Source organism: Phyllostomus hastatus, unplaced genomic scaffold (genome assembly GCF_019186645.2).
Source record: "Phyllostomus hastatus isolate PE091 unplaced genomic scaffold, TTU_PhHast_1.1 phas_contig_152, whole genome shotgun sequence".
Taxonomy (NCBI): Eukaryota; Metazoa; Chordata; class Mammalia; order Chiroptera; family Phyllostomidae; genus Phyllostomus; species Phyllostomus hastatus.
The window spans coordinates 2,245,487-2,317,575 of NW_025333622.1; the positions used below are offsets into that span (position 1 = coordinate 2,245,487).

At 35.2% G+C, this 72,089-nt stretch overlaps 1 protein-coding gene and 2 pseudogenes across 1 annotated transcript; 1 reads left to right on the plus strand and 2 right to left on the minus strand.

The window, feature by feature from the left end:
• Positions 1-10,277: 10,277 nt before the first annotated feature.
• SLC6A15 (solute carrier family 6 member 15) lies at positions 10,278-58,803 on the minus strand. The gene is made up of 12 exons (XM_045830525.1): positions 58,590-58,803; positions 37,326-37,790; positions 32,687-32,844; positions 32,194-32,320; positions 29,752-29,933; positions 22,340-22,450; positions 18,987-19,228; positions 18,511-18,703; positions 17,483-17,675; positions 14,300-14,459; positions 12,681-12,843; positions 10,278-11,625 (listed from the first exon to the last, which is right to left on the minus strand). Exons 2-12 carry the CDS (start codon positions 37,612-37,614, stop codon positions 11,254-11,256), a joined length of 2,190 nt encoding a protein of 729 aa, XP_045686481.1. The 5' UTR covers positions 37,615-37,790; positions 58,590-58,803; the 3' UTR covers positions 10,278-11,253.
• Positions 58,804-69,755: 10,952 nt separating this feature from the next.
• Positions 69,756-70,234, minus strand: LOC123813432 (annotated as a pseudogene).
• Positions 70,235-71,102: 868 nt separating this feature from the next.
• LOC123813433 overlaps positions 71,103-72,089 on the plus strand; it is a 7,410-nt pseudogene continuing 6,423 nt past the window's right edge.

The window sequence follows — 72,089 nt, forward strand, 5'->3', positions numbered from 1 at the left end:
GTTGTTTTTTAAAATGTTTTATACAGGTTTTACTTCTACACAGAAATATTTTTAAAGTTACATTATAATAAAAGTGTAAAAAATAAAGTTTTAAGCTATAAAAATAAATTTTTTACATAAATATACAACATCCAAAGCAACTATTATTGTTACTTTACTTGGTCATCATGTAAATGAAAAAAACTTGAAAAGCTTTTATTGATATCAAAATGTGCTACTGCCCTCTTATGGAAGGTACTTGAATGACAGTGGTTTTTACAGATCTCTTGGAAAGAATTTTAAATATAATTCATTAAATTGTAATCTGTCCACTATTGGTTTTACTTTTTGTTAATTAACTTCCTTAATACAAGATAAAATTTAAGAATTTTTTATTTGTATAATTTTTTTCTCCTTAAGTTAACCAACATAGTATTTCTACAAGTTCATTTCTCACAGTGTTCTTTCAACTTGAATCAGAATTAGAGTAATATATATAATGGAAAACTGATATAACAGTCAAGCATTTAATGTTGATGCTTGGTAAAAATATTAATTTTAATGTTTAAGGCATGGATGGTTACCATGCTGGTTAATACATACAAAAAAGCTGAATAAAATAAGAAAATGTGGAACCAATAGTTAGCACTATATAATATGTACTATTTGATATACACTGTTCTAGGAACAAAGCATTCTACATATATTTAACCCAATGTACTCTCACATCAACCATATAAGGTACATATCGTTATCATCCCTGATATGGAGGTAAGGAAAAGAAGGCATGGAGAGGCATACAAATTACTCACTGTCACTTGGATACTATGTTGCAGAGCTGGTTTGAACCCAGGTTACCTGGTTCTCTGTTTCTCAGTCCAAAGGGCTACTGGTGCTCTTTGTTTAAGATAATTTATAATAGCATCTGTTATATCAATCCATGATTCCTTAAAGGAACCCAAATATTGTCAGCTCATCTCTTGTTAGACCATTTTAATGAGTTTTAACAAATTGGATTGCTAAACTAGTTTGGTTCTATTTAAAGAGCATGGACATCAGACATGGCATTGTTTATTTTCTTCTAATGCCTCTTCCCTCTTCAATTATACCTTCTCTCCTATTTCTCCTTCTTACCCACCCCCCACCTCCAGAAAAGTTACATGTTCATTCTATGCCAAGCACTACCTAAGTCCTGGAGATACAGCTCTAAATAAACAAAACACCTGACCTTTGGGAGTTTATAGGCAAATGTGGGGAACAGAGAATTTGAATATAGTGAATGAGTGCTGGCCCAGGTATGAACAGGGCACATGCACAGGGCAATCAGGCCCACAAAGGAAATTCTATGTAAACCGAGAACTGGACAATGTGTTGATTCTAGACAAAGATAAAGAAAGGGATGGGGAGGAATGGAGGTCAACCTGAACAGTATGTGAGAAGAAGTGGATTAGAATGAATTTATGATTTAAACAGGTATAAAGGCCGTACTTGCACATTGCTGGAGAGAATATTCCAGGAAAGAGATGAGCCAATAAGGCAGCAACTTACTGTGAAGAACCAGGCCTACCATTGTAAACAGTTTGAACTTTATCCTAAGGGAAATGCAGAGCCTAAGAAGGAGTTTTAAGAAAATGGTTAAGACCATAATTACACTTTTAAATATTCCAGTTATTTGCATTTTTCTCTAGAAATTAAAGAAAGTTGTGAAATCGATAATGTATTATTTCACCAAGGAAGCTGAACATAAATGAATACAGCTGCTATGTTCTCTATACTGGGTTGAATTGTGTCCTCCTAAAAAACATGTCGAAGTCCTAACCCCTGAAACTTATGCATGTGTGACGTTTTTTGGAAATAGGGTTTTTGTAGATCAAATAAAGATAAGGTCATACTGGATCAGGGTAGGCCCTAATCAAAAAACTCTGCTGCCCTTATAAGAAAAGAAGAGACATACCATGTGACTATGAATGCAGAAATTGGTGTGATGCATCTGTAAGTCAAGGAACACCAAAGATTGCCCACTGCCACGAGAACTTAGAAAAAAGCATGGAACACTCTCTCCTCTAGAACCTTCAGAGGGATCATGGCATGATTTCAGACTTCCAGCCTCCAGAACAGTGGGAGAATAGATTCCTGGTTTAATAAGCCACACAGTCTGGGGTACTTTGTTATGGCAACCATAGAAAACAGAAAACACCTCCCTCCTTCTGTCTGTAGGGTTTCATACCAAGAGCACTGCAGGGCACTACAGAATTTACCAAGTGATAGGCAGTTGACTTACAAGAAAAGACCATCATTATATTTTTCAAGACATTTTTTACATATTTTCTCCTTTCTGAATTGTCTATATGATTATGTGTATAGGTAAATACAGTTGTCAAAACACCCCCAAAATTTCATAAATTAAGTCTCATATCTTCTTATTTTCCTGCTGAGATAACAGTGCATCAAAAAAATACCCCCTGGACAGGTAACTGACTCCAAAGAATTTATATGAGTGCCATGATGGTAGTAAGAACAAATGAGATATATATGTGATGTGATTGTAAAATGGCAAATTTTGTAATCTGCCTGTTAGCAGATTCTAACAGGTGTGTGTTCTTTCATCAGCATTCATTTCTTGTTTTTTTTAACAAGAATTTTAAGTAAATTTAGACATACAGCCATATTTAGACATAATTCCTCATGCTCTCTAGATTCTCAAGGTTATTTAACATACAGGATCTGGGTTTGTCACCATATATTGGGTTGGCCAAAAAGTTTGTTTTTTGTTTTGGTTTTGTTACTTTTTTTCTGTATAACAGCTCTAGCAGTGCTTAGTTGTCTTTAACTTCGTTTGAAACAATTTCATTACATTGTATTGTGCCAGTTGTCATATCAACATTCGTTTTTAAAAAACTTATCAAGTGTCGCAGGTTCGATTCCCAGTCAGGGTACATGCCTAGGTTGCAGGCCATAACCCCCAGCAACCTCACATTGATGTTTCTCTCTCTCTCTCTCTGTCTCCCTCCTTTCCCTCTCTAGAAATAAATAAAATCTTTAAAAAAACTTATCAAAATTTGTGAATTTTTGTATGGCAATTTTAATATTGAAGATTGAAGAAAATACTAAACATTTTCAGTATATTATGCTTTATTATTTTGAGAAAGGTAAAAATGCAACTGAAACACACACACACACACAAAAGGTTTGTGCAGTGTAAGGAGAAGGTGCTGTTGAATTGATCAAACGTGTCAAAAGTAGCTTGTGAAGTTTCGTGCTGGAGATATCTTGCTGGATGATGCTCGACCAGTAGACCAGTTGAGGTTGATAGCAATCAAATTGAGATATTAATTAAGAACAATCAATGTTATACCACAACAAAGATAACCAACATATTCAAAATATCCAAATCAATAAGGTTATTGGCAAAAATGAAAAATGTATCTTTCATTTTATGGAAAAAAAACTAAAGACTTTTTGGCCACCCCAATACTATACACCTTGCTTTGCATACATGTACTGCCATCTTGGCTATATTATTATGCTCATAGTGGTTAAAGAAGGTCTGTGTTGTTCTGGTTCTTTTAACAATACAAGAAACCATTGCTACCTCCATATGAGGGAGATTTTGATATTTCTGTTCACAAAGTTCTGGTCCCTAAGATCTCATTCTTTCCTTTGCTTCTTAGTTCCCATTTCTTCCCTGGCTCTCTGAGTCTTGACTTTTGGGCTGCATCTTCTATCTTCAGCCTGGCATTCATTGGTTAAACCCTATACCGTATTTAGCTTCTCTGATTTGGCTGTATTTCACATGTGGCATGGACTTAGGAAATGTATTTGGAATGGAACAAAAGTATATAATGTCTTGGCCATTTATAAATCAAGAGGCTTAATTTGTCTTGGCATCTCACAGCTAGTCTTACATATAGGAAAAACAGGGAAATTCTTATATGTGGTTTGATTTTTACGAATTTTGGAAAGCTTCAAGCTTGTAAAGGATCACCTTCAGCTTTTGAGGATGCCTGAATATAATTACCGCTTAATATGGAGCAACAACTGTGCTGAATATTTTATCTCATTATCTTCTTCAATTCTCATAATAGCTGTAGATGATAGATAGCATTAGTAATTTTACTTTACAGATAAGGACACTGAGGTTCAGATTGGCTTGATAAATTGTCCAGACTTACACAGTAATAAATGGGAGAGCTCATATTAAGAAAAATATAAATTGAAATTCAGAATCAAAGTGTTCTTATTTTATACACATTTTATATAAATGAAATAAGAATATTTGCATACAGCTTTTTGTAAATTTGGAATTCACTTTTAATGAAATGTTACCCAACCTAAAAACTGAAGAAACTGAAGCTGCTTTCAGTTGAATAGATGGAGGCAGAGTAGAGTGGAAGCCCTTTCCACTGCTTTCTCCCACACTAGGGCGCTGTGCACTGCAGGTGGAACTGATCTGAGATGCCTGTCTATCAAACAGTGTTTGCCCTTAAGAGTAGAATTAAAGCCTAAAACTTTACCTAGTCATTTACACCTTAACTCATGGATATGGATTAAGGAGAAGAGGACAGAAAAGACGAGCAGAACAATGCAGCCTGAAAGTGGGCAAAAAGAGAGGAGAGAGTTGATGGAAAACAGTTGACTTGAAGTTTGGGGCTACCCATGTAAAACTTATGAACATCCAGCTAAAATGGTGTTAATAAGAATTAGGGATGCAATACCTAACTTCTCTATATTTAGCTGTCCAGGCCTTAATATTAGAGCTCTTAAAAGAAATAATCATATTTCATTGCTTCAAAAATTTGGACTATGATTTTCAGTAGCTGAGTCTCTAGATTTTAAATCCATATTACCTAAAACATACTGTGCTTCTTAAAACATGAATAACAAGTGAGAGCTATTTTTCTCGACTTCCCATAGCTTATGCTCAGCAATAACACTCCCTCAATTTGTTTCTTGTACTTTTTAAGATGAAGCTAACTACATTCTAGGGGACATGTCCTGGTATTTCCTTTGTGAGAAACCATCTGGACAAATCTGAACCCTCTACAACACAAGCCCCAAGTCAGCCTTGAGGGCTAATCAATAGGAGCAGACAGGGTTGCCAGCAGGGGAAGGAAAAGCAAGCGCCCGCGGTCTGCCCCTCTGTCAGTGCACACAAGTAAGCTCTTTTGGGGCAAATATTTCCCCATTTTCTCTAAACAGAGTAGAACTGACTGCTTTCTCTTTCATTAATTGATATACAAGCAATACTTCATTCCATTAAAAGACAAAGACTCATAAGCATATAAATTCCTCTCCAATTACCTGAATAAGACAAAGATTTAGAATTCTATTCAGACTGTTGTCAAATAATCATCATTATTTTCACTCAGAAATAGCATAATTTAATGCAAAAATATTTCTCCCTATTTCAAAAACATCCTTTATTGCTTTAACATTTATTACCTGGAATGATTCTATCATGAAAAAGAAATACTCATGCTTTAATCATATATGATTGAATTCCTCTGAAACTACTTATGAACTGTCAAGTATTTTTCCTTTAATTTATGCATGGCAAAATCAAGGAAAAATCTCTATATTCACTATAAAGTATACTTGTGACATGAAACTATCCAAAAGAGTGTTATTTCTATCCATCAACCCCATCCTAGAGATGTTTTGATCACTCTACCTGAAAATAGAGAAGCAGTTATAACAGTGCTACTTAAATAAGTTGGAAATCTGAAAAATTAAAATCTTTGAAAAATTCAAGTTTAGGATGTGGTCTACTGTGTTCTCTAAAAGAAAACAAAAAGGTCCTACAAGGTGATGACAAAAATTTATATTGTTTTGGTTACTATAATTCATCTGTAAAGTTCAACAGGAAGGTAACTTAATTTACTTGTTTGAATTGTAATTTGCTTAAATAGAAATATTTTATGAAGACATAGGAAAAATCAAAGTGAAAAAGTTTTCGATGAGGAAATGCTCTCTATGCTGTATGGATATGATGACTGCAAGCTGAAAAGTCAAAATAAAATAGATAACTTCCATATGATGATAAAGTGCATATTATGTAAATAATTAGATTTATTCTACTGAATCAAAGTCCTAGAATCAGTTTATTACTGCCTTCACTTGGCTAAAACAAAAAATAAGGGGAGTAGATGTTCTTATGTCAAATGGCTTGTTGGTTGGTATTCTATGTTGACATTGCGTTCCTTTATACAGCAACTCAAAAAAAATGAGATGATGAAATCTCTTATACGATTATTTACAATTATTAAAAAAGCTAAATTAAGATAGTTCTACCCAAAAGTGTACTAAGAAAGCATACAATGAATAAACTTCTACTTGCTTCCTTTTGCAGAGATCGGACCACCCACGTCCCCTCCTGCTAGAAAGGCTGTCTTCATTGTTCAGTTCTTCTAGTCATTGATCTATCTGACCTCAAATCTCCTATTCTGATTGTTTTAACATTTGCCCTAAATAAAGCAAACCTTAAGATGAAGGGAGAAAAAGGCATATTATTGACAAAAAGGCATATTATTGACAAAAGAAAGGGTATTCGAATGAACACAGGCCAGGAAGGAATCTGCAACTATGAGTGTGCTGGACCTTTCTCTTCATGTGGGTAACTGCTAGTGAGGAGCAGATGAAACACATGCCTCCACTGCTCCCATGCCTGCAAATTTTAAAGTTTACTCAGTTTTTTCAGACTGGACTACCTTGGGGTGTCATGTTCTGCTCTTATTTTTTATTTTTATTTTATTTTTATTTTTATAAGCATTCCTTTAAAGAACCATGATATGTTTTTCCAATCCTGTTAGTGACTTCTGCTGAGAAAATTGTATTCTTAGAAATATGCCAGTCTCTTCTAAAGAACCTTTATCTTCCTTAGTATGCAACTGAATATCCCTGAAAAGACTATCAGTGGAAAAAGAGTAGCAGCTAGGATATCACCACTACTCTACAGGGCATGGTTCCTTTTATTTACATGGCACCACATATGGTATTATGTAGGCACCACATGGCAAGTTTCTTGCTGTTCATGTAAATCAGACGGTTATTTTTTTTTTCAGTGGTGATGATGTGGTAGTATGTGCCTCTCTGTGTTTTGATGGTGGTGCCAGGAATCCCTGTGGTGTGTTAAAGCATTAGTACAATCTAAAAGATACTGCATTTAGGAAAAGATAATGTCCCAGTTCCTGTTCTCTTTTTACCTCTACATAACAGGCATTCTTAAAGCAAGATTTTAGGTGGGAAGGCATGTTGGGATAACTAGAAAATCAGCCAATTTTGGAGTCAAATAACATATGGAACATTTTACTTCAGTCCAAAGTTATGAAGGGAATAATATGCTATGCTTGGTAATGGATGGCTTATGGAAAGTGTTATCTTTAATATTTCCAATAGTTTTCTAGAGTTTTATGGTTTTTCCCTTTTTGTCAAAACTCTATGACTCAAAAATTTACACCTAAAGTTTATGGGAAAAAATCCATGTAATTGCTATTGATTTTATTCATATTCAATCAAGATAAATATGAATCTCTTTGGGATTGTTCAGGAAACACAATAACCAGAACAATATCAAAAGGAGAAAGATATTTTACTTTCAAAGGATTTATTATAAATTCTAGCTTCTATACACCAAATTATTTTCATCCATTATCACAGTTATTGCATGTTCATTTTCATTCTCTTTGAAGACAATTAGAGTTCATATTTTACTTGTACTTCTTTTCATCTTCTTCATACTGTGGTACCTACCTAAAAATGCACATCACAATATGTTTTAAACAAAATATTCATTGTCTACATCTATCCCAAAAAGACTCAGGTTCAGTACGTTGAATATATGTATTTAAAAGGGCACTGATAACTCAAAGGCATAACTATAATACGTACTGCATCTTAAACTTTCTGCAATCACATACCCATTTGAAGATTTGATGAAAAAAGTAACTTCTGCCTAAAAAATGCACACAAACACAGACACATGAAAATGCAAATATACTTTCACAAAATTACATCCTAAGCCTTCATCGCACCAATATGTTAGATCCATCATTATGACTCTAACACCTAACAGAGTTTATTTTCTCCACTGTCCTTTTATTGCATTCTGAACACTCAACGAGCCCTCCCATTTCACTCCCCAACCTGCCTTCAGTTGGAAAATACACAATACTTGGCCATGTTCTGTCTAGGTGCAAGTTTAGACCAGAGTTTACAGATGCAGTGGAAATTAATACAAAAAACAAGTAGTCTTAATTTTTAGACTACAAAGAATACTTCATGGTACCATTTGTACGAGACCATTCTGCATGGCATGGGCCCAGCTCCCACTGGGAGATGCACAGGACCCACGCCCATGAATAGGTTCTCCCGTAGGGAATCAGGCCTGCAATGTACCTAGGCTGCTTTGAGTTTTGCTTTATGCTAAAAACTCCCTCACCCTGAATTGAGGACATTTACTGCAAAGCAACTTCCTAAAATCCATGCTATACCTTCCAAGACTGAGTGTGTAACCAGTTCAACCACTTTTGCCTTTTCATTTGCAAATATCCCTCTTCTGTGGTGTGATTAGCAGCATTGATTCCTCTGTTTTCCATAAAAGGTAACCACCTAAATCGAACCTGTGCATAGTAAATGAGGACCATCATGTAATGGGCGGAGAAACCCAATAATGGCCTGTCATGGCGTAGGCTGCGGCTTTTGCTCCCCTTGAGAGAAAAGCTATGCTTTCCCTTTTTCTTCACCAGACTTGGTAGTCCGTGTGAATGTCTCATTTCATCCATAATGACACGGACACTGCAGGCTGGTGTCTCCATCAACCATTCACCGATTAAATACTACAGTGCCTGGAATGGGCAGGTAAGGAGTGTCCCTGAGGAAAGGGAGAAACCGAGGAATAGATGAAGTATTCATATTCTATTTACAATGGTGTGATGACTTATGACTAAGGTAGATTCTTAGTAAAGAGATGCTGAAAGGATGAGCAAATGAATAAATGGATGAATAGCTGAAGAACTAACAAAAAATCAAAAAGCAGAGAACCTTATTTATTTAGTTTTACCTTCTATGGCCTAGTTTCCTCATTTGCCAGCCAAGTGAGGGCATAAGAAAGAGTTTAGATGCTCTTCCTTCTCAAAACATAGGATTCCTACATTCTTCATATCACTCTGTGACTAGAAAGATGGAGACCTAGTCCCTAGTGGAAGGCAGGTGTCCAAACTATAAGAGCCCTCATGGCAAGAGAGAGAACAAAGAAAAGGGTTGCTATCTGGCAATGTATCATGATAAGCTAAAGGCTGGCAGGCAACGTATTTGCTACAAACTTGTTAATATTGGGGTAGCTCATAAAAATATTGCTCCAACACGAAAATAAATAAAATTTATATTACTTCAACTTCTGAAATAATAAAGCAGGTCTGTGTGCCTTCTTATGAAACACTGTCCAAAATAAATTATTCATTGAAATAAATAAGATTCAGAAGAAAGACTGCTGAGTGCTGCCAATATGTAAAATGTATATATGGAGCATCTGCCAAAAGATACATAATAAACCAGGAATGATGGCTGCCTTCAAAGATGGGAAATAGGAGGCTAGGAGAAATTTTAGGAGGGAAATTTTACACTGAATTATAATCTTAGAGTTTTATACAATGCGCATATATTGCCTATCTATATTTTTAAAATTTAAAAAATTCATAAACTATTTTATTGAGATACAAAATATACTGGATATGTAAAACAAAAAACTAAAAATTTTATTCACCAATGGAATTGTATTTTAAATGGTGCAATGCACTCTATAACATTTGGCCAAAATAAATCAAAGGATATGTTGAGCATGACCTCCCCTATTTTGCTGATTTATCCATCATTATTTTTAAAATGTAATTAATATAGTGATAGGACAGTTATAAATAAAAGCCTTTTAATAAGGGGGCACTCAATGGAGGGCTCCTGTTTCATCCAATTTCATAAATTCAACAGTTTCAAAAAAATCATAACTTTTTACACCTCAGAGACAATACTGACCAGCCAGCTGTCAACTATATATGTGGTTTGCTGGGAAACTACAAGAATTTTTTCAAGAACTGTGGTTCTACATTTTAACACTATTTAACCATAATATTCTATGTGCCATTGTCTCTAAAATGGTGGTAACTCTGTTAATTAGTATATTAATCCCACTTAGAATGTGATGGTTAATTATTGTGAAATGCCTAAGTGCTGACTGAAGTGCAAAGGAATCCAGTTCAGGTAACACAGGAAAAATCAATGTGGAAAACAAATACCATTTTTTAACTTTATTTGTAGCTTAAAATGTAATGTCATACAACTTTAACAATCACTTAAAAAAGGATTTATATTTGCATAAAACAGAAGCAAAACAGAAATAATATATGAAATAAAATGCCATCTTGCTTCAAGTTTTCAAATCAGTACTTAGAGTACCGTTATTCACCTATATACATTGCAAGTATATTATATAAATATACTATGAGTAATCTTGAATTCCCAATAAATATCAAGTAGTTTTTTAGGCACATGGCATAGAAAAATGCGGGATCTGCATAATTCTTGAGAGTGCTGAGTGACTCATACTTAGATCATTTTCACATATATTTTACACAAAATATACAGCCATCGCACACATGATCCTTAGTCACCCTGAATACAATCTTTCATCCCAACATTAGTGCCTTCTTATTCTTTGATACTATTGCTCTATATAACTATTACATAAGAAAATATTTTGCAGTTTTTTTCAACTAATTGCCTACCAAGGTATCAATGCTACCAAAATAAGTACAGCCTATCTACACAATATATTCATGGAAATGTGCTGAGAGGCACCGACTCACAGAACCATTCATTGTAATACCGGGAGTTAACCTGAGGGCAAACTTATACATTTTGAAGTATACCATTTTTCAATTACAAATACTATTACATCCAGAAATTATTAGAAACTGAGGTAACTCCTGTTTTTTTTAGAGATAGAAATACTTGAAAAAAATACCAAAAGTATTTTTAAAAATTCTGACAAGCATGAACCCTTGTCATCATAAGCTTTCTCTGTAACTCTGCCTGTGCAAATGTAAACCAAAGAATCCAAAGGAACATTCTAGCTGAATTTACATACACCGTTAGGGTTGAAGATCACAGCCATGAAACACCTGAGATCACCCTCTGATAAGTGAAGCCTAATGCTTCTCTTCATGGAGCCAATGTTCACTGACAAAAATGAACTAAATAAAACCCACTGATTTCTCCCCCCAGCTACAAGTCAGATTCTGGCATATCTGGCATATCTGCCATCAAATACCCTATTCCATATCGTCCATTGGGAGCAGTATCCAGAGTCGGTGATCCACTCTGTTTCCGATAAATATTTTTACCAAAATTTGGAGATGACATCTCACTTGGTATCTTTCCATGAATGAGGCTTGCATCATCTCCCTCTAAGTTTACCGACTCCTTTAGGACCCTTCCTTTCTTATAGGTCACAGAAGCTAAATTGCCAGAACTATCATCTATCAGGTTGCAGCGACGAACGATGTAGACAACCGGGACAGGGAGTATGGCTAGGACCATCAGAGAGATACAGACAACCATTCCCCATGTAGGATATCTCAGAAATTCTTCAGATGCCTGTTAAAGACAGAAATATGAATTAATAATCTATTTTTTCCCTGCAAGTATGGGGAAAACATTCTATTTGTCTCAGGTTTAGAGACAAAGAACCTGGGCTGGCCTTGTGACTTGCTACGTCCAGTGGAATGATGTGGATGTGACATTAAGCATCTTCAAGGCTAGGCCTTAAAGGCCTTGCTATTTCTGCTTATTTCATAGAATGCTGTCCTGAGTTCATATTGCTTGGAAGAAGCTAAGAATGAAAAATTATAGAGACATCAGCTCTCTGAGTTTAATCAACTATTGGGTTAATGCAGGCAAAACTGAGAAGAATTGCCCAGCTCACCCATAGCACCCAAGAAATACTAATGAGCATTGCTTTCAATCATGACATTTTGGGGTAGTTTGTTATCGAGTGATAGATACCTGTCACATATGCCATGCTAACTCTCTAAAATCTAAATCTTGAAGCATTTCTGGGCCCAAGGGTTTTGGTAAAAGATAACAAACTTATTTATGCCCCAGTCATGAATTTAGTTGTTATTATATAGAATTATTGCCCATAGAATTCGGGTCAGAGGTACCTCTGAAAAATTTTACAACAGCTCATATATACCTTATAGTTCCATTATTATTTGGGTAATACAGCTTGACAAAAGAACTGAAATAGTCATTGCTAATATCAAATAGTTATAACAAAACTTCAATAGTTACTTAAATTATGTCTACATGGTTAATGCACATTGTCATTATTATATAATATCTGGGACATAATTTAATAAATTTACATAGAAAAAATATTTCTGGTGGTTTAAGCAAGATATTTTCTAGTTAAAGGATAAATAATTACTGGTTCATCTATGGTGACATGAATAAAGCTACTTTAATTAGAACCAAGTTAGTACTTCACATGTATTTTAAATATTTACAATGTATAAAAATATCATACATGTTTAGGACCAAAAAATATATAAATCTTAAGATCCCTGCAATAAAAGTAGCACCATTCATTAAATATCAAAATATACTGTGAAGAAAACAAAAAACAGAAACTTCCTTATCTTGTATTTTACCTTATCTTCAATCCATGCGTTATAGCCAGGAGGGCTTAATCCCATATTCACAATACTAGCTATTAGCAGTGATGAGAGCATCAGAGGAGAAATATATTTCCACATATAGTAGTAATATCTGCTGGGAGCAAAGCCCAGCATATCTCTTAGGTCTTCCATAAACCTAAATAAAAAGAAAGTAACTATTGCTACAGTTTATGCAATACCTTATAAATGTGCATCAGATCAATGATTTGACAGGGGATTAGACAGGACATCACATGACATTTTATACAGAATCAAAAGTCATATTGGAAGATGACATAAATTAAGAACATAAATAAAGTAAAAAGGAACCAGTTAATTACATGCTATAATTTTCATTTAGCAAAAGCCCTATTAAGCCAATTACTGAAAAGCCTCCTCCTACTGATGACTTTGTACCCCATGAGAACAGTATTTGCAATACATTGTCAAATCCCAATATATTGCAGGTTAGAACACAGGGGTAGGTTGACGGAGTGTAGAGATGGCTGGTTTTGAAATTAAGGTCTAAATTCAAGTCCTGGCTCTACAACTAGCATATTAAGTCCTCCTGTATAAGTATGCCAACTATCCATGTGTGATGTGGCTGCTTTCAGTTACCACAGAGTGCTTTTAAGAGGATTAAGAATTAATGCATGTCAGACAGCCATTGCTACTATTGCTATCTAATATATGATTATAAAATGGAAATTCCCCTACTCTTCTTTATCTGGAGATTTTGACAGCAATAAAAACATTCTCTAAGCTTTGTCACAAAGCTCATTCAATACCAATTATGTTCTCTCTGTATTGTTTAAGAGGACTCTGGTCTTCATTCAACACACTCATTTCTACTTTACGTAGACCTCTAATAAGATCAATGATCTTATTGCCTTAGCCCATAGATGTTCATTAGAGACAACATCTTTAGAAAATATTGGACAAAGTCTCCAGGGACTTTTTTCTTCTGAGATTACTCTAATGCTTTGTCTCATAGCAAGTATATATACTTTCCACATCAAGCAGGTATATAATTCAGAGGTTTAAGGCATCCAGTAAATTCAAGTAATGACTCAATATAAATACAAAGTACGTGCAGATAAAATGACATATATATCTTAGAGCAAGATATATAGTTTCCCAAAACTGGTCTGTTATATAAGGCATTATGTAGCATAAAAAATAAAATTCCTCTAATAAAACAGGTTAGAAAAATAACTAGGACAATAGCATTTAGAGTTAAGTGGAAATGGCTATGAATTCCAAGTCTGCCTCTGCACAGGAGAGAGAGTCACTTGGTGTCTCACTGAACCTGAGTTCAGAGCAACAAGGTTCATGGAACATAGCCAATACTCAATAAATCTTGAAAGCTACTATTTGATAACCAGAATTAAATCAAAACTCCAGGTTCCTAGATGATATTGCCACCTACACAATTTTATCTAACTTCCTAATAGGAGAATATACTTTACTAAAATTTGTTGAATGAAGAAGAGCTTTCAAAAGGTTTGATTTTATAGCATTTTTCCCTCTAGTCATTTCCTTCCTCTTCTAAATGAAATATCAATAGATAATGACAACTGGTGTTTCCAAAATATAGATGAAAATAAACTTACTTATCTATGCCATAGACAAAGGATACAGCAATATTCTCCAAAATGACTACAATTAGAAGAGGCAGTGTAGCAGAATAATCATCAAACATTGTAACAAAGTAATTTCCAGAGCGTTGCACAAATATCAGGCCAATACAAAATGCCAGAAGACAACAGATAACTGGACAAAAGGAATAAATGAAAAATTAAACCCTATTCAGAATCAAGTATTTTAAACTATATTATGAATTATTATATTCAAACTAATTTTGTTTTCACTTTTGTAACCTGTCGATGATATCAATAGGTATCCTGATACCATAGAGTACAATACTATAGAGTATCATACTACTCAGTACTATAGAGTATCAAACTCTACATGATACTGTAGAGTGTGATACTATAATATTAGGAGTTAGTGAGCTTGGATTTAGCCCAGATGTTAAACAAATTCATTGTAAGACATTAACTCAGCTCATTTCCCATAGTCTATGCAACTTACTTACCAAGCCCAATTAATAAATGAGGCAAAACTGAGAAGATTTAAAAAAGTATAAATCTCCATGTCCTTCTCTTTATTAACAGCAAAGTGACCTTTTCAGGCAGCAAATGTTCACAGATCATTTCTACTTTTAATAATACTTTATGGTTTGGGAAGCTATATTGAATTTTGTATTAATAATGAAAGTAATGCAACAATAACTTATTCAGTCCTGCAGTAATAAGATTGTGATAAAATATATTTTTTATATTTGATTGAACTATGGTTATTTTTAAAGCATAACTGAAAAAAGTTGATTCAACCTTTCCTTAGCACCAACCCAAATCTTTATCTTGATACTGTCTGAAAAGGTTAGTTGGGAATACAATTATAACGGGGTTGGGCAATCTAATTATCCAAGTAACTAAGAAGAACCATCTAAAAGGAGTTTCTGCAGTAGAATCCATATAATATTCTCACAGTTTCATTTGACAATTTATTCTCTCATGCACATTAGCAGAGAAGCCCTCAAATATAAAAGATGACTGTGTTCTAGTTCTCAAACACCTTTTATCAGAGGCGAGTAAAGGCAAAACAAGGGAGAATACAGATATCCCTGGGTTTGAAGACAGTATTTCCCTAACACTCTCAATAAGTATGGGTCAAATTAACCCATTACCTCCATCTTTTAAACACTGTGCTAGTGTTATGAGTTACATTATACATAAATGGATAGACATATATGTAGAAAAGGAGAAGCAATGTGTACTACACTTGGAGTCTATCACAGATTGAAATATCTAAATGCTTCTCACAATATATTGTACTTCAAGATGAAGGTAGCAGAACTTGAATATGAACCATAACCTATGTCACCCTCACTGTCTTCTAATTATACCACAGTATAAGGCAAATATGAAGAAAGTGTGTCCTAGGTGGTACAGACAGTAAGAGTTTTAGTAGAGATGTGAGAGGAAAAGATAATGAGTAATCACTTAGCCAGTCCTACTGTACTTTCAGAAAAGGCAAAAACAGGTCTGACAAAGTTGATGGAGGTGCATTTCATCAGGGTAAAATGTAGCTTGAAATATAGGTTTGATCCCAAAGACAGGTAATGGGGGAAGAGAGTACCATATTTTTCAGGCCATGAGACACACCTAGGTTTTAGAAGAAGAAAATAGGAAAAAAATTTTGAAGCAAAAAATGTGATAAAATATTTAATAACATAAATAACATAATATCTCACCAGTGTTAATATAAACAGAACTCAACAGCATTAACAACCATTATTCCTCCCAAATCTGGTGGGGGTGGGGGAGGATGTGCATTTTATAGTCCGAAAAATGCGGTAATTCCCCTTTGCTCTGACCAAATAGGTCTCTGAGTGCTCCCAAGTGCACTCAGCAAACACTACATTGTGTATTTTTCTCTCTATACTGTCGCTTTTCCCTTAATTTTGCAAGCCTTCTCACCTCAGGGGGATTTGAATATGGGACAAAGATGAGGAAGGCAGCAAGGATGACTGTTACTTAGCCTGCACATCCGGCAGGATATTGATAGCCTTAAATGAAATAGAAACTGAAGAAGTAGAGACTGCCTTTTGGGAGAAGAGGAAGAAGATTCTCATTTACGTTCACCTGAGCCTAAGACATTTAGCATCAATATTTAACAAATTGCTGAAATTGTTTTATATACACACACGCTTTGCAGAACAGTAAGTGACAAAGGTCTATACATTAGAGTTATTTACATATCAATTATTACTAAATCTTTCAGAACTAAAAACAGCCTCTGGGACCTTGTACACAACTGGCCCACATTCAAGATCAGCTACATATTGTTTATCCCAATTTATTTTTGCATCACTTACCAACACTGCTCCTGCACTCTGGTCTACAGGGCTTCCTTGCTGCTCTCTTTACCTCCATTTATATGCTATCCTCTGGCCTCTGAGAAGACCCTTTCCACTTCAACTTCCCGCTCTTTTATCGTCAGTTAAATCATACATTAGATGATCTTTGTTTCTTCTTAATTCATATAATATGTAAAGCATCTATTATGCTATCTATCAGTATATTACATGATACAAGTCCTTTATCTACCCAACTTGATTTCAATTATCAGTACTATTATTTTTTGAGTTGAGGCTCTCCTTTATCTCTCCTATTAATTTCTCCTTTATTTTTATGTCCCTCAAATGCAGTACAAAACTGGTACTTTAATACATGCTTGCAGATTGAACTTACTAATAAGCATCAATACTGATAAATTATTTTCTTTTCTACCTAGAGATATTAACCACTAGTGGACCACAATTGCTATTTTTATATAAGAAGTAAGTCTACATTTATCAATTTCAGCTCTGCACTTTCTGGAAAAGGAATTTTGGATCTGAACTACCTTGTTATAATTAATTACTTGACTTGCGTACAAATCTATATATGAACACTCTATGACTTTATTTAGTGCCAGTAATTCATGATGACATCACTATTTATAAAGAGCAATATAATAAATAATCACTAATAGTTAATATAATCTACACTAAATTTATCATTTGGACTATATAACTATATAAATAAAATGATAAATAATAGCAACATATATTAACACACATTAGTAAAACCCAAAATAGAACACTTTCTTATTTCTACTTCTGATCCCTCACCAAGAGTAAAATGGCCTGTATCAGTCAATGAAAAGTCAAATACACAAAAACTCACCAGTAAGAATTTCTTTCCTCGCTTTGAAAGTGTCCACAATAGGCGTGATGATCCCTTCGATGGTTCCAAACATGCTGCCGAGCCCAAGATTCACCAGCATGAGGAAAAACATCACCGACCAGAAGGGAGATGCAGGGAAATGTGTCATTGCCTCTGTGAAGGCAATAAAAGCTAACCCAGTTCCCTGAACTGCCTATGAAATACACAAATAGCAACATGAGCACAGAGCAATATTAAGTGTTGGCTATGTACCTCAGTTACAAAGAACTCTGAATAATGCCTGGGAGTCACTGGAAATAAACATGCAGACATCACATGGTCCTCTATGAAACTGTGCCTTTCAACTAATTTCAAGTTGTTTGTATTATCTCATAAAGAAAACAGATAGACCAGAATTAAAAAAAAAAACTTTTAAGGGTAATTGTCTTTTCTTACAGAATTCAAGATTTTTATATTAATGATGGCTTTACCCATAATTTCCTGCACATGGTTCTTCATGTTTAGTTTCAAGTATAGTTAGGTATTTTAAAGCATGCAATTGATGACTAATTTCTATACATTTTATTTTTTGGCAATTTAGGGAGAAGGTGACAAGCTATACAAGAATATTTATTGATGTTCACCTATTTTATGTGTATTAAAATATATTTCACTGGCTAAGAAGAAAAACTTAACCATAACTTGTTTCACACAATACTTAAAATGGCCAAATATCATCTTGTATGAAAATAATCATGCAATGTGTAAGTGATAAACACAATACAATTTTTGAACTCATTTCACTTTACATGATGGAAATCAATTTATATTCATATTTTAAATTACTGTGGATAAATCAATGAAATTGTTTTTTAAAGTAAAGGAAAACTTTATGATTTAAAAGTTGTTCTATGAAATAAAGAATGTGAATTTTAAAAGAACACAACAGGCATTTTAGACATCGTTTTCCTAAAAAAAAAACTCTCTTTTTAGAATGCATATTGTAAGTGAATGACACTTATTTTATTGCTTAAATGCAGCCTACTCACTTTATTTAGTTCATCTTCAATTTGACAGGAATTGAGGTAAAGAGCAGGAAACTCTTCTTCTTTCACTTTTTGAATGATGTCATAAACTAAGTGATAATCTTCTACAGTAACAGCTGATAAGTTGATGTGAGGGGGAATAATATCCTGACTAATGTTGCCCATTTTCAAAAATGTTACAATCATTTTTGAATTTCTAAAAAACAGAATGACATGTTAATGAACAAGATTTTGGGGGAGAGTATATTTTTAATACAATTACGTCATCAAAAAATAAAGGAAATTACCCTGGCTGGTGTGGCTCAGCAGACTGAGCACCAGCCTGCAAAGGAAAGGGTCACTGGTTCTATCCCCAGTCGGGGCACACAAGACACAACCGCAAGTGATGTTTCTCTCCCCCTCTTTCTCCCTCCCTTCCCCTCTGTCTAAAAGTAAATAAATGAAATCTTAAAAAAACTAAAGAAAATTAATATACATACTCTGCGATGCATTTCTCACTTATGACATTCGCTTTGAAGCCCAGAACTGCAAATACCACCAATGTTGCCAACACAGAAGTAAAAAAATTGATGAAGGACACCAGCACAGCATCGAAGTGGCAGTTGTTGTCTCTTTTGTTGTAGCTCGAAAAGGCAATGACGCCACCAAACCCCAGACCTAAGGCAAAGAACACCTGAGTAGCAGCTTCTCTCCAGACTTTGGGATCCAGCATTATTTCAAGCTGTTTAAAATTAAACATAATAGAAGTTAGCTGCAAAATAACAAGTCAGAATAATCTACATGGAATTAGTTGTATTGTTTAAATATATCATAATAATCTTTATGCACTTAAAGGTTATTTAAATCAGGGGGATAATCTGTTCTTAAGTAGAAACAAATTTTTCATTTGAAAAAGGAACAAGGCATATGAATAAGAAATACTACAGACTATAAAACTTTTAGATGGAGATTTTACTTATATGGAAATTGTCTACCTATGAGGATTTTTAAATACCTCTAGGACAAGTCATCAAAGGACTACTTAAAAGAGAAACTATCTTCAATTATTACTATTTATGTCCAAAGCAAAATAAATCAATTAGCAATAAAAGTTTAATAACTACTTAACTAATACTCTATGTTTTGTGTTTTCTGGCAGAAGTCTAACAGCCAAAGCAGGTAATAATTATAGGCATGGTAGAGTTAAACTATTTGTGCTTTGCATAATCACATATGTATTATTTATTTACATATTTTCATTCATTCAAAAAAGCTTTTTTGAAAGCCTTTTCTTTGAAAATTAGAGAAATACAACTACAAGGGTGTATCATCTCTAAGACCCTTTCAGATCCAAATTTCTAAAGTTCTGAATCTGTGCTGAACATAAATTTCAAGGAATTCTGCTTTACTTCTTAGGCAATGATCAAGGTGCCTTTACTGGGAGCAACATGAAACATGGGTAAGAACATGAGTTCCACGGTTTCAGGTCCTGATTCTTCCTGTTACTTAATAATCTAAATAAGAACAGTGCAACCTAGTAAGCGGCCTACCCTCTCTCAGCTTTCATTTCCTCAACTCATTGATGGAAGTAGTAAGACATTTGATTTAACTATATTGCTCAACACTCTAAATGCTCAAAAATTGCTAACATATGTGGACTACAGTGGCACACACATTGATAAGCACTTTATATAGATTATCCAATTTAATCTTCACAATCCATGAAATGGTTGTACTGTTACCTAAATCTTAGAAAGGTTAAGTAACCCACTTAAAGTTACGGAGCATTTCTGGGGTAGAGCTGAACTGTAAACAGATAGATTACAAAATCCCTGGTTCTCTCAAACATTGGAATTTATTGTTCAACTAATTTTAGTTATTATTATTGAAATGTATAAAATTTTTATTAAACAATTATATTTATAATTTATGTACATTTAACTAAGACATGCATATTGTTTATTGACCACTGCTATCTTATTCTACACAATCAACTGTCTACTTCTACTTTAGCCACTAGATGGCAGAAAGCACCCGTTTACTTTCCGAGGATATTCACCCTGCTTTATTTCCAATTCAGGAACTGTTTTCATTCAAGGTTTGGGAATATTTTGTGTGTTTAGGTACTTTCTCCCTTATACAAATAATGTAAATTAAAAGTAATTAGCCCTGGTTGGTGTAGCTTAGTAGACTGAGCTCAGGCCTGCAAGCCAAAGCATCACGGATTTGATTCCCAGTCAGGGCACATGCCTGGGTTGCAGGCCATATCCCCATTATGGGGTGTGTTAGAGGCAACCGTACATTGATGTTTCACTCCCTCTCTTTTTCCCGTCCCCATCTCTCTAAAAGTAAATAAATAAAATCTTTTAAAAAAAGAGTAGTTTTTTTAAAAAAATTAAAAACTTGTTATTGCTATTATATTTACTATCACATGAGCTGAAGAAAGGATTAATTATATTTTAATAGTGATCTTAGTCATGGTTTAAAATGTTAATTATGTTGCAATTTTTAATATAGGGATCATGTAAAATTGTCATAGCAAAAGGTTTAAATTGTAAAATATCTATTTATTCAAATATTTAGAATTATGTCTCAAACAACTGCCAATTTAGAAAAAAATGATATGCCAGAAATTCACACCAAAGCTAGTTGTTTTAAACACAAAACACATGTCTTTTTCAATATTACAAGCAAAAATAAATTTGGTCACTAAGTATGCCTCACTTCCAGATGATTTATATTATATATTATCATGTAGCTAAAATTTATAAATTGTAACTAGTTATTCACTAAAGTGTTCCAACAACGCCGAATGTTAAACAGGACTTTTGAACTAGCCAAGAACACCAGATACTGATGTGAATATTTTTGCTACTGGAGAATGTACACCAAGCTGGAACCAGACACCTGAAGAACGCAGCCTCTTTTACACGGCGTCAAGGAAGCTGCTAGGAGGGACAAAGAATTCTTGGGAGGCTAGTTAGTGTCTTCTGCCCAAATCTCACACCATGATCATTCTTTCTGAAATTGTGTTTTTATAACTCAGTGTCTGCCAGTGATAGTGTTAGCAAAGCAATAGTAAGGTGTAACTTCATTTCAGTGAATAAGTAAGTTAATATATGCCTCAAAACTTGGTTTAGTTTACTGTCAAATTAGTATAGCAGGTCCACAAGGATTAATTGGGTTCAATGTACCCAACATTGAGGTCACCTCTAAATTGAATGACAGTTCTAAGCCTTTTATGAAACCAAATGAGAATTTTCCTGAAAAGTATGTGTAGTTATAAAAGTTACAGAACTTCCCAAAATCACCATGGAAATATCATTCTGGAAGATGCAAAATCACAAAATAAAACAAGAAAAGATAGATTTTCTCTGAGATGGGATTTAACCTGGGCCCACGGACTTTAGTCCACTTCCTGAGACTCTAAGTAAACTGGTGTGTTCGTTATGTTTTTTCTGGAAGAAGATTCTATTTTTTCTTAAGGAGTCCATGACACAAAATGTTAAGAACCATTGAAATAGAGGAGGAAGAAGAGTAAAGACTAAAAGTTCTAAAACTTATAAGTGCAAAAACTGGAAATTAATTTAATATAAAAGAGGAATGTTTTAAGTTTAAATAGTGTAGCCTTACTCTAGAACTAAAATGAGACATTTTAAATTGGAGACAAATATAATAATAGATATGTAAAATCTCTGGTTTATCTAGGCTAGATAACATAATGGCTATAGTTAAAAAATCTAGTGTAATATATGCTGGTACAATTATCCCTTAATTCAAACTATGAGAACATTTTAACAACAAACACAATGCTTTCATGATTAAAAACCTTATATAGAAATATTGTACGCACCTTAGGGGTAAACATGTGTCGGATGCCATCAATTGAACCATTTAAAAAGAGTGCTCTAATTAGGAAGCATATAAGTACCACATATGGGAACAGAGAACTAAAATACATGACCTGCAAAGAAAAAGAGAAAAAAATAGGTGAGACACACTAACAACTCTATTTTTTTACAGTTTAGATTGTTCTACTTTATACTTTCAGTTAGTTTTTATATGATTAATAAAATAATTGATAACCTGTATAGCCATCTTAGAATGACTTATTAGTCTTGATTTAATGATGTAAGGTAGGGAAAAAAAGTCCTTTATTTCCCATTGACCAAAATTTCATTATGATTCTGTATAGCTTCTGGGATTGAGTGGTCCCTGTTAAGTCTCCTACAGAACTTCCACACATAACCGAATAACCATGTCAAGGTTTGACTTTTCTGCTTCAGCAGTTTTCACCATTAAAATAAAGCAAATGCTTTTCATAAAGAAAGAATTGTCCTAACCAGACCTTTACTGCCTCCTAGATGTCTCCATGTGGAGTCTGTTAGGTCTCCGAAATTTTCCATGTCCAGAAGGAAACTTCTGAATTTACCCCAGAACTATCTCCATTTATCTCACCTCAGTAAATGGCCCACCATCCACCCAGTGGCTGAAGTCAAAGGGTCAGTAGTCCTGCACTATTTGTAATAGTTTCCTAAATAGTTTGCAGGCTAACCAGAGATCACTTGAATTAGCTCACTCCCGGCTTCACTTATCCGGGGATTTCGAGTTGGGATAAAATCCGTTTCCCCTTCCCACCTGCAAAGCCTTACAGCAGGGCCCAACTACCTGTCCCACCACTCTCCCTCACCCCAGCTGAGCTCTAGCCCCTCAGGTCCTAGTTACCTCCATAAACCAAGCCCTTCAGCTTCAGGGCGAGAGCAGGTTTGCACTCATCTCCCTCATCCTCTCAGGACTTTTCTCCTTATTTATGTCTTATCTTCATCTTTTCCAGGAAGTCTCTCCACACCAATCAAAATAAGGTTATGCTTTTTTCCATCCAGTATCCCTAATTGCCCTCCTTTATACTCCATGAACCCTCCATGACATTATTTTTTTGACAGCACTAGGCATTGTTGAAATTATGGTTTTTTATGTATTTGATTGTTCATTTCCAGTCCCCCCTACTGGAATATAAGCCCTCTCAGGGCAGGAGCCTTTTCTTTCCTGCTCACAACCATATCCCAAACACCTAACACAGCTGTTGGCACACGGGAGTACATTGCAGTAGTATGTATCTGTAGAAGGAAGGGACGGAGAGGGCAGGAAGAATAGAGAAACTGTCACAGCAGAGGATGGCTTAGGGCAGGTAAGAGACAATAAATCTAATAATTACTATAGACAAACAAGCTATAAGTCAACATTATAATTTGCACTTCTATAGTTCTATCCACTTTTATTTAATTGCATTTGTTTTTATTTAATTATTTTAAATTATTTTTATTCTAATTAATTGCATTTAATTGTACTTCTATTTAAATGCATGTGGAACACCCTAAGAGAAAGTCATTATGAATAAAATACCAACACCTGAAAATTAATATTTAATTAAAATATTTTAATTTGGTTATAATAAAGTATAATTTTTCAATCATTTCAAACTTGTTTAATTCCTTGATTACTTCAAGTCACCCACATTGCTTTCATCAGAAAGCCTTTAGATGGAGTACTTTTTATTATTCTTCTTATCTACTTTCAACATCCTTTAAATTTGTCAGTCTACTATGTATCTACTTAAGTAGGCTCAATCTCACTTTAATTAAAATTATTCTTTTTATGGTTCTTCACAAACCTTGAGGCTAGCCAGGAGCAAGAATTCATTTTCTGCAAAGCAGCCTAATCTTTTTTTAAAAAACACAACTGAAATTTGCTACCTTATAAATGACTCATTTCAACTAATTCCACTCACTTAATGACACTTCCTTTAATTTTGTTTGTCCAGGCAAATCATACCTTTAGAATGTCCTCTCACACATGTCCCATAACCAACTCATCAACCGATCCTATTGTTCTTCCACAGAAATCTCACATATGTCCCTTCATTTCCATCCTCAATGATGTGCCACTATTACAATAACTTTCTGATCACCTCATCTCCAGATTCTCCATGCCAGCTCCCCCTTCATCCCTGAAATCCATCATCCACACTACTACCAGAATGATCTATTTAAACTAAAGATCTGATGGTGTCAATGAACTGCTAAAGATCCTCAAATGTTCTACACTTTTGGTTAAGTAACAGATTATTGGTGCCCAGTAGACACTCCAATATCTGAAGTCACCCTACAAGTTTCATCTCCCAATGACAGCACAAGTTATATGTAAAAGTCGTAACAGGGGACTCAGCCATCTCTGGGCTTTCTACATGCTGTTTCCCACACACCCAGTGTCTTCTCTGAACTTTCTGGTAAGCTCCTCTTCAAACGCATACTCCAGCCCAGAGATTTTCAACCAGTGTGTCAAAAAAAATTTTAAATATGCAGTGTCTGACTATTTAGTGAGGGACACTGACCTCTTTTCCCTTGGATTGTCAAATTAAAAAAAAAAAGACAACAGCCAACACAATAGCTGTCCAACATGAATGAATCAAAATTGTATCTATTTTTTGTCAGATTGGCAAAAAATATATTTTTGGTATATCACAGAATTTTAGTAATTAGTTTATGCATGCCATGAGATGAAAAAGGTTAAAAATTGATGCTCTAGCCCAAAGGTTACCTCCTCTATGAAAACTCCTCCCACGTCCATGTTAATTGCAGTGACTACCTCTGCTACCATGCATCATTCACGTGCCTCTATGACTGCACTTCCTCTGCTGTGATTACCACCTCAGCCACTACATCATTGGTTCCATGAGGACAACACTGTGACCTATTCCTCTCTGCACATCTACTACTTACTGACAGATAGTAGACACTCAAAAATATTGTATAGAATTTATAGAAAGTTAAGTTTTCCTTTCTTCATACATTCACTTAACAATAAACTCATCCTTTTTGTGCAGTATTTTTAAAATTATGTACCAATTATATTATCAGAGTCATTTATTAGTTCAACAAGTATTTGAGTTCTTAAAGACACTGATCTGAATTCAATGAAGACTCTAGCATAGCTTCCTAAAAAGGAAAAAGAAAATTGTATATTTAATGTAACATGGAGAAACATAACAGCCAAAATTTTAAATACTTAAGTAGTATTAAGTGGATCACATCCTTATCCTTTTGTGAGCAGGTAAAAAAAATAAAATAAGTTAAGTACTAAATTTTCCAAGACATGGAGACAACCAGTGTCCTTTCCTAGATTAATGGATAAAGAAGATGTGGTCCATATATACTATGGAATATTACTCAGCCATAAAAAATGATGAAATACTGCCATTTGCAACAACATGGATGGACCTTAATAATATTATGCTAAGTGAAATAAGTCAGTCAGAAAATGCTAAGAACCATGTGACTTCACTCATATGTGGGATATAAATCTGAAATTCATAGACACAGACAACACTATGGTGGTACTCACCAGAGAGAAAGGGGCTGGGGGAGTAGTAAAGGGTAAAGGGGGCCAAGTATATGGTGACAGAAGATGATTTGCTTTTTGGTGGGCACACAGTAAAATGTACAGATCATGTATCATAGAAAGGTATACTTAAAACCTATATGACCCTGTGAACCAATGTCACCCCAATGTTTAATAAAAAAAATAAATAAAATGAAACAAGTGCCCCCAAAATATTCTGAGATTTAAAATGAATCTTAAGTCAGCTCTTTACAGAGGTGAATATATTTTTTACCTCAAATTCTTTATATTTAATTATATGGGTTTAATCTCATACCAAAATAGTTATAGAATGCTTTTTAAAATGGTTAATCTGCCTGACTATATGTAAAATGCCGTAATTTCTCCTTACCACACTTTATTTTATGCACTGCTAAATAAAATTATTTTACAGCTTTGCTTATTGTCTTCTTCTGCCATGAGAATCGACATTCCATGAGCAGAGGCATTCTTGCCTGCCTTGTTCATTGCTGCATCTCCAGAACAAGGTCAGTGCCTGGCACACAGTAAGTACTCAATTTAATATGTGTATTAAATAAATTGATGAATGACTACATTGTTCAGAAAATACACACTTTGAAGAACTGGGAAATAAAGCAATGAAATATGTTTCTCTGGCTAACTTTAAGACCCTCTGGGCTGTGACATTCAAAATGCCTTTCAGTAAGAGATTATCAACCAAAACATCGTATACAAATATTTTCATTCTACTCAATCATTGAAGAACATAAAGCATATAAAATCATTTTGTCGGGTTTTCCTTAAAATTATAATGCTTATTCTAAACATACTTTCATAAAGTTACTCTCTTTGAGGACTTAATAGTCTAGTTCCAGCTCCATTATTTATCAGTTGTTTAATTCTGAACAATTATTTCTTCTCTCTAAGCATGGTAACAATGCAGGAAAATGAAGATAAAACCATGCAAATCACCTGGCTGACAGAAAGATTTAAACCAGCTAATACATATAAAGTCCTTAGCATAGGAGTAGGGACAATGGCAAAGCAGTACTAGCAGAAAAACATTACCTTAGAGTTAGAAGAAACTTAAGAGCTCCACATTTGCATCCCTCATCTTGGGGCAGGCATCCCCTTAACAGAGGCTGTGACAAAGGGCCATGCAGCCTCTGTGTGCTCACCTCCAATAATGCTGAGCTCACTCACTCACACTGAGAGGTCAAGTTTCACCCATTACCAGACTTGCTTCCTAAAACGCTTTCCTCTCTTTAAAGAGTTACCAACACTCCACCACTCTCTGTAATCCCCAACTATTTGACCATAGTTCTGTTCTCTTTAGCCACGTAGAGTAAGCCTTCTTCTTTTTATTCAACTGTTTGAAGATGGTGATCACGGTGATGAGATTTCTTTTCTCCAAAATAAGGGGGATTAACTGAAATAAAGATTTCAGTTAAATCCAGTATTGAAATCAGGGTTCAGCTGAGGTGTGCCTCCCGGCCAAAGGAGACTGACACTCTCACACTCCTGTGTTAACACACTAAGTTCCCAAATCGAGTTGTGCATGTGTCCGTGTGTTTGCAAAGCATAACACAAGTAGACTCATATTCTCCTTTAAATGCTAAACTCTCCAAAGAGCTTTTTCATACACTACCATCTTACTTTAAATCATATTTCTCTATACTGTGCTTGTGTGATTACCTTTTTTGGAGGTGTTTTGGTTTGGTAAACACAGGGCTTTATATTTATTCCTAATTAACATTTTATTATTGTATTTAACACATTGTTTCAGATTGAGGAATTATGACAATTTAGATTTTCATATCTTTGCTCATATTAGTTGCCACTTTCTCCTCATCGGTTCCTACTGAACTCTTTCTTCAATGCTGCCTAAAAGCCACTGAAACTTCTCACTGAAGTAATAAATTGTATGTAGCATATAAGCTATATTACATTCTTATATCATTATATGACATAAAAAAACTGCAAAATTCTGTGACAAGAAAAGGATGAATACTCCTTTAAATAATGATAAGACACATTAAGATTAAGAAAAAACAAAGTATGGCAATAAGATGAGCACAGAGATTGTTGGACTCCTCTGGCTGACCACACATTTCCCTTACTACCAAATGGCATTACCTTAGAAAGCATGTAAATGTGATTAGATGTGACTTAAGAATATATTCCTTTATTTTTAATATGATATAATGTATCTCAGAATGTTAGAAGACCAAATTGAATCAATTAATTGAACTTATTTGAGCATGCAAAAACATTAACATTCAGAAAAGACTAAAAGATATTCAGATGTGTTATCTACCATATTCATTTCTTCAAAGGAAAAACACTGTCAAAGTTCCAACAGGAAGGAAATGTAGAATCAGCTGTGATTTACAAGTTAAAAAAGTCATCAAACATTTTTCATTGAAGATGATACTTCAATTGAAGATGATACAAGAAGCAAAGATGAATTACAAAGACTTCTGACATAAAACAGTTAACTATATGGTGAGAAAAATATGACAGTGAGAGACATTATAGTGTTGCAATTAAGTAACATAGGCTCTAGCTGCAGACCAGGGTGTCAAACTCATTTTCACCAGGGGTCACATCAGCCTCATGTTTATCTTCAAAGGGCCGATTGTAATTTTAGGACTGTATAAATGTAACTATTCCTTAACTAGGGGCAAGGAGCTCAGCGCTGCTGCTGGGTAGAAACAAGGTGCCAGCTGGATAAAACAAGGTGGAGGGTAGGATTCTACCCACCAGCCTTGTGTTTGCCACCTGTGATGTAGACAGAGTTGATTTTGACTCCAGGTACTAGCAATTACTTACTAGCCATGACACTCTGAGCAAGTTACCTGTTTTATTTCTGTAAAGCAGGCCTGGAAGTAGTAATTACTTCTCAGAGTTTATTATTATTACTTCTCATAAGGTAAATAAAGTACCTATCAGTGCCTACAGAAAATAAAAACTCAGTAAATACTGACATCTGTTATTGTTCTTGCTCTGTTCATTGTCAGAGTCATTTCACCATCACCATTTATTACTACCACTATTTCCTCCATTTCTATTAGTATATGATGGTGAGTGGCGATGTATTAGCCTGTAAAAGTATAAAATCAGATCTATGCTTTGGAAAGAAAAAATAGTAGAGATGAATTAAAGGTAGAGAGAAGAACCAATAATAAATTCTTGTTATGGCCTAGTCAAGAGATATAAGGGCATTAAAACAATGACAGTAATAATGAAAAAAATATAATATGAAAGAAAAAGAGTGATTAGCAATTATCTTCCTAACTCACTCTTTAAAAAACATAAATCAAGGTTTCTAGAATTCACTGAATGTGTTTTCCAACCATGGCTGTTAAAACCTTCCATTTGCTGGGGCAGGTGTGCCCTTTACTCTTTTACATTTACTCTGAGTTCCTTGTGGAGATCATCGCAACCAACTAATGGTACTCAGATCTTTAAGAAACACTTCACATTAGAGACCCTATTAAAATCGTTTATGCAACTACTCCTTGGGAAAACTATGGGACGGAAGAATAAATGATACAAGACAAATATAATGAACACTTCTTCATTTTACCACTGTCCTCAATTTCCCTGTTTGGAAATGACTGGTAATTGGAGAACTAAAATATTAGGGTAAACTGAAAAAAAAAAAGCAAAAGAAAATAGGTACTGACAAAACATGTCAAAAATCTTGATGAAATACAAGAGTTTATAAATTACTTGAGACTTCACTATAAAACACTTATATCTTTATTTTTTGTCCTCTCCTTAGTGTAAACACCTAGAATGAAGCGCTACTTGCACTTTGCCCACAGAGATTACAGAATCAGGAGGGGCTCTTAACATACTAACTTTTCCAGAAGATTGAATGCCTTTGATCATAGCCAGGCAAACCATGACCCAGGAAGCCAGCAAGCAAATGGTCATCTTCCAGTTTAAGCCCCCACTTTCAGAGATGGAAGTGGAAATATTCAGTGCTTCTCTGTACCAGTAATAGGTGGTGGCAGAACTTTTTTCACATTCTGGCTCCACAACTGCAGAAAGGAAGGTAATAATCATTTCAGACTATAAAGAACAATAAGACAATTTTTTTCCAGTAAGCCTGTAAATCAGTTCTTGACATTTCCTAGAAAAGTATTACTATTCTACACAAGCATTTAAATTCATAATAAAAACTCAACTGCAAAATGTGAAATATCAGTACACATATATCCTCTTCAATATTTCTGATTACACATTTATGAATATGAATATGTGAGTTTTTAATCAAAGTAGTTAAAAACATATCAAATTTATAGCTGTCAAATGTTCTTGCGGCTGCCCATATGCAACTTTTGCAATGAGCTAATCCAAAATGACATGTGCTATAATATAAAATACAAGGGGAGTTTTGGAGACTTAGTGTGAGGAAAATAATGCAAATTACTATATTAATAAATTTTAAATTAATTATATGTTGAAATGTTAACATTTTGGATATATAGAATTAAATGAAGTATTTCACTTATTTCTTTTTACTTTTTAATAATGTGCTTACTAGAAAATTTTAGACTACACATGTGAATTGCATTCTCTATTTACTGGACCTCACTATAGGGAAATATTCTTTATTTATACACTAGAATATAAAAATAAATGATAGAAAAACCATGAAAGAACTAAAGACATAACAGCAATTTCTTCAATCTAAAATCATTTTTATCTTTTGTTTTAATAAAAAATGTAAGGCATCAAGAAAAGTGTACACTTGCTAAAGGAACAGGGAAGGGCAGGGATCCTCAGAGCCAGGGTCCTCTGGGATAGGATGTCATCCACTTATGTGCTGAGTGCAAACTGAAGAACAACCTCATCAGAAAGCACCAGGGTGTTTGAATTATACCTAGATGAGGGGCTGGCAAACCCTGGTCTACAGGTCAAATCCAACCCCCTCCCCATGTTTGTAAAGTTTTATCATAACAGGGTTGCCCACTTACGTGTGTATTATCTACGGTGGCTGTTCTCTACAGCTTTTGACAGAGACCATATAGCCTGCCAAGCCAATAAACCAACCGTTCCTGTCTGTTCCTGCCCAGAACTATTCCAGGGTCCCTCCTCTTTCTCTCCTTCACTGCCTCACATCTTCACTGCCCTGATTTCTTTCCTCCAATGTTGGCAACCAAGTGATGTGACAGAGGTGTCAGTAATGCCCTTGTGATAATCATATTGAAACATACAAATGTATCAAACCAACACCTTGTACACCTTAGACTTACATGGTGTTATATGTCAATTATATTTCAAAGAATAAGTGGGACTGCATAAAATATATGGGAAAGTATACTATGCCTGTTTCTTAGGTTTTATTTCAGTTTTAGTACCTTCCATTGTGCTAATCAAAACAGAATAAACTCAGAAAATGATCAATGATGGCCAATAGTAAGTATGGAATCCTTTCTGTTTTTAAATTCTCTTTCAAAAGTATGAGAACTCTGGTAGAAGAAAACAAAAAGACATTTTAAAAGTTTTTTTACCATACTTTTTTAAAAAGATTTTATTTATTTATTTTTAGAGAGGGAAGGCGGGGGAGAGAGAAAGAGAGAGAGAGAGAGAGAGACACACACACACATCAATGTGCAGTTCCTGGGGGCCATGGCCTGAAACCCAGGTATGTGCCCTGACTGAAAATCGAACCTGCGATGCCTGGTTCGCAGCTCGAGCTCAATCCACTGAGCTATGCCAGCCAGGCAAAAAGACATTTTAAAAGAACTTTATTAGTTCCAGCTTTAGAAGAATTCATTTTTCTTCTCTTTGAATTTTTTCCCTTTCCCAGAAATTGGAGAATAAATCATGCACCTCTGACAAAAAAAAAAAAAAGTGTACAAAATCAAATACTGTCCAAGTTAACAATCGAAGGCACATTTCACCCTGATATCACGGGGCGCAATGAAATAACTTGAAGAGGGGGATGCGGTTAATAATACTTTGATAAGTTTGCATGGGAATAGATGATTACTAGAATTAGTGGGGTGACCACATTGTACAGCATAGATAAGTTGAGTCACTAAATTGTACACCTGAAACTACTATAACTAATATAATATTGTATGCCAACTATACTTAACTGAGAAAAAATAATCTGAGGGCTAATAAACTTAGTTGGTACCAAAGTTCTATCTCTGAGTATGCCAATCTAAAAGTGATGAAAGTTATAATAATTTTGAAAAATTTTTCCACATTATTTTAAAAATCTTAAAATCTCATGTCTTTACCAACTTTAAAGTCATTAAATATAAGAACATATTGTCTATATCTTACAAGTATGTGAAGCATTTTTCACCAAAGGACACTGATCCCAAGGCAGAGGCTGCTGAAAAGACTGAGAAAAATAAAACAAACTCCAGCCAATGATGACATTGTAGTAGAGAGCCACAAAAAAGCACACCTGCAAAATAAAATCATATGATGACATCAGACCTATCATGCCCCCTTCTTTTGAAACAATGAGATATGTATATGAGCTCAATTAGCATTTTAAAAATCCTACTCCTTTTATTTTCATTTAAAACACATTATCTCTTCTAAAAAAATAGGTCTTTTACAGTTCTTAAGAAAATGCATTAACAAGACTGGATTACATTAGTATAGTTTAGCTTGTTCTGTATATTAGTGCAAGCTCCTAAAGTGTTTTCTTTAAAGATGATTAAAAAGTTGAGTGGCAATACACACTCAAAAGTTCTATTTACATACAAACTATACAAGTACAAACTCTGTAAAAATTACATGGCATATGTCATATCAGGAAACTTACCACACAACTCGCAAATCCAATACCACCCAGTTTTGGGCTTATGTAATTCCACACACCAATGCTTCCTCTCCGAATTCTTTGACCCACAGAAAGTTCCAGGAAAAAAAGTGGAATACCTATTACCATAAGCAGTATTAAATATGGCAAAAGATATGCACCTACAGAGACAAGAACCAATAAAATAGATTATATTTTCAATAGTCACAGTAGAGAATACACATTCTGATTATCTCATAAAGATGATACTTGAACTTCTACATTGTATAAGAACTTTAAAGAAAATGCAATTTCATTACTTTAAACTTTCTAGTATTTGAAACCTCAATTTGACTGCTACAAAGAATCTCTGATAAAAAATAATTGATGAAAGTAAGAATATCAATGAATAATTTTGGTTTCATTTTATTGAAAGGGCAAAAATCTTCATTTTTCATAAAAATAACTGATTCCTTAAAATTAATTAGTTCCTCAAGTAGATTTCACAAACTCACGGAAATCTTATTCATGCAATGTGTATAAAGTCACTTACTACATTTTATTCAAGCTCATCTAAATCATTCATTGCAAATTAGATAAATTAGAATGAATGAGATTTTATGCTAACAAAACTGACTTTTTCCCTAAATAACCACAGAGGATAAAAAGGACTGCCTCAGCTAAAAACAAATAAAAATAAAATAACCTCTACCAAAGACAAATGTCATTGTTCCCATATATACTTCATATAAAAAGTATACCTCAGGAAACAAGTAATTTTTTGTTTTCCAAATTTCTATGATGGGGTAGTGAAATTTACGGAAGTGAAGATATTTCATATCGATTGTAAAATATGTGCCATTATCCTAGTGGTAAAGTTTCCATGCTTAAAAAAATAACAGCTAAATCTCGGATTCATATACATGAATAGTGGTTTTAAAATGCACTAGTTTGATGCCCTGGTCAGGTGGCTCAGTTGGTTGGAGCATCTTCCCATACACCAAAAGGATGCAGGTTCGAGGTGAATACAAGAGGCAACTGATGGATGTTTCTCTCACAGATCTTTCCCTCTCTCCCTGCACCCTTCCTCTTGCTCTAAAATCAATAAACATATCCTTGGGTAAGGATTTCATTTAAATATACTAGTTTGACAATTTTAATTTTAGATTATAAATTGATGAAGTTAAATGTAAAATCTATACAAATTTCTACATGAGAATATATATACAAATTATTCATTAACTAACCTCTAAGGTCTACATTCAAATTTTTTACTGGAGTTTTGTCCAACTAGATACTGTCAAGTGGGTTATTTAATCAATGGCACTAATCCCTTTTTAAATAAGAGGTCATTTATTGTATTTTCCCATTTTTTAAGTGTTAAGAGATATTGATTGAATAGATTTTAGAAGCTACTCAATTGTTTGAGCATTCTGCTGAAAAAATTAACAAATTTTTGCTCAAATTATTTATCTCAGTATCTATTGCTGAAATATATAAGAATTTTCCCTAATACAGGGGTCAGTAGAAAATCTCAACTGTCTTATGCCTGACTTTCAGTCTTTTGGACTTGAGTTGATTCTACAAAGGAGTATGTAATGTAAAAGTATGGATGTGTGAGCTGGTGAGACAAAACTACCGCATTGCTAATTCTAAAATGATGTGTAACTTTCAGGTACCAACAGCCTTAAAATGTCTCCCAAAGGACTGAAAGTGCATTTCAACAACTGCATTGAATCCTAGAATGTGAATGGGTTTGTGTGTATGTGAATGACTAGGGAAAAAAGAGAGAATTAATTAACACTGGACTCACTGTGAATCTTTCTCCAGTTATGCATGAGGGGGACCTCCAACAAACAGAATTTACCTATAAAAACTGTGTATTTATTCTTACATGTTTAAAATTCAAAGTACTCTTTACTTGATGCAATACAACTATCAAGACATATTTTTCCCACTGCTCAAAACAGTTTTTGAACTCATCAATTTTGATGCCTTTCAGTGTTCTGCCATTTTTTGTTTCACCTCTTCCACATCAGCAAAACATTTCCTTTTAAGGACTTTTTTCATCCAGGGAAACAAACAAAAAAAGTTGCTGTGGTGAGATGGAATGAATAGAGAGGGTGGGGCACAGGAGTCATGCCATTTTGGGTCAAAAACTGATGAACATTCTACACGGTGTGGGCAGGTGCACTCATAAATCAATCATCATGAAATGGGCAAACACTTTGAGTCTTCAAAAAAAAACGTGCCCTGGCTGGTGTAGCTTAGTGGATTGAGCAAAGGTTTAAGTGCAAAGCAAATGGTCGCTTGTTCGATTCCCAGTCAGGGCACATGCCTGGGTGGCAGGCCAGGTCCCCAGTGGGGGTACCTGAGAGACAACCACACATTGATGTTTCTCTTCCTCTCTTTCTCCCTCCCTTCCCCTCTCTCTAAAAATAAATAAATAAAATCTTAAATAGTTTACTCATTTATTCCTTACAATAATCCAATGGGGTACCATTGTTCTCCTTATTTTACAGATGTATGAAGTAAGCCAGAAGAAGTAAGTTAACTTGTAAAGATCACATGACCAGTGTCCAAAAAGAGCCAGGCTTCACAGTCAAATTGACTTCAAATACTGGGCTGAGAGCTTCTATATGGTATCACTTATTAAGCTTAACCATTGTGCTTTAAGTATAATATCTTCAGAAAAATCAACTTTTATTAGGCTTATTACTTTTTACTTCTATTATTCATAAAGTGCCTCAAATGATGAATAAGTAAGAATTAAGTAGCCTAAGGCTCTCTGACTCAGCAGCCAGAAGATACTACTGGAATACCTAGACGGTTCAACACTATTCTGCACACTGAGCACAACCTTTTATGCTCTAACGACCATCTTGAAAGAATAAAATTCCACTGTTTTTTGGTAATATCACTCTCTAGTATTTGTGATTAGAAGAAAGGAAACAATACTAGAAAGGGCATTTGATTACTTTTACATGAAAATTGGAAAGAGCCATTTTTGTTAATTACTACCTATACAATTCTTTAGAGCTCTCCATCAAGACAAAAATTGCATTAAATGGAAAGCAACCTAACTTTTCAACCAAGGCAACTTTCTTGGGCAGTAAGGCTCATAAGGTGAGAAGTCTGAAAATCAGATTTCACCTTCTGCCTGTCTTGGCAAATGCAATGATTTGTGAGAAACAGAAAGCAGCATACTACATAGCTTGTGCTGATTTTATAAATAATTTATATGGGATATTACTGACTAGAAAAGGAGCTCATGATTTCAGTAGAACGAGGTGCAGCACATCACTGACTTCACGTATTGGTTCACTCATCTCAGGAAGATTTGTCAAACAGGCTAATTTTTTCAAACCTGTTTATTCTGTGCCTGGCTGAATTAGCTAAGCAAGATTTTAAACATATTTTGTCACCATAACACCTTATCTTTTTATCTCTTAGTGGCTAAAAAGAAATTCTATATTGAATGGTTACGTTATTTCACTCAATGTGTAAGTTGCAACTACATCTAAAATAAAACCATATATCTATGACCCATGGACATGAACAACAGTGTAGGGAATGGCTGTGGGAATGGGGGATGGGCCGGGAAGATGGGGACTGAGGGGGGATAATTGGGACAACTATAATAACATAAACAATAAAAAATAAATAAAATAACATAACATAACATCATTTTGTCCAGCCAACACAACTATCACAAACTGGTATCAAATACCAAAATACTTTTTCTATCTGATGGGTACTGAAATGAGGTGTATAGAGTATTTAGTTTTTAACCACACATTTTAACAGCTTCCATGTATATAAATAATAAAGCCTCAAACCATTCAGTTTGACTTTGGTGTACTATAAAGCTATGTCCTACATGCATTTTTCTTTTGAATGTGTTTTTTCCCCTTGATTTTTAAGAAATATTTGCTAAATAGCCCTTGGTACTTACATGCAGAAATACAAAAGAATTACAATACCATGTTGATATAGATATGTTTGTTTAAAATCTAAGGATTCTAATTTCTTTAAAGTTTTCTTTAAAATAGAACATTGTCCACAAATACTACAGAAGTAAGAAACAAATATGTGTGATATCTAAGGATGGAGAATCTGGTATTATATTAACTACCCAGTTAAATCCCTTCTGCTGGGATCTACAAAGTTCTGGTCAACATTTGAAGACTATACTCATTCTATATTATATGTAACTTTTGCTTTTATGAATAGTTAAACTACTTAAAATTCAGATATATAAGTAATAGAAAATTCTCTCTTTCTTCAACAATATTGTCTTATTCCAGAAACTTTAGGTTTTTCTCCTAAAAGAATAACTGAGGGGCACAAGGGATGTAATATTTGTGTTATAAAAGTCAGTAATTTAGAGACATTTAATAGCATCCACAGAACGAATCTGAGAATATACTACCCTTAAAGCAATCCCAGGGTATTCATAGCAAGCCATCTGCTCCTATGGAAACCTATTCTGAAAACAAAGTTAAGCCCACTTTCAACAAGAGTCTCCCTTGCTTTATTATGGAATTCATAGTTAATAAAATAATGTGATGTCAGCAACATAAGCAGCTGTTTGAAATAATCAATTAAAATTTACTCAGCAATGTATCACTTTGAAAAAAAAGAAGAAATACAAAAAACTTACCACCCCCATTCTTCTGACATAGGTATGGGAATCGCCACACATTCCCTAAACCTACAGAAAATCCAACTTGGGCCAGGATGTATTGTAGCTTACTGCTCCAAGCTGGTCTTTCATCTTCGACTTCAGATACTTCTTCAGCATCTATATCCTTCTCATCTTGAACATCAACAATTAGTTCACTCTTCTTAAAAGCATCATCAGCTGAATCTTCATTGGAAAGAAGGTCTTTGACAGATTCAATAACCTCATCATCTAATTCTCTTTTTACCACTTTGCTATTCTTAGGCATTGGAAAGTGTGGGTAATATTATTTTTAAAAATATCTTAATGGCAAATTTGTTAATTCTCTTTTAAAATAATATAGTTGATATGAAGGAAATATAGAAGAGTGTATCAAATAAATGCTTGATTCAAGGTGTAAAGTCTTATGGATCCTGGATCCGTCTCCAATATTTTGTAGGTAATCTGTAAAATTTTAAATTGAATAATGATAATATTCAAGGAGGCAAGTATTAAAAATAAAAAGACCTTATTTAATAATTTTTATGATGGAACTTCTTACTACAGGGTATAAAACACATGCTTGTCAGCCTGGTAGAGCTTACCATTTCCACTAGTGTAAGAACTGTGAAGTACACACGAGCTCCACACACATTGTTTCATCCCACTTCTTCCTTCTTACAAAGCTCCACTCTGAGCCGACATACTCCACTGCACAATGTATACTCTGTTCATTAGTAATTAAAATTTGGTGACTCCTTTTCTTAATTCTTTCTTTGTTCCTTTCTGACCAAAGTACAACCCTCATTTTATTACCTATGGAATTATATGCATAATTGCATTTCATCCTAATAAATTTGTCTTAATTAGAATCTCTTCTGTTCATGTATCCATCTATTCACTCATTTGATATTAATTGTGACGAGACCTTAAGGAATACAAACATTAATGAAACATACAACTCTGCTTTGTGTTGCTTACATCTAAGAGAGAAAGGCATATCTCAAATATAATTACACTATATTGCATAATTTAAATGACCTAGCATCATTACAACAAAAAATCAGGAATGTTGGACAAATGTGACATTAGAGGTGGGCAGAAACAGAGTGAGACCACACCAAACACAAGGACAGCACCTGCAGGAAGTGGCAAAAAACAAAATCACGGTATTTGTGTGAACATTCTCTCAAACAACTCAAGAAAAACACTGCCATCAGGCAGTTTTCCTTTCTCTAGTTTGTTTTCTATTGTATGTCATGCCCTTTTCCCTGTTCAGACACCGACTAAGAAAGTGCACAAGGTTTGTCTACAAACCAATCAGACTATCAATTTTTAAAATTCACTAAACATAGGTGGTTCTCTTTAAAGCTGGATCAGGAGGCTTTAGAAATGATATCCCAAGAGTCTGCCCATCGTTGCTGGAAAAAAATAAATTTATTTCATAGAATTGCTGTTACATTTACATTAGAAGTCATACAAGCAGCCCAGTCACACTTTAATTTATAATCGTAATGAATAAGACAGGGTGGTGGGTAACCCAAAGGAAAAGAAGTTCTCTAACTTGACCATGTAACTTATATTTTCCCTTTAGGTTTAGATGTTTAGTTGTTCTAAAACTAGAATATACACCCTAAAACCAAACATTCACTTACAAGACTTGAAGGGAATTCTGAGAGAATCATTAACAGTATTGTAAATAACAGACACATCTCTAGAATAAGAAAAAAACTTCTCATGGTGACTACCTTCAATTGGCCAACAAGTTTTGGTATGGAATTAGTTTTTATGAGATTAGGGATTATACCTGTTTAATTTGCATTATTTCTCCCTATAGCTCAATGAATATTAGTTGACTAAATGAATAAACATAACCATTGAAAGACTGAAGCGAGTTAATCTTCTAAATTATTTTTGCAGGAAGAAAGTAACCTGACATGTAAAAAATTATGATTTACTAGACTTGGATTATCAAAAGGTCTACATTTATTATAAATTATCCAAAGATAGGCCATTGGCACAGTAACTTAACTAACATGTGGATAAGAGCATTGGTTTTAATGTGACAAACTTGGAGTTGTGTCCTTCTCTGAGCTGTTACTTGTCTGTTGTATAACATCTAGCAGTTATATCACTCTTAGGCTGTTTCCTCAGTAAATATTAATCTATTATTCCCTTTGTTTTTTTTCATACACATAGAAAGCTGGGGAATGTATCAAAGCTTAGAGATATTATTACAGTAAAAACAAACCACTTCATAAAAGCAAATTTAAAAGACAGTGTTACTCATGAACCTCCATTAATAATTATCTCAAAATTGTTGTATTTATTATATGTTTCTAGCCTTGAAGGAAAAAATAAACAAAAAAATCAAAATGAAATATAATGCCTTTACACACTGCTGCATGTTACTGACCTATCTAACAAATAATAATACCAATTTACACAGAAAAACCTCTGGCAAAGTCTACACTTAAAAATCTTATTAACTACCCAAAGTTCATATTTTCTATAAAAAATCAACATCTAATGTAAAAAAATTTAAATGCAACTTTATATTACAAATGGCTAAATTACACATAACTAACTATATGTGTGGATTTTATAATGCAATAATACTAGGCAATTTTTATAAATTTGAACATATTAATAGGGATGTTAAATATTTATTTGCATACATTTAGTCTTCCTTTTGTATTATAAGAATTTTAAAAAGTAATAATATATTGATGACAAGTAAAATAACTTAACCTCTGTTTTCTCCCTCTGTTTTTCACCATCTCCTACCCTCCTGCTCTTACCTGCAGTGATTATAGGAAAATATAGGATAGGTGTGAAAGTTAACACTGAAATTTCTACAAAAACATAGCAAGTCTAGGGGGGTGGGGAATATCTCTTTTCTTTAGTAGATCATAAACTCTGCCTGGCGAATAATTGTATCTTACCAATCCATTGGTGTTCTCAAAGTATGCTTAAACTTGTCTGTCAAATGAACTGAAAGAAGTATGATAGAGTATCACTGTATAATAACTGTAAGAATTTATACTATTACATATTTATTTATCTTTTTCTTACCCCAAAGTCCTATTGAGTCAGAGACATTTCTTTTTTTTAAATGCTCCAGAGAATGATAGGGTTTTTTAACCCTAACCAGAGGATACGTTTATTTATTTTAGAGACACAAAGGAAGTGAGAGGGAAGGAGGGAGGGAGAAGGAGAGAGAGGCATCAATGTGAAAGAGAAACATCGATGGGTTGCCCCCCATACCTGCCACAACCTAGGTATGTACCCTGACTGGGAATCAAACCCACAAACTTTTGATTTACAGGAAGACACTCCAACCAGCTGAGCAACCTGGCCAGGGCAACACTGCTTTCTTATATAGTCACTGCATAGAGCCAAAGTAAAGATACAAGTTTCTGAATGAATCCATAAACACTTACTATGAGACAACATTCTGTAAACCTAATTAATTTCAAATTTTCAAGACCTGACATTTTTGAAAAATTAAGATTTTTATGAATGCCTAAAGCTTAGTCCACAAGAGTAGGCCATAAGCATACATTAAAAAGAGAATAAAAATGAGGTTGACTATTGTCAAAATTGTATTACTATTAATACTTCTGGGAATAGAAGAAATGAACCAGTAATATCCAACAAGAAAGTGCAGTAGAGGTGATATAGTAGAGATACTCTCAAAGGTCACACAGGTCATGTAATCAGTATTAAGTAACTGCACAGCTTCTGCCAGTGTTACCACAATCCATTCCAGTGACAGACTCAACTGCCAGACAAGTTTTCATTAACTGCCCCTAGGAGTTGCATTAGCCATTCTCATCATTATAGTGTAAGGGCCTCCTACCTATAATTGAGCAACAGATATTCAAGCATGGTGGTCAACAAAATATTGCCCATGAGTCAAATACAAGATACTATCTGAATTTGTAAATAAAATTTTATTGGAACAGAGCCATGCCTACACATTACATATTTTCTATGGCTCATTTTGTGCTGCAACAGCAGTCACTTTGTATGGACTGTAAAGCCTGAAAATACATAATGACACTACTGAAAAAATTTGACAGCAAATTCCAGAGAATAAATCAGAATTAAAGGTGTGGAGTACCCCAGCTCACTCCACCTATGCTCCAATTTTATGTCACTAATTTCATTATCATATAGTATGACAAGATAGAACTCTCCCCATTCAAAGGTGAATAATTACTAAGAATAAAAGAATTTTACATAGAAACAGAGAGATGAAGGAGTAGTAGTTGAGGGGAAGAAACATAACCATACAAATGTAGAATGTTTATCAGGAAGGAGTGCTTCAGAATTTCAAAGATACTACTTACAAATATAAAAAAAACCCTCAGATACTCAACAAATCAAATATAAAATATAAAAGAGTTCCCCTTCAAGAAAAGCTCAAGGAAAACATATAAAAGATTCACAGAGTCCTGGCTGGTGGGTCGCAGTGGATTGACTACTAAGCCTACAAACCAAAGGGTCACTGGTTCAATTTCCAGTCAGGACACATTCCTGGGTTATTGACCAGGTCCCCGGCAGGGGGTGCACGAGAGGGAACCACACATTAATGCTTCTGTCCCTTTCACCCTCCCTATTCCTCTATCTAAAAATAAAAAAAAAAATAAAATCTTTATTAAAAAGAGATTAACAAGAAAAAAGTTAGATATATGAATACCGACTAAAAGTAAGAAATGGGAAAATTCATTATCAGAATAAAAGGCATAGCCCTGGCTGGCATAGCTCAGTAGATTGAGCACGGGCTGCGAACTAGTGTCGCAAGTTCAATTCCCAGTCAGGGTACATGCCTGGGTTGCAGGCCATGACCCCCAGCAACCGCACATTGATGTTTCTCTCTCTCTCTCTTTCTCCCTCCCTTCCCTCTCTAAAAATAAATAAATAAATAAAATCTTTAAAAAAAAGGAATAAAAGACATATTAGAAAGAAGTAAAACTAGAATAACTACAACCACATTCAGAAAAATGGAGGGAAGGCTTAAGGAAACTTTTCAAAAAGAATAAGAGACAAATATTGTAATATATAGAAAAAGCTAGTGAATACTTAGATAAAAGAGATTCAATAAACTTAAAATTGGTGTACTCAGGCAAAGAAAACAGAAGTATATAAAACACAAAACACTACATAATAAAATAACAGAGGTTTGACTTAGATTTGTATTTTCAAGTAATAAACTACAGAAGAGTTAATATCAAGAAATTACTGGATAAAAATTCCTAGGGATTTCAAGCAGAAGTACAAAGGGAAAATAAAAAGACATCTTAGGATATCAGGATATTCAATAACCTCTATTAAAACTAAGAGGGGAAAAAAACCCAATCTCCAACTTTCATACTCAGTTACTTTGTTTTCCAAATACAAAGGCCACAGGAAAATATTTTTACCCATGACAGATCTGATGAACCCTACAGGAAAAAGAGAGGGAGGTGCTATCTGATCATGAAATTTAGTGAACCAAGACAAAAAACAAAAAACTTGGTAACAAAGAAGCCATGTTAGAGAATAAAAGTAAACATTAATTTAAAGAAGAAAATAAGCTGTAAAATCTTAGATATTGTATTGAGAGGAAAATATATAAATTAAAACTTAAAAATAACATAGCAAAATCAGAAATTGAAATGGGATAGAAAGAAATAAAGTACGAAAATGTTCTCTTCTTGCATAGTAGGAAGAAATTTAGGATACTATTCTAAATATAAAGCTCATAGTCTAAAACAGGAAAGAACCTCAACCTCTTCATGTTTTCATGTAATCCTTCTTATTTAATTTTATTTTTTAAATACATGTTATTGGTTATGCTATTATAGTTGTCCTATTTCCTCCCTTTATTCCTCTCTGCCCTGCACAGCCCCTTCGATCCACATTCCCCCCCTTTAGTTCATGTCCATGGGTCATACATATAAGTTCTTTGGCTCTGCATCCCTATACCATTCTTAACCTGCCTATTTTCTACCTACCATTTATGCTACTCATTCTCTGTACCTTTCCCCACCCTCCCCTTCCCATTCCCCCACTGATAACCTTCCACGTGATCTCCATTTCTGTGATTCTGTTCCTGTTCTAGTTGTTTGCTTAGTTTGCTTTTGTTGTTTTTAGATTCAGTTGTTAATAGCTGTGAGTTTGTTGTCATTTTAATGTTCATATCATTAATCTTCTTTTCCTTAGATAAGTCCTTTAACATTTCATATAATAAGGGCTTGGTGATGATGAACTCCTTTAACTTGACCTTATCTGGGAAGTACTTTATCTGCCCTTCCATTCTAAGTGGATTTGCTAGATAGAGCAATCTTGGATGTAGGTCCTTGCCTTTCATGACTTGGGATACTTCTTTCTAGTCCCTTCTTGCCTGTAAGGTTTCTTTTGAGAAATCAGCTGACAATCTGATGGGAACTCCTTTGTGGGTAACTGTCTTCTCTTCTCTTGCTACTTCTAAGATTCTCTCTTTACTTTTAATCTTGGGTAATGTAATTATGATGTGCCTTGGTGTGTTCCTCCTTGGGCCCAACTTCTTTGGGACTCTCTGAGCTTCCTGGACTCCCTAAAGATCTATTTCCTTTGCCAGATTGGGGGAGTTCTCCCTCATTATTTTTGCAAATAAGTTTTCAATTTCTTGGTCTTCCTCTTCTCCTTCTGGCACCCCTATGATTTAGATGCTGGAATGTTTAAAGATGTCCTGGAGGTTCCTGAGCCTCTCCTCATTTTTTTTGAATTATTTCTTCCTTCTGTTTTGGTTGAATGTTTATCTCTTCCTTCTCCTCCAAACCCTTGATTTGAGTCCTGGTTTCCTTCCTATCACTGTTGGTTCCCTGTAAATTTTTCTTTATTTCACATAATGCAAACTTCATTGCTGCGTGGGTCTTTTTTATGCTGTTGAAGTAGCCAGAAAGTTCCTGGAGCATCCTCATTACCAGTGTTTTGAACTGTGTATCTGATAGGTTGGCTATCTCTTCATCACTTAGTTGTATTTTTTCTGGAGCTTTGATCTGTTCTTTCATTTGGGTCATTTTTTTTTTTTTTTTTGGTCTCAGAGTTCCTGTTACATAGTAAGGGGTGGAGCCTTAGGTGTTCAACAGGGTGGGGCAACCCAAACGCTGTGACACTCATTTGTAGGGGTGGGGTCTGAGGGGGAAGCTTGCTGCTTGCTCTGCTCTCTGTCAGATTTCAGTCCCTTCCTCTGCTACCTGCATGCAAGTTGGGCCCTTCTGGTGCTGATTCCCGTGTGGGTGGTTTGTGTACATTCTAGGACCCTGTAGGTCTCTCCAATGAACTCTACTGTGAGGCTAGGAGTTTCTCCTGCTGCCACCTCAACCCCCACCAGTGTTTTCAGTCAGAGGCTTTGAGGCTTTATTTCCCCGAGCTGGGGCCCTGGGTTGTGTGGTCTGTCTCGCTCCCCAGTTGTTCCTCCAGGTTTATCAGCGTGCAGATGTGGGACCCCAAGTCCACCAGCAACCACCTTGCCGCGAGTCCTCTCTGCCTGGCTGTCTGATTCTGCCCCTCCTACTGGTCTGGATGAATGTGTCTACTTGAACTTCTTGGTTGTCAAACTTTCATACAGTTCGATTTTCTGTCAGTTCTGGTTGTTTTTTGTTTTTAAATTTGTTATAGTCCTTTTGGTTGTGAGAGGAGGCACAGTGTGTCTACCTATGCCTCCATCTTGGCCAGAAGCTTCTTATTTAGTTTTAATGGGACCTTGTAGGAATTAATATTTCTTATTCTGAGGAGATATATAGTGGTGCCAAACATTTATATCTAGCTTCTAGAAACAGACTGAGGTCAAACCCTAGCTCTTTAACTTAATGGTTTTTATGTCTTTGGTTAAGTTACTTAACTGTGCTTCAATTTCTTCATTTATAAAATAAGAAAAAATAATCTGTTTATCAAATAATAAAGTATTTTGATAAATGCCAGCACATCTGAAGGACTCAAAATGTTTTGTTTTATTACTATGATTAGCATCCCTCTTACTGTTGTGTTATATTACAACTGGTTTGGAGCATGTTATTATATCAAGGATAATGTAAGTCCACAGCCAATGCTACATGGTTTAGTTGTTTCTACACTACCCTTTTGATATAGTACAAGTTTTCTATCACTGCATAACAAGTTACCTTAAAACTTAGTAGCTTAGCATAAAAATTTATTTGTTCATAATTCTGTAGGTTAACAAATTGAGCTAGACTTAGAGAATCAGTTGTTTTGCTGGTCTTGACGTGGGTCACTTCTGCACTTTAGTCATTTATCAGCTTAAGTGAGGGAGGATGGTCTAAGATGTTCTCACTCACATTCTGGCCAGAGGCAGGCTTTCAGAGAGCATTTTGGTTCTCCCACGTGGATTCACTCCAAAGTGCTAACTCCAGCTTGTTCACATTGTATCTTAGATGTCCAACTCAAGCCAAAAGAAGTAAGCCCAACACGCTAGTAAAGCCTGTGTGTCATATTTCCTAATGTCTCGCTGGCCAAAGCAAGTCACACCACTATGGTCATGCTGATTCAAGAGTGGATAAACTCTACTTCTCGATGGAAGAAGCCACAAAGTCAAATTGCAGAGTATGAGTAAAAGGAAGAAAAAATTATTGCTCACATCTTCTATATCTGTTAGATGTCTGCTCCCTGGAGTAGGAATCTCAAGGAGAGAAACGATAAGTGTGGCATCTCATTCAATTCCAACGTCATTATGCCAAGGCTGTAACTATTGTAATCATAGATCCTTGCTCATAGTTTTCAGAATTGTCTTCATTCTTGCCCTTTTCTATCTCATTGCCAAGCACCCTGCTGTTTCTTTGAGCCACAATGAACTTGCATTTATACATACGGCAATATATATTTTGCCTCTTAGCCAGCATCAGCTCCTACAACTTGCCAATGAAGAGTTCTATGCCCTGGCTGTGTGGCTCAGTAGATTGAGGGCAGGCCCGTGAACCAAAGCATCGCCAGTTCGAGTCCCAGTCAGGGCACATGCCTGGGTTGAGGACCAGGTCCCAAGTGGGATGCACAAAAGGCAACCACACAATGATGTTTCTCTCCCTTTCTTTCTCCCTCCCTTCTTCTCTCTAAAAATAAACAAAATCTTTTTAAAAAGAGTTCTAAACAATACATCTATTAAAAATGTACAACAACTGGTGTCTTTCCATTCATTTATTGCACATAAGGACTTACATAGAATACGTTGAAAAGTAAAATTATTTAAATTTGGGCTTAGATTTATATTTTTTCATTCTCTCATTGTTATATTGTTTTATGCTCATGTATACTTTTTCAGTACAAATCTATTTTAAAGCACTTAAAACTAAATTCAAAACTTTTTAAAATCAACCTAATAAATTTCTAACTCAGTGGTTCTCAACTCTTACCATTATTAGTGTTTTCTTTAAGATTACTTCTTTGCCTTTCTACATAAAATTTGAAATTAGCTTTTAAATATGTACCCTCCCCCCCCCCAAAAAAAAACAGTGTGCTGTAATTTTGAATGAGATTACATTGATTCTTCAGACACATTTGGGAGTACGACATCTTTAAAAATTGAGGTTTTCAATCTATGAACTTGGTATATCGTATTCTCATTTACTTACAGCTTCTTTAATTTCTCTCTAGAAAAAGACTGATTTCCTACACACTTTGTATCCTGCTACAACGTTATAAATTAAGTTGTTGGTTTTTTAAGGACCCCTTAAGATTTTTATATACACAATATATCATCAATAACAAATATAGCTTAGGTTTTTCCAATTGTTTACCTTTTTGTTTCTTGACTTATTGTACTGCCTAGGATATCCACTAAAAATTTAATGGAACTGTTAAGAGCAGACATCTTCATCTATGCCCCAGGGTTAGTGAGAAAGGACTCAAAATTTTACTGTTAAGAACAATGTCAGGTATGGATTTTTTCACAGGTACCTTTTATCAGTTTAGAGAAGTTTCTTTTTCTTCCTAGTTCAGTGAGCTTTTTTGTTTGCTTGTTTGAATCATAAATAACTGTTGAATTTTGGCACATAGTTTTCTGCCTTTAGTAAAATAATCATATAATCTCTTAATCTGTTCATGTTGAATCAAGTATTGCATTGATTGGTTTGGTATCTTAAACCAATCTTTCATTATGGGATAAACCCCACTTGGTCAAGATGTATTACCTTTTTAAAAACACTGGAGTCAATTTGCTAACATTTGGTAAGGATTTTTTCAACTACATACATGGGAACATGAATGTGTAAATTTTTTTGTGTGTGTATTTTGCTTCTCTGATTCTGGTGCACTCATAAAATGAGTTTTTTCTCCTTTATATTCTGAGCAAATATATGTAGTGTTAGTTGTATTTCTTCCGTGAATATTTTGTAGCACTCATCTATCAAGCCATCTAGGAATGGAGTTTTCTTTTAGGGAATATTTTAAGTTAAAATTTCAATTTATTTTGTTAACATACAGCAACTTAGATTTTCATTTTCTTGTGTTAGTCTGAGTAAATTGTGTTCATAAAGTGATTCATAGTATTTCATTTTTTAAAATATCTGTAGGATTTATAGTCATATTACATGTTTTATTCCTGATATTAGTGATGGGTGTTTTCTCTGCTTTTGTCTTGATTAATCTGAAAAGAATTTTCACTATAGAATTTTACCTAAGAATAATGTACAATTCTTACTCCAACTTTCAAGACTTTTTAGCTCCTAATCTATTTTTACAAACTCTTGAAATGTTAGAATAAATTTCAACAAATATTTCCAGTGAAAATATGCAAAAATCTAAAACAGCAGGCAGGCACTTGCATCTAAGAAAAGAAAGTGACTCAAATAGACATGCCTATACTAGCTAATTATTGGTATTTGCCACAAACTGAATATTCTATAATAAAGAACTAGAAAAACCATAAATTATCTCCCTGACTTGGATAAATTCAAAGTCTGCTGAACAAAGTTTTCTCTAAATCGGAACCAGTTTTGAACACTGAACCTTAAATTCATTGTGGATTCAAATGGAATGTATTTTTTAATTCTAATGTATAAGGTATAAAGTAAAGACTATTGGAATAAAAACAAAATGCTAAACCATATTAAACACCCAAGAAAAATGGCACATGTTGAGAAGTTTATAGTTGTGAAATGATTGTGAAAGGAAAAAGAGAAGATATTTGATAAAAAACAGAAATAATAATCTTGAAAAATGATATATTTTCAATGGAATACAATGCAACCTAAACATTTCTTTTGCAAATTATGTCCCCCTTTCCACAAAATGTTTGTACTAAGCAGGAAGATAACAAAAATCACAAAAGTAATCAAAACAAGGGAAACTTTTTTTGTAGTTGCCAACACAAAATCACAACTTATATTTTATAACATAGGTTTTGTCCAAAACAGTGGACTGTAACACACCTATCAGTATGACTAAAAGTTTTTAAATGTAATAACACCAAATGTCAGCGAGGATGCAAAGAAACTAGACCAATCATGTGTTTCTGATAGAAACATAAGACAGTACAGCCACTCTAAAAAGTAAATGGCAGTTCTTTTTAACCCTAAAAACAGAGATACCACAGTGACCAGCAATTTGCACCCTTGGCATATGTGTCAGAGAAGCAAAAACTTTTTTTCAAGGAGAAACTTGTACATTAAAGTTCATATCAGCTCTGGCTGATGTGGCTCAGTGGATCGAGTGCCAGCCTACAAACCAAAGAGTTGCCGGTTTGATTCCCAGTCAGGGCATATACCTGGGTTGCAGGTCAGGTCCCCAGTAGGGAGTACATGAGAGGCAACCAACACTGATGTTTCTCTTTCTCTTTCTCCCTCCCTTCCTCTCACTCTAAAAAACAAATAAATAAAATCTTTCTAAAAAAGGTTCATATTAGCTGTATCCATAATAGCCCCAAACTGGAAACTACCCAAGTATCCTTCAGTGAGTAAACAGTTAAACTGTAGTATATCCATGTCATAGGATGTCAGCAATAAAAGGAGAAGAATTTTTGATACATCCACCAACTTGTTTGAACCTCAAGGGAATGATGCCAAATGTGAGGTAGGGGGTAGAATGCCAATTTCAAAAAAGATACATATATCATATGCCAATGATATAACATTTGTGGAATAAAATGATAGAGATGAACCACAGAGTTAGGGTAGAGAAAGGAAGGTAGGTGAGCTATAAAAAGAAGTACAAGGTAATCTTTTGAGATTGTACAGTTGCTATCTTCTCTGTGGTAAGCATCACATGATATTACACATTTCATAAAATTACAAAGAACTATACATACATAAATATGCAAGCAGAAAAAATGACTGCATAATTAGAAAAATCTCTATGGATTATACCAATATCAATATGCTATGTTTGATATTGTACCATACTACTTTTATACAAGATTGTAAAATGAAGAAAGGTAGGTGAAGGGTGCACAGGAATTCCCTTTGCATCTTCCTGTGAGCTTGTAATTATTTCAGATCAGTTATAAAGTAATTTCTATAAATTAAAATGTATTTTTGATGACTTCTATGAACCAAGGTCAGATTTTAAATCATACTTAACTGTAAGTCTTTCAAAAGTCTTTTACACATTTTTAAAATAAAATCATTTGAAACACTTATAATGCTACTAACATACTGAACGCCTCCGATTTAAGCACTGTATTCATTTCATGAAGCAGCTGTAATAAATGACTTCTAATTTAGCAACTTCAAAAAACCGAAATTTATTCTTTTAAAGCCCTGAAACTAGAGATTCAAGAGCAGTTTCAGGTGAATGATCTAAGATGGTGGAGGAGTAAATAGAAACTATACTAACCTCCTCCCAAAGTTGAATTACAGATAAATTGTAGAGAAATCATCCTGAATATCCAACCAAAGAGCTGCTGGAAAGATGGCTTATAACCAAGGACAGACAGAAAAAACAACATCACCACAAGGAGACTGGTACGGAGTGAGGAGGAGGTGTAAGAGAGCTGACTGAGCACCCATGGGAGGCAGCTAAAGTCCCAGAAGGATATTGCAGTGGCTGGGGTTTTCCCCAGAGAAGGGTGGGATCTGAACCTCAAGCAGAGCTCTCCAGCCTACAGAACCAGAGTCAGAAAGCAACATCCAGCTGTGAAAAGCAGCTGGGTTTTTGTTTGCAAAGAGAGATTGCTGGATATGCAGAGAGCCTCTTCAAGGGCAAACATACAAAATTTTGTTTACAGACACTTACCCTGGGCTCCAGCAGAGGAAGGGCAGGGCAGCTAGAGACACTTGAGGAGACTCTGGGGTTGGTCGCTCTGGTGAGAGAACTGAAGCAACAGCTACCAGGGTCCCCATGTTGAATCATTCCTCATAATGCAGAAGCCATCTTTCTCAGGAATAGCACTCCTCTCCAGCTGGCCTCAGCCTTCCCACAGGAATTACTCTGCACTACCCTGTCGTGCTTAAACCGGGCTGCTAATTACACCTTGAGGCTACATTATTGATCAGTTTAACAACTAAGGTGGAAAATACAAAGAAGCAGTCAAAATGGAAAGACAAAGAAACAGACCCCTAATGAAAGAACAAGAAAATTTTCCAGAGAAGAACTAGATGAAATGGAGACAAGCAATTTATCAGATAGAGATTAGAGTAATGGTTAGAAGGATAATCAATAGCATGAAAAAAAAAAGGTACTCAACAGCATGAAAAACCATAAAAAAGGACCAGTCAGAAATAAATACTATAATATCTGAAATAAATAATACAATGGAAAAAAAACAGTAGGTTAGATGAAGCAGAGGATCAAATCAATGATTTGGAAGATACTGCAGAAAAATACACCCAGGCAGAGCAGCAAAGAGAAAAAAATTAAAAATGAGGAGGGCTTAAGAAACATTTTCGACAACATGAAGAGTAAAAACATCCACATTGTGGGAATACCAAAGGGAGAAAACAGCGAGCAAGAGATTGATAACCTATTTGAAGAAATAATGAACAAAAAAAATTCCTAACCTGGTGAAGGAAAAAGACACACAAGTCTGGGAAGCTCAGAGAGTCCCAAACAAGTTGTACCCAAAAAGGCATACACAGAGACACACCACAATTAAAATAACAAGTCTTAAAGACAAAGAGAGGCTCCTAAAAGCTACAAGAGAAAAGCAGGTAGTTACATACAAGGGGGTAAAAATTAGACTGCCATCTGATTTCTCAACAGAAACATTTCTGACCAGAAGGGATAGATATAAAATATTTAAGGTGATGAAAAGCAAGGACCTACAACCAAGGCTAACTTTAGCCAGCAAGGCTATTGTTTAAAATCAAAAGAGAACTAAGGAGCTTCCCAGACAAGAAAAAGCTAAAGGAGTTTGTTAATACCAAACCAATACTGCAACAAATATTAAAGGATTTGCTTTTAGAAGAAAAAGAGGGGGTAAAAACAGAGAAATAGTATAACAATAAAATGACATTAAATAGACATCTATCAATAATCACCTTAAATGTAAATGGCTTAAATACTCTAACTAAAAGACGCAGGGTAGCTAAATGGAAGAAAACAAGACCCACATATATGCTGCCTCCAAGAGGCCCATCTCAGGTCAAAAGATACACACAGACTAAAAGTAAAAAGAGATTTCATGCAAATGAGATAGAAAAAAAAATCTGGGGTAGCGTACTTATATCCAACAAAATAGACTTTAAAAACAAGGCTATAGTAAGAGACAGAGAAGGACACTACATAATGATAAAGGTAACAATCCAACAAGAGGATATAACCCTAGTAAACATTTACGCACCCAGCACAGGAACACCTAAATACCTTAAGCAAATCTTTATGAACATAAAGGGAGAGATGGACTGAAATACAGTAATTGTCAGGGATTTTAACACCTTATTGACTTCAATGGATAGATCTTTAGACAGAAAACCAACAAAGAGATAGCAGCCCTAAACAACACACTAGATCAAATGGATTAAAATGTTATCTTCAGATTATCCCAAAGCAGCAGAATATACATACTTTTCAAGTGCACATGGAACCTTCTCTAAGACAGGCCTTATGTTAGGACACAAAACAAATCTCAATAAATTTCAGAAGGTTGAAATCATATCAAGCATCTTCTCTAACCACAATGCTATGAAACTAGAAATCAAACACAAGAAGAACACTGAAAAAAATACAAAGACATGGAAGCTAAATAACATGTTATAAAACAAGGAATGGGTCAACAACAAGATCAAGGAAGAAATCAAAAGATACCTTGAAAAAAAATCAACGAGGACACAGCAATCCAAAATCTGTGGGACACTGGGAAAGCAATCTTAAGAGGGAAATATATTATTACAGGTCTAGCTGAAAAAATAAGAAAAAGCTCAAATAAACAATCTAACTTCACATTTAAAGGAACTTGAAAAGGAACAAGAAACAAAGCTCAAAGTGAGCAGAAGGAAGAAATAATAAAGATCAGAGCAGAAATAAATAAGAGTCTAAAAAAATGATACCAAAAGAACAATGAATCCAAGAGATGGTTCTTTGAAAACACACAGGGGTGCCAGAAGAAGAAAAAGAGCAAGAAATTGGTAATCTATTTGAAGAAATAAGAAAACTTACTTAATTTGAAAGAAATAGACATACAAGTCCAGGAAGCACAGTGAATCCCAAACAAGATGGATGCAAAGAGGCTCACTCCAAGTCACAACACAATTAAAATGCCAAAAGTTAAAGAGATAATCTTAAAAGCAGCAAGAGAAAAGAAGTTAGTTACCTACATGGGAATTCCTGTAAGACTGTCAGCTGATGTCTCAAAAGAAACTTTGCAGGCTAAAATGGTTTGGCAAGAAATATTCAGTCATGAAAAGCAGGGACCTACCGCCAAGTTGCTCTACCCAGCAAAGCTCTCATTTAGAATCGAAGGGCAGATAAGTAACTTCCGAGACAAGAGAAAACTAAAGGACTTATTTAAGAAAAAGATCAAAGCTATGAATAAAATAGCAATAAATACATATCTATCAACAACTGAATCTAAAAAAAAATGGGAGGGTATTGTGGAGGAATGGGTGAAGAGGTAAGAGGATTAAGAAGTACAAATTAGTAGTTACAGAATAGTCATGAGATGTAAAGTACAGTGTAGGAGATGGAGTAGCCAAAAAACCTACATGCATGACTCTTCTACATGAACAATGGGTGGGGATTGACTGAGGATGTAGGGGGTGTTGGGTGGAAGGGGCAAAGGGGGAAAAATTGGGACAACTGTAATAGAATAATCAATAAAATATAATTTAAAAATTAAAAGTAACAACAAAATGGATGATAGACTTAAATATAAAATATCAAACTACACAACTTTTAAAAAGGAATCATTGAGGAAAACCTTTGAGAGTTAGAGATAAGAAAATAGTTCTTAGACATGACACTAAAAGCAGAATTCATTAAAGCAAAAATTGGTAAAGAGGACTTGGAAATTAAAAACATTTTCCTTTGTGAAAGAACCTATTAAAAGGCTGAAAAAATAAGCTAAAGACAGAAAATGTATTTGCAGACCACACAGTGGAGAAAAAGTATTTAGGATCTATAAATAAAATAAAACTCAGTGATTAAAAATAATTTAGAAAATGAACAGAGGACATAAGGGGTCATTTTCACTGAGTATGTCTAGATGGCAAATGAGTACATGAAATGAGGCTTGACATTATTAACCATCAGGGAAATGCTAATTAGAACTACAGTGAGATGTCACATACCTATCGGAATGACTAAAATATAGTAACAACCAAATTCTGGCACAGAGGCAGAGAAACTGGATCATTCATACATAAGTGATGAGAATGTAAAATGGTACAGCTCTCAAGAACATGCCATTACCATATAACCCAGCAACTACACTCCTGGGCATTTATCCTGGAGATGTGAAAGCTTGTGTTCCATAAAACCTGTGAGTGTCCAAAGCAGCTTTGTTAATAATAACCCTAAACTGGAAACAACCCAGATGTCATTCACTGGATGAATGCTTAAGCAAATTCTGGTAAATCCATACCTTGGAGTAGTACTCAGAAATAAAAACAAATAAACTACTGATACACAAAACTTGGATGAATCTACAGATAATTATGCTGAGTGGAAAAAGCCAGGTCTAAAAGTCTGCATTTTCTATGGCTCCATTTCTGTAACATTCTTGAAATGACAAAATAATAAAGATGAAGAACAGATTATTGATTAGCAGGAGTTGAGGTGTTGGGGCAAAAGAGTAATCCTTATAATGACGGGACAGTTCAGTAATTCGATTCTATCAATGTCAATATTCTAATAGGTGTTACATTGGCAGAAAAATGACTAAAGGGCACATAAGATCCCATTTGCTGCTGTAACATAATTTTATGACTAAGAATGTTGAAAGGAAACATTCCTGTAAATTCAGAAACTACAATCATGGAACCAAAATACCTACCTTTCCACTATAATCATCTCATTTAGTAGCATCTCATGTCTGAACACTGTTCTCCCCATGGGTTTTTGCTATTTTCACTTCAGAATATTTTGAGTCTATATTTTGACTTGAGTAATACAGTAATATGGTATTAAAGGGCACAGAGTGAAAATATCTTCTAACCTCTTTCCCCCAGTATAGCCTCACATACCTCCCTATAAGTAAACAAAGTTCTCCACACATACGTATATATTCAAGTTAATATGTATATTCGCGCTATGTGTTTTTTCCTCATCTACCCAACCTATTTTTAATACAACTGTTATTAATATTCATAATTCTCCATCTGGATTTTTCACTTAAAGTCTTCCAAAATTTTTGCTTTCGATAGCTTGTTTTTTATTTTAATTTTTTTAAATGAGGACATATGACAGTTCATGATACATCACATATTTAGTTCATTTCTTATCATTTGCTTCAATGTTTAAGCAACTAACTCTGTATACCTGGCATGTGCATATCTGTAGAATAAATTTCAGGGAAAGGAACTGCTTGGTCAAAATGTATATGGTTTTATAATTTTGGTAAATACTGCCCTTTATAAAAGTTACCTCAATTTGTACTACCACAAGCAACGCATGATAGTGCCTGTTTCCCTCTGCCCTCTTCAACACAGTGAGTAATTGTTTTGATCTTTGCCAGTCTGAAACAGGGAAAAACTCCCAGGCTAAGCATTATACTCAAAGACAATAATCAATTAATTTTATGTGAAAGGACACCTATGTATTAATCACAAAGAAATAAAGTGATCTTTAAGACTGAAAACATCTCTGTCATATATCAAGTGATACTGTGCATTTATTTAAAACCTTCCTGCATTCTAGTACACACAGTTTATTTTTCACTATGAGATATGAATAATCATTACTGGTCAAAGTTAATATTTAAGAAAATAAATGTTTTTATTAATATTTACTAAATATATCAAGAAGAATAGATAGAACTTGCTTTATGTTAAAAAGAAAATTAGAAATAAATCTAAAGATTCCTGCCATGTAACCTTAAATGTTTTCATACATCAGGCTATGCCCATGATTTTTGTTAATAAAGCCATCTGCTCAGACACTATTTTAAAATCTACTCTGAATAGGGATATATTATTATATCCAATCATGCATATGTATGTAGTAATAGGAGTTAAAATCTTCTGTAAAAGGAGTTGAGAATTAAGTTTTCAGAGCTTTTGATAATCAACAAGGTGTCTTTCATGTCTATCATTCTAAGTCAATCATTTTTTAATTACTTGGAGGACAACCCCAGAGTTCCAGAGAATACAGATTTCTTGCCTATTCATACACAAGTTTTATTTTATGACAGGACAAAAATATTTCCTAACATGCCCACAGTAAAATTTGAACTGTGATCATTGGGTAAATCAATTACAAATGTAGGTTTTATAATTACAACTTAGGTTTTAGTAATTCTTCCAACTTATTTTAAATGTTCAATAATTGAAAAGGCATCTCATCTGATTATTAGTATTTAGAATAGCTATTAATTATTTTAAAAATTCTTTACTATTTGCTGTGGTTTGAATGTTTGTGTCCCCCCCATCAGAATTCATACGCTGAAATTCTAAACCCATGCGATTAAGAGTTTGGTCCTTTGAGAAGTAATAAAAGAAACCCCAGAAAGCTAACTAGACCCTTCCACCATTCAAGAACACAATGAGAAGGCACCATCTATGAATCTGGAAGGTGGTTCTCATCAAACACCAAGAATGTGTTGGTGCCTTGATCTTGGACTTCTCAGCCTACAAAACTATGAGAAACAAATTCGTATTGTTTTTAAACCACCCAGCTCATGGTCTTTTGTTATGGCAGCCTGAACAGACAAAAGAAGTATTTCTTACTTACTTTAGCAACTGAATGATAGAGCACCCCTTTTCTAGAAACATGTATAAAAACTTTTATTAATGACATTAAAATGCCATATAAGTTACACATACTAGAAGTAATTCTTGAATTAACTATATAATAGCAATCAGAAAAAAAAAAGTGCCAACAGTAAGAGATTGTCTCTTCCTTTCAAAACAGTGTTATTGTCTACCTTTCTCAGAAAGAAAAAAAAGCATACATTGAATGCTTCACTTGGAGAAAAATCATCAATGAATTATATTTAAAATTTGGTAGGATAATATGTTGAATATTCCAACAAATATACATGTATCATTCATCACGTGGATAACAAATGGCACTCACCCTCACAGAAATAAAAAAGACGACTCTGATGGTCAAATACTCTAAACTTAAAGAGAGAAATGCACGTACTCCTCAAGAAAACTTCAATCATCATCAAGTACTCGTTAAGCACTGATTACAAGTCAAGCCCAGTACTAATCGCTGAAGACAAAGATTCTGTATCAGCGCCGTTCTTGCAGAAATGGGGCTGGGTGGGGTAAGGAGCTGGGTGGAGCTGTTTCGTCAGAAATTATATTTCCCAAAGCATACACTTTGTGCCCGGAATCCCAGGAAAGCAACCGGTCACTGACAGCCATAAAACAGCTTTAAAAACTGGGTGATGAGGAACCCCAATGAAGTACATACAGCAAACCCTTCAGTCCTCTCGATATCTGCGTAGAGAACCAAGCAGAAGGTGCAGACTAACACCGGGTCTACCTTTAAGACCTGGAAGAAAAAACGGCCAGACTGGGAGAAACGGTCGCAGTGTCATTTGCATAAGCACCCAAACACTGCTGACGTCACCACGCACGAGTGCGGACCCCGCCTAGCCTTACTCCAGTTTTTCCTCGCGAGGGAAGGGGAAAGAGGGGAGCAGGAGAGGTAGACGTCGGAGAGCGCGAGCCTGGGGCTTCGTTCGCCTCGAACGCGCGCAAATGTAGTCTCTCTGCTTACAGGCAAAGAATTCCAGCGACGGAGGGCTCAGTGACCGAATGGGTGACACCTGTTTCAGGGAGATCTCGGGCGCTTTAATTCATTCATATTTATAAGGCTGGTGTGCTGTCCTGTAAGGACAGAAAGGCTCTCCTATACTCAAAACCGCCCTCTGCGCAGGCCACGGAGAGACCAGCCATGTGGATGAAACGAAGAAATGGTCTGGGTTTCCAGGTACTCACTCGTCTCCTTAAAATCCCTGCAACACCACCCTCGCCGCCACTCTCCCAAATTCCTGGATGCGCAGAGACACGCTCTGTGCTTTCTTCCGCAACCACGTGCCTCGAGCAGAGAGGGGCCACTATAGAAACATTTATCGCAGGATAGCTCCGGCAAAAGGGAATTGGGGTCACGTGAAAACACACCGCCTGCGGTGGTCGCCCCCAGGCACTTGCAAAAGCAACCAGAAGCGCGTGAGGAACGAGACTGCTCCTCTCCCCGCCCCGCCTCCCACCCGCAGAAGGACGGGTTTCCAACTTGGCTGGAACCCCAGAAGCGTCTCGCCGTGTCGACCCTCCCAACTTTCCTCTCGGACCGCCCCGGTCGGACCCCACCCTTCGGCCTCCCCGGGCTGGACTTGGAAACGGCCAGTCTTACGGGGATGCTGCGGGCAGTTTCCACCGCGAGAAGGGACGAAGGGTGGCGGCACGTTTCGACCCCTGTGCTTCTCCCTACGCGCCTCTCCTCGCCCCCTCCCTGCCCCCTGCTGTGCGCCGGTGCGGGCCGCGTGGACCGGAGTGTTTCCCGCGGAGCCCAGCTTTTCGGAGTCTCCCTCCCGGCCCCTACCTCAGGACACAGCCGGAGTCCTTCCCTGGATCTAGACCGCGATTCCGCTCTGACCCCCTGTGCCCGGGCCCCCCGGCTGGCTGGGGGTAAGCCCACCCCACCGAAACCGCGCCCTGGGCGATAGGGGCGAGTCGTTACCGTTTGCTTGCCTGACCCGCTCCTCCAGCCGACCCGCGTCTGACGGGAGTAGCCGCAGCTAGCGGGTCGGGTCCAGGGGCTCTGATCGAGGCCTTGAAGGAGCGGTCGGGACAGAAGCAGCTGTCTGCCAAGGGCGGCTCCCCGGGGTGGGTGGAATGGTCGCTGCCCAGCGGGATGCCACGGAGGGACGAGCAGGAGCCTGTGTTCTGGCCAGGGACGGAGCACGAGTGCAGCGCGGTTGTGTGTGAGTGTGAGTGAGGGTGTGACGGAGGCGCCCACGTGCCCGGCCCGCCTGTGCTGCGGCCGCCCGCAGGCTGCGGGGAGGGGGGTGCTGCGGGTGGTGCGGGGGAGGGAGCCGGGTCTCGGAGCCGGGCGCCGCACCGCCCAGCCCCACGGCCCCCTGACGCAGTGTCCGCTGCGGCTGCCCCACCGCGCTCCGGCAGGCCCACGGGGACTGGAGGGTACCGGGAAGCCCGCCCTGACGCCAAACAAAACAAATCCGCTAGCCATTCCGTCCTCCCCAACCCATTCCAAAGGGTGGGCACTGGCTGCCCGACCCCGCCTTTGTCTCACCGAGAATAACAATAGAAATGGTCCTACCGTTCACTCTGAATATTCTCTGAGAGTCGTTAATGGGATTAGAAGTGTGTGACTCAAAGAACCGGTTTCCTAGCTTTTTCTCCAAGCCAGCCATTTACAGGTACATCGATTGCAAAAGAAAAGCTCTCTGGGCATCTGTTCCTCCTGCAAATCGTGGCCTACGACCGCTCAGTGATTCTGACAGGCTAGGAAAGGCTGTCGCTGAAGCTGGTCCTCACCTTATGTTGGTCCATTAGCTTCCAACTCTTCTCCAAGGGGTCTCACTACAAGGTCTTATGGCTGACTTACCTCTTGTAGCAATCGAAACAGAATCATAATTAAGCCACGTGGAGAATTCCTAAAATACACCTCACTGAGAACAAAGCTTAGCCTCCTTTTGAAAATGGCTGAATCTTCCCCTAAATATGGCATATGCTCCAGCGATTAAATTTCATATCCTGGAAACTCAAAACTTGAAAGAAATGCAAAGTGAACCTAAAACATATAGGAGAAAGGTTCAGTGACTTGGTAAAGGATATTTCTCACTTTCAGATAATTAATATTACCATTTTTAAAATACCTTCCAACAATCTCACAGACTTTAATGGTTTGTATCCAATTAAGATTGAATTAAATAATAAGGTCATTGCAGACATGTTTTTTATGCAGTGAAAAATCTTCTGGAAAGAAATCACAAGACCTAAATTTCAGGTCAGAACACTGCTACTAATCCTTAGTTTTCAAGGCAGCCAAGAGAGTTTTTTTCTGTCTCTTCCAGTCCGACTTTTAAAATAGGGTTTTTTAAAATTAAATTAGTTTTGATCCCCTGGATGCCCTTGCCTTGCCATGGGTAAAAATACTCTGATAGATGCCTCACAGGAAAATAGTAAGTTAAAATAAACCTCTTACAAAACATAATGCAAAATTTGCTTTTTATTCACATATTGGTGATGGCAAATATTTATGTTGATATATATCATATATATATGATATATATAGGAATTTGGATATAGAGAAAATAATACCGATAACAACTTAGTACCAATGCCAAGAAGAAATTAAGAAAATAAGTAGAGGTATGTCCTCCATAATCAGGATTAAGTTTTTCTGTGGAAAACAAAGTTTTCTGCATGCCTGCAGGAATAGTTTACAGTAGTACTGAGAAAGCCTACATGCCTGCAACTACTCCACCCTCACTCTTTTGCACTGATATTTAATACCTATCTCAAATGCATGTAAGAAGCCCCATATCACAAAGTATTTACGTAGTGGTGCTCTTAAAAATGACCAATACTAATTTATGTTTGGATGCCAATGAGGAGAAATAAGAGAAAGCAGCTACTGAGTTTCCCACTAAGTACCTAGGGTTTTAAAATGGTTTATTTAATCTTCTCAATTAATTAATGAGGTGTTTTTTCCTAATTTAGAGATTATACAGGGCTCTGGCTGGCGTAGCTCAGTGGATTGAGCGCGGGCTGCGAACCAAAGTGTCGCAGGTTGGATTCCCAGTCAGGATACATGTCTGGTTTGCAGGCTATGACCCCCAGCAACCACACATTGATGTTTCTCTCTCTATCTCCCTCCCTTCCCTCTCTAAAAATAAATAAATAAAATCTTTTAAAAAGAGAGAGAGATTATGCAGAGGTGATAGGGAAAAATTGCAAAAATTCACACAGCTATTTCAATGAGAAAATGGAGATTTGAACCCAGATCTGTCAGGCTTCAGAGTTCATATTTTTTCATGGTGTCTTGTGAATTTGTAGATTTTTAACAGGAGGAAAATTGAGAATTAACGCAAGGGCTAGTTACCTTTGAAAATAAGGAGTGTGTGTAGAAAGACCCCAAAAGGAAAGTCTGACAACCCCAGTACAGAAGTAAAAAAAAATCCATCATTAAATTTTAATAATAAAGACCCTTCAAAAATATAATATCTAATTGCTATCTTTTAGCTAATGGTTATCGAGTACTTTCTCTGTCACACAGTGGAAAAGTGAGCACATGGTTTTCCTGTGAGAGGAAGCGGCAGTACACTGAAGGAGAAGAGCAGAACTTCGAAGATTTCAGCCTGTGAGGAAAAGAAGATTGGTCTTTTGGCCACAGTATACTTTTTATGTTATTAACAGATATTGAGTCCATGTTAAGTCTGCACCTTTGCAATGTGTAGAATAATTTGTATGCCTTATTTTTCTTAATCCTTATACCAACCCCGTGATGTAAGTAGTTATTGGCCACACATTGCAAAAGAAAACACTTGAGATTTTGGTTGTGTGAGTTCACCCAGTCAGAGGCATCTGTTAGACACTGTAAGAAAAATAACCGACCCTTATCTAAACTACTTTCTGAATTTAAGACCTACTTTTAAGTACCAAATCCCTCAAAATGACAATATTATGCAAAAATTCCCAAAGCTATAACACTAGAATTTTAAAAAATATTCAAAGACTTACAAAAATATTTTAAAACCTAAATACTAAAGAAAAATATTGAAATCAACTCCCATTATGAGATTATATTAATTCATTTTTCTATATTGTTATATATGCAGAATATTATGAAAATTATTTTTTATTCTAACAAATTTTTGTTATAAAATCCACCATATCAAACATTACTTGATATATAGTTTCAAAATTTTTATGAAACCAAAGTCTGCACATTCCCCAAACATCTACTGAATATTCTGTTCAACCTACATATCTATGACTGATGAAGAGCTGAGAGGTAGAAGCAAAGCAATTACTTAGATTATCTGACCTCTTTATAGGTAGAGGATGGGTTAACTAAATTGACAAATGTCAAAAGAAATCAAGTCATTCAGAATGGTTTACAAACTCCCAACAGTATTATTTCAACAATTTCAAAAATCATTTGAGGAAAGCATGACAGATAAAAGGTTCTTTTTCCTCTGACATTTATAAAAGTAAATGCTTACAGTTTTCCTCCAACACATTTAGTAACTCTTTACCCATGTTCTGTATATTCTCTTACTAAATGTTGATGGCTTTAGGGCTCTATCCCTGGTCCTTGTGTCCTTTTTCTCTCCATATTCTCGGGTGATATCACTTGCTTACGTATTTTTTCATATTTGACTCAAATATTGGTGATATTAAAATACTTAATTTTAATAACCAAAAACTATAATTTCTAAAGGAAACTGATCATGGAGAGGACCAGGGACCCAGAAGGGAGCCAGGGTGACTGAGGTAGCAGGAAGAAGGTACTTGTAGGACTCAGGGCACAGGTATCTTTACAACAGTATATAAAAATATTTCAATATTCAATGGGTCCAGCTGAACAATTTGTGATAACTGAAAACCATTCTTCATACTGAAGTGGGTTTTTTGGCATATTTATCATACTAAAAAAAAACTCCTTTTCATTTGATTTTACTATATTTTTAAACCATGAATTATTTTGTTCAAATATTTATTGGACACTTACAAAAAACAGGCACACTTCTAGGTGCTTGAGATATAACAGTAACCAAAACAGACAAAGATTCCACTATATCTAGATGATACCACTCTGATATGAACATTTTTATCAGTTTTGATTTTGTCAGTAGAGCAGAACCATTATAAATATTATAGGAATATGATATTTAGTATAGGTAATATAAGTTTAAAAATTCAAAATGAATTGAAGCAGGGAGTAAAGGTCTAGAACATTAGAGACAGAGAATCAGAGAAGCATTCACTAACAACTTCAGCTTCAAGCAATGTAGCTGGTGGAGATTACCATCTCCCAGGCAATTCCAGGAAGCCACTGCATCTGGCTCTGTGAGCTTCTGAGAGCACTGGCTTCCACTTTATGTCTGTCTCTCTTATTGAAAACCTTAAGAGTCAGATTATTGGAAATGTCAAGTCCATCTTGAAGGGAAATAATAGTGATATCAAATGACAACACTGAATGCAGCATGTAGCATTTCCATCCGTAACTGGTTTTTTTAAATGACTTCCTCTTTTGAGTTCGATAATTTTGTTGGGTGTTGTTTTTATGGCTATGCTGATTTTACAGAATACATTGGGAAGGTTGTGTGTTTTACTAAATTGTTGACTACTGTGTATATGTCTTTTTGGTATTATCTCTTCTTTGAAGGACCAAAATGAATTAATTTATAAAACCATTTGGGCCAACTAATCTTTCAGAGATAATTCGTTTGTATTTTTCAAAGAGCTTTTATAAACTCTGCTTATTTATGTTTTTTACTTCTTCTTTCATCATTTCAGATTTTTTCCAGAAATTATTCTTTATTCTTCTAAATTTTAAATCTAGAGTTCTACATGTTATTTTATACTTAAAAATCTGTTTCCTAGCTGTAACCTTGCTGTACAACTAACCACCCAAGAATCTGTTTCTTACAAGGATTTATTTTTCATTCAAACTATATTTCAACACTGCATTTTGCTTAGTTTTTACTTCTCTAAAACTTCATATATATGAAATCATACATTAGTGCTCTTTTATTAAGGTTTCTGTCACTCAGAATAATACTTTTTAAAATTATCCATGTTGTAGGAGTTTATACCTTTCCATCAATGAGTAGTATTCTGTTATAAACATACAAATATTTAATAATTATCTATATTCCTATCAATCAATATCTGGGCTATTTTCAGTTTTGGCTATTATGCATACATTTGCTATAAAACATTTTTCAACTTTTTTACAATGACATATATTTTTATTTCTCTTGGGTAAATTCCTGGGAGTAGCATTCCTGTGCCAATGTATGGTAGGTTTATGCTTAGTTTTATAGGAAACCGAATAACATTTTCCAGAAACCTGGCTTCAAAGTCGGTGTTCTTACTGTTATGATAGAGTTGGAGTGGGCTGTGAAGAAAAAATATGGAATTTTTCCAAATAGAAAATTTAGGGAAAGATAATTCAGATTAATACATTTCAATTTAAGAGAATGGTATTAATAAAAGCATGCAATTGTGAAAGTGAATTTTACTCTAGAGAAGGAAATGAGGTATGTTTATGTTTGACATAGTAAGATGAGATTGCAAAGGTAATGAAGTAATTTCCTGGGGCCATGCTTGATCACAGTGCTAAAGATATGTGGCTTAATGCTAATAAAAGTGGGAAATCACAGGAGTTTTTTGGGAAGGTGTAATCATTCATTCATTCTCTACAGTATAAATATTTGCTGAATGCCAAGTATATGCAAGCATCACAGTGGTCTCTGGGGGTTTATAAGAAGAGGTTCTAAAGGTCTAAGATAGCACAATATCAGAAAAAGAAAGAACATCTCTGAGAAATACCTAAAAGGAGAATTCTAAAGGATTTGTGGTTAATTAGATTTAGTTTCCTAAAAGAGAGTAAAAGCTTACTATTATCCAAAGCTTGAATTATCAGGTAATTGATATTGCATGTAACCACAGCAGAGAATTTAAGACAATGAAAGAGCTAGGAATCTGGAAGCTGAATATGTTTTTAAAGACATCCCTTCTAGGGAACACAATAGTTTTTTTATAGTACTGAATACCTTATAATGAAAGTTCTAAATGTAACCGAGTTTCAGTCTTTCAGGTTTTTCATTAAAAAATTGTTTAAAATACTCTGTAATGAACATGGGGCAATTTTAATTCAAAGTTGGTATACTATAGTCCAATTACATTTATTAGTTCTGTCAAATAATTTCTTAGAATAGTTTTATATGTTGTAGGAAATATAGCCAGGAGGATTATATTTCCTTTGAAAATAGCAATATTCAGGGATTTAGAAAATGATTTCAGGGCTTTTTAAATTTAATAATGCATAAGTATTGGCACGTTTTTGTACTAAAGCCAAACTAATTTGCAGAAGTTAAAGGCAGAGGGAAACATCACAGCATGTTTTTTCAAGGAAAAGCAATGTAAAGTCATATTTAATGATGTAAGTTATTTTAATATTATGCCTATAAAGAATTTGGGGATATGTGTAAAACATGAGAATTCAAAGTGAGTCAGAAGTGAATATATCATGTAATAAAAGCTCTACTAAGCAAATTTTCTCTTCCATTATTTTCACAGGCCCTTACACTGAGTCTAATTGTCATACAGTAATCTCTTAGTTATTTGCACATGCTTCTCTTGTGAGTAATCCTTAAGAATTATATTTTCTTCTCAGCTGAATAGATTCTTAAATTCCACTCCCTCCCCCATCATTTATATGCTCTCTTTGTTTGATAATTCTGGGGATGACCATTTAATGATCCCTCTCCACCCATCTGCACAGTCCTGTCAATTTCTGATTATGAAAGGTATAAAAAAAGTAACAATTCAAAATAGTAGTATGACAGGATTAAATAGGAGAAGCTGAGGAGATTCAATTGAAAGATAGCACTAATTCAAAAATAATAAAAGGGGCACAGAATAAGTCCGTTATGTCACAATAATGCTGCAAAAACAAGTGATTCCCAGACTCACTGGCTTAAAACTCTAATTATTATCCTCATCACATAGGTATGGGATGGTTGGAAATTACCTTATTTTTTTTAAGATTTTATTTATTTTTAGAGAGAGAAGGGAGGGAAGAGAAGAGAGAGAGAAAGAGAAACATCAATGTGCGGTTGCTGGGGGTTATGGCCTGCAACCCAGGAATGTACCATGGCTGGGAATCGAACCTGGGACACTTTGGTTCCCAGCCCGCGCTCAATCCACTGAGCTACGCCAGCCAGGGCGGAAATTACCTTATTTAGATGGGCCTGTCTCTATGAGTTCTAAGCTTCATTCAGGCCTGCTCCACGTGTCACTCAACCACCTTAGACCATTAATTTCAAAGGTATGTTCTTCTTGGCAAGAGGCAGGAGTGCAAAAATGGCCAATAAAAACTTGTTGCCTCTTAAGACCAGAGTTAAAATTGGCTCACTTGTGCCAACTGCCCACAGTCTATGAGCCAAACCAAGTCACTTGACCAAGCCCTATATAATGGGGCAGGAAGTATATTTCTCCCGTAACGTTGGGGAAAGGAATGCATATTATAAATAATAATCTAATTCAACCAGTCACTTAAGCAATCTAAAATATTTCTACAGCTAGCCTTCACTATAGGGTTTTACACCTCTGTATTTCCATACCTAGCTGTCCTCCAGGTACCTCAACTTCTCAGTCCTTGGGTATTCCAATCTTGCCCAACGGCATGTTTTAATGACCTTTCATGTGTAGGCCCAGCTGCACCCAGTCCCTGAGTCATCAACAATGTAAAAGGCAATTTATTAGTCATGCTATTTATATTAATTCTTGCTGTAGAAAGTAAATATCATTGGGTCTGGGACAGGAGCTATAGGCTTGCAAAGAATTGACCTCTTTTCCTCTAAAAAGTGTTTGTAGGGTGTGAGTGGCTTTTAAACTAGGATTTTGCATAAATTTTCCTAAGTGCCATAAAAGAGGTTGCAATAGTTTATATTAAAGAATGCATTGTGTAGTATGAACATTTTAACAATATTAATTCCAAATTCCAATCCATGAACATAGAATATATTTGCATTTATTTATGCCTTCTTTAAGTTCTTTCATCAATGTCTTCAATCTTTCACCTCTTTACTTAAATTTGTTGCTAAGTGTTTTATTATTTTGATACTATTGTCACTGGGATTGTTTTCTTTATTTCATTTTTGGTATTTCATTTTTAGTGTATATAAACATAACTGATTTTTGTATATTAATTTCATATCCTGCATCTTTACAAAATTTAATTACTAGTTCTAATAGTTTCTTTTTCTTTTTTTGGTTAATGATTAGGGTTTTCTATATATAAGATCATGTTATTTAAAAACACAGACAATTAACATTTTCCTTCCTATTTGGATGTCTTTATATTCCTTTTTCTTGACTAATTGTGCTGGCCTAAATTTCCAGTGCTACATTGAATAGGAGTGGTAAGAGAGGGCACCTTTGTTTTTTTCCTGATCTTAGAAAAAAATATTTTGGCTTCTTACCTTTGAATATGATGTGAGCTGTTAGTTTGTTATAGATGGCTTCTATAATGTTGGGTACACTATTATATACCTAATTCAATGAAAATGTTTCACATGAGCAATGTTGAATTTTGTCAAACATTTTTCTGCATCTATTGAGATGGTCACATGATTTTTATCCTTCCTTCCATCAATGTAATGTATCAACTTTAGGATCTGCATATGTTGAAACTTTCTTGGATTCCAGGAATAGATCACACTTGATTTTTATGGCATATAATCCTTTTTTGTGCTGATGGATTCAGTTTGTTAGTATTTTGTTGAGGATTTTTCATCTATGTCCATTAGAGATATTGGCCTCAATAAGCTGGAAAACTATACATTTTTATACACCAGAACAACATAAATAAAATTAAAAGTCAATTAAAAATAAATAATATATTGTTGCTGCAATGACAAAACAAGAAATCATTCTCAATCTGATTTATTTAATCAATAAGCATAATTGAGAACCTAAGTAATGCAAGAGTTCATTCTAAATTAAGATTTCAGTGAGTTAAGAAAAAAATATTTTGACAAGAAGCAGACCTAGAATCTGGAAAACAAAGGCAAAACAAATGATAATGGCAATAATTAAATAATTATTTGTTTTGGTTTTCAATCTAACATACTCTGCTCTGCAGCAAGCTATATTTTATTCCATATCAAAATCTACAAAGTCCAAGTACTGATTTAAAAAAAAAAAAAGCTATCAAGCCATGACCAGTGTGGCTCAGTTGGTTTGCATCATCCTGCAAAGCAAAAGGTCACTGGTCATTCCTGGTCAGGGAACATTCCTGAGTTGTGGGTTCTTCCCAGGTCTGGGTGCCATACAAGAGGCAACACATAAAGGTCTCTCTCCCTCTTTTTCCCCCCTTTGCCCCTCTCTTGAAAAAGTAAATAGATAAAATCTTTATTAAAAAAGCTATCAAAAATACCAGTCAAATCCATGGTCTTTTTTAAAACCTCATCTTTGCATATTAGAAATTCATTTAATTATTTAAAGTGATGAGGATGCAATCAATGTTCCTATATTCTTTAACTTACCGTATTGGTGCTTCACCATATACCCAATGCATATTTCAAATGTTTATAATATTAAATCATAGACAAAGCTTGCTTGCTTTATATTTAAATTTTTTAAGTCAAAAGTTTTCTCTATTTTCTTTAGAAATATCTAAGTTTAAAGTTACAACCACTTGTATTTTTTACAGAAAGATATATAGTGTTCAGATGAAATATAAATATGACAATAAACTTTATGCTCTGTCTAGTGGTAAAGGTTAAGTACATTTTTCCTCTTCTTCTTGAGGATATCAGGACATAAAATTGGAAAAGTAGGTCAATATAAAAATAGAGTCATAGGACTGTAAGCCCATCAGTAATAAGTATTATCCTTCACTCTCACAAGAATGGACATTTAATGGAATAATAATAAAGTAACTTACACTCTATGAATAACTGAAGACATTTTTGCTTAGTTTGTGATATGAAAAAAGTTGGCTCAGGCAATTTAAAGGAATAATTAGCCAAAAGTAGCATTTTTATGTTGTGGTAGTTTGTCTTTCTAAAGAAATGATTGATGTGAGCCCTGGCTGGCATAGCTCAGTGGATTGAGCATGGGCTGCAAACCAAAGCATCGCAGGTTCGATTCCCAGTCAGGGCACATGCCTGGGTTGTGGGCCAGGTCCCCAGTGGGGGCCACATGAGAGGCAACCACACATTGATGTTTCTTTCTCTCTCTTTTTTCCTCCCTTTCCATCTCTAAAAATAAATAAATAAATAATAAATTTTTTTAAAAAGAAATGATTGATGTAAATATAATACACTTTAAGTGGTTTGCCAACCTCACTATGTTTAATTACTAAAGATATTATTTATAATGATATCAATTAAAAAGAAAAGTAAAATGTAACATTCAATATTTCACACCTTTAAAAACCGTAGTTCTAGAAGAACACTTTTTTCTACTTTTTAGAAATATTTCTTAACATGGGAGGCTTAGTATAATGGGAAGTAGACCAAATAAAGACATTTGATAAAGGATTTTACCATTTAAAACATAATTTACTAAAAAATGGTAAAAATTTAAAGTTTTAGTTAAAAATTGATAGGAAGATTACTAATTCACATAAAAACTGGCTCAATATCATACCTGCTGCTGAAAAATTTGTGAAACAGATTTCATGTTGGCAAGCAGAACTGTGGGCTGTCTGAGATATAAAAATATCTGCAAACATTAAATATGTTCTATGCAATTAAAGAAGTACAGATGCAAATTTCTGTGGATTTTTCTTGTGGGTGACTTTCAGTCTCAGTGAAGATGGGAAGTTGTAAGAAAGGTTACCTGACAAAGACAATGTCCTGAACTAATCTGACCTATTCCTAGATAACAGTATTATTATAGATAAGGGTATGGGATCATTTAAACTAAATGAATTAATCAGATGTAGATGTACAGTAAACACATTTCATAATAAACTGAAAGAAATGGGTATTTCTGATTTTCTTTCAAAGATTTGTGTTGTTATTTTTTATTGTAAAATGATCTTTAATTGAAATATTTTCTTTTGTAGTTTTTAACCAGCCGGGCATTCCACTGCACCACTGTGAATGTCACCTATGATGTCATGAGGGTGGCGGTATCAACACTGCAGCCCAGAGAATTCTCTAGCGGAAAATCGGTGCCGCATCTGTTGGGCAATGTTGGCAATCTCATCAAAGGTGATATTTCCATTGTGCTTAATGCTTTTAGCTTTTTTCTGCCTCGTGGCGGTTCTTTGAGGGCTTTGATGATCAGGGCAGAGGCAGAAGCCACTCTCTCAATCTGGGCCTCTCTGATCTCAATCGCCAGTTTCACTGTAATCCTCAGACCCTTCCAATCGCCGGTTGCTTTGGCAATATCACCAGACATTTTAAGATCACAAAACATTTTAAAGGACAGACCCAGCATGCCAATCTTGGAGGACAGGGCATATGTGACACCCCCTTCCTGACCCATGCACCTCACGTATACAGCTTTGATTTCAGGGTCAAACTTCTGTGGCATGGTGGGGGTGGCTGGTGTCAGATGAACCCAGATTCAGGACAACCGAAGAGAGTTGCACCTTAGCCTCCTCTGAAAAGCCAAAAGCTATTTCAAAGTCTTTATACTCTTTGTTTCTGAGAGAGTTAAGAATTTTGAAACATTTCCATATGGTTCTATTTGAATTATTTTCCACTAGGTGGAATAATAAAATATACCAAACGTTCCATATTTGTTTTTTTTTTTTTGCTTTCAAATTTTGACTGGCAATAAATAAATAAATAAATAAATAAAATTTAAGACCTCATAAGCTGAAGCTGTTGAAATAGTTTTGTGATTTGTATAATGTTACTCTCTTCTATGGAGGGTGTTAAAAGGAAATTTTTAGAAAAAAAAATTATAAAGGTATCCAATGAAACATGTATTTTAAAAGAGCAGACATTTCAAAGTATTTTTATTTTTTGTACTGATCTGTTTTATTTTTTAAATATATGTTATTGATTATGTTATTATAGTTGTCCCATTTTTCTCCTTTGTCCCACTCTACCCAGTACCCTCCCTCCCACCAGCATTCCCCGCTTAGTTCATGTCCATGGGTGGTATATGTCAGTCTTTGGCTTTCCATTTCCTGTACCATTCTTAACATCCTCCATGTATTTTGTACCTACCATTTATGCTTCTTATTCCCTGTACCTTCTCCCCCATTTCCCCCCTTCCTCCTCCCAGCTGATATTCATTCATGTGATCTCCATATCTATGATTCTGATAATATTCTGGTTGTTTGCTTAGTTTGTTTGTTTGTTTGTTTGACTTTTAGATTCAGTTGTTAATAGTTCTGAATTTGTTGCCTTTTTAATGTTCATAGTTTTGCTCTTTTCTTAAATAATTCCCATTAACATTTCATGTAATATGGCTTGGTGATGATTAACCTTGTCTGGGAAGCACTTTATCTGCCCTTCCATTCTAAATGATAACTTCGCTGGATCGAGTAATGTAGGTTGTAGGTCCTTGCTTTTCATCCCTTTGAATGCTTCTTCCAGTCCCTTCTTGCCTGCAGTTTCTTTTTAGAAATCGGTTGATAGTCTTAAAGGTACTCCTTTGGAGGTAACTCTCTGCTTTTCTCTTGCTGCTTTCAAGATTCTCTCTATATTTTACCTTTGGCATTTTAATTATGATTTGTCTTGGTGTGGTCCTCTTTAGATCCAACTTCTTTGGGACCCTCTTTGCTTCCTGGTCTTGTGTGTCTATTTCTTTCACCAAATTAAAAAATTTTTCTTTCATTATTTTTTCAAATAAGTTTTTAATTTCTTACTGTTCCTCCTCTTCTTCTGGCACCCCGATGATTTGGATGTTGGCACATATGGAGATGTCCCAGAGTCTTCTTATACTATCTTTTTTTTTGATTCTTGTTTCTTTTTTCTGTTCTAGTTGAATGTTTATTTCTTCCTTATGTTCCAAATCATTGATTTGAATCCCGGCTTCCTTCCAGTCACTGTTGGTTTCCTGTAGATTTTTCTTTATTCCACTTAATGTAACTTTCATTTATCCCTTTATGTTGTTGCCTTACTCAATGAGTTCTTTGCACATTCTGATAACCAGTGTTTTGAACTCTGCATCTGATAAGTTAGCTATCTCTGTTTTGTTTAGTTTTTTCTTTTGTGGGGTTTTGTTCTATTTTTTCTTTTTGGCCATATTTCTTTGTCTCCTCAATTTGGCAGCCTTTCTGTGTTTGCTTCTGTGTATTAGGTAGAGCTGCTTTGACTTCCCATAAAAGGCACCTATAAATTGTGTGGGGCGGAGCCTTAGGTAATTACCAGGGTGGGGCAACCTGATTCAATGTTTTGTGGATCTGTGGGGAGAGAGGGCTCAGACAGGAAACTGTGCTGCTGCCTAACTTCTGGGGGTTTGCCTGGCACTCGCCCCATTTCCAGTCACTTCACCCATACCCCTTACA

What these genes read in the sequence shown, in the direction of transcription:
- SLC6A15 (XM_045830525.1), bottom strand. Translation starts at nt 37,614, where the DNA reads ATGCCTAAGAATAGCAAAGTGGTAAAAAGAGAATTAGATGATGAGGTT. An exon ending in TTGAAGATGAACTAAATAAA is followed by an intron (nt 17,676 to 18,510) that starts GTGAGTAGGCTG and finishes TGTATTTCATAG; the next exon opens with GCAGTTCAGGGAACTGGGTT. An exon ending in ACGCATGGATTGAAGATAAG is followed by an intron (nt 11,626 to 12,680) that starts GTAAAATACAAG and finishes TGTCTTTAACAG; the next exon opens with GCATCTGAAGAATTTCTGAG.